This window comes from Lathyrus oleraceus, chromosome 7 (genome assembly GCF_024323335.1).
Source record: "Lathyrus oleraceus cultivar Zhongwan6 chromosome 7, CAAS_Psat_ZW6_1.0, whole genome shotgun sequence".
Taxonomy (NCBI): Eukaryota; Viridiplantae; Streptophyta; class Magnoliopsida; order Fabales; family Fabaceae; genus Lathyrus; species Lathyrus oleraceus.
Genome location: NC_066585.1, coordinates 102,512,384 through 102,584,472, shown reverse-complemented (window position 1 = coordinate 102,584,472; position 72,089 = coordinate 102,512,384). Strand labels below are relative to the sequence as shown.

Genomic DNA, 72,089 nt, shown 5'->3' with positions numbered 1-72,089 from the left:
TGTACACTTGAAAGTCAATCTAGCTGTAAATGGTAGATGCGTTCCTTGAGGAATAATAATCACTGCCCCAATGCCATTTACATATTGATTAACAACTCCATCAAATACCATGCCCTAACGGGAACCAGGTTCTAGCCCTTCTTCAAGCAATGGTTCATCACAATCTTTCATTTTCAAGTACAAAATCTCTTCATCAGGAAAATCATACTGCACTGATTGGTAATCTTCAATTGGTTGGTGAGCCAAACGGTCATCCAAGATACTACCTTTGATCGCTTTCGAAGATCGGTATTCGATATCATACTTTGATAACAACATCTGCCAACGGGCAATCCTCCCAATTAAAGCAGGCTTCTCAAATATATACTTGATCGGATCCATTTTGGATATCAAACAAGTGGTATGATTCAACATATACTGACGCAAACGCTTAGCAACCCAAGCCAATGCGCAACAAGTTTTCTCAAGCATAGAATACCGAGTCTCATAGTCGGTGAACTTCTTACTGAGGTAGTAAATTGCAAATTCTTTCTTTCTAGTCTCATCTTGCTGACCAAGAACACAACCCATACTCTCATCAAGCACAGTGAAATACATGATCAACGGTCTTCCTTCAACAGGTGGAGACAAAATCAGAGGCTCAAGCAGATATTCCTTGATACTGTCAAAAGCTTTATGGCAGTCTTCGATCCAATCATAAGACTGATCTTTCTGAAGAAGCTTGAATATAGGCGCACATGTGGCAGTCATTGTGGGAAATGAATTTGGAAATATAATTCAAGTGGCCGAGAAAACCTCTGACTTGCTTCTCAGTTTTGGGCGCAGGCAGCTCTTGTATTGCTTTGACCTTGGCGGGATCAACTTCAATACCCTTCTCGCTGACAATAAAGCCCAACAACTTACCAGAACGAACACCAAAAGTACACTTATTGGGATTCAAGCGGAGTTTATACTTCCTCAAACGCTGGAATAACTTCAATAAATGTTCAACATGTTCCTCTTCATCAATTGATTTAGCAATCATGTCATCGACATATACTTCAATCTCTTTATGCATCATATCATGAAAAAGAGTAGTCATTGCTCTTTGGTATGTTGCACCAGCATTCTTTAAACCGAAAGGCATCACTCTATAACAGAATGTTCCCCAAGGTGTAATGAATATGGTCTTCTCCATATCTTCGGGTGCCATCTTGATCTGATTATATCCGAAAAATCCATCCATAAACAAAAAGACTTTGAATTTAGCAGTATTGTCTACCACCATATCAATGTGTGGCAGAGGGAAATCATCTTTCGGACTGGCTTTATTCAAATCTCCATAGTCGACACACATGCGGACTTTTCCATCTTTCTTCGGCACATGCACAATATTGGCCACCCATTGCGGATATTCAGCGGTCACAAGGAAACCGACATCAATCTGTTTCTGCACTTCCTCTTTGATCTTCATAGCCATATCAGGATGCGTTCTTCTCAACTTCTGCTTGACTGGCGGGCATTCTGGCTTCAACGGCAATCTATGCTCCACAATCTCAGAATCCAAACCAGGCATGTCTTGGTAGGACCAAGCAAACACATCTAAATACTCTCAAAGAAGATCAATTAACCCCTTCTTGACATCTGGACACAGGAGAGACCCAATCTTGACTTCCTTCACATCATCCTCGGAACCCAAGTTGACTAGCTCAATCTACTCTTCAAACGGTTGAATGATCTTTTCATCTTGCTCAAGAAGACGAGATAATTCATCACTCACTTCTACATCACTTTCCTCCTCGGCCTCAAACACAGGGAATTCAAAATTTGGAGAAGGAGAAGGATCATTGTATTCAATAGGGTTAGGAACCAACCTGCATAATGATTTGATATTTTGATTTTAGAGAAATGGACTTGTGACCAAATATTATGCAGATGGACAATTATATTGTTTATTTATGTTTTTTGTGATTACCATTTTCAGAATAAAGAAAAAAGTAAAAATAAAACATCATAGATGTGGATGAATAAAATTAATTTTATTAATGATCAATTTGAAAATGCCTAAACAATGTTCACTTCTCGCTTAGGCATAGTGTCGCATTACGCGAAAAACCGGCGGGAAAACAAGAACAACAGAGTCGCCACCGTGCGTTATTTATCCCAAAAGAGGGAAAGGAAACGCTCAGAGTAAACCTGGAAAAGACATGGTCTCGCGACCAGAGAGAATGGGATCGGGAGTCGGTTATGCGAAGGGAAGGTATTAGCACCCCTACGCATCCGTCGTACTCGACGGGATCCACGCACAATAGGAAGGAAAAATGGTTGCTAAAACGCTGCTCACACACACACACACTGGCTGAAAAAGACACAAGAAAACAGACAAGACTGAAACTGACTCGGCAGGATATCGCATCCTGGGCCTACTTAGTCTATCAGGCATAGACATCAGAGTCGAAGTAGTTCGGACTGGGGAAACGGCACATGCTCGCTAGGATATCGCATCCTATGCATACGTATCTCCTCGGACGAAGGAGAATCAGAGCATCCGTAGCTCGGCTAACACGCACACAAACAAACACAGGCAAAGGCAAACGTGGAGCCCGAATGCCAATCACTGGACTTACATCAGCATCCGAACCAGAACACACACAAGAAGGCAAACATGGAGCCCGAATGCCAATCACTGGACTTACATCAGCATCTGAACCAAAACACACACAGGAAACCAACTGCCACTCGTTGGACTTACGTCGGACTCCAACCAGAAAAGGAGAAACAACTCACACAAACAAAACAAAAGGGCGAACGTGGAGCCCGAATGCCAATCACTGGACTTACATCAGCATCCGAACCAAAACACACGCAAGGGTGGTTAAGACACAAAGGGTTGAAAAAGAAAAAGGGCGCCCGGAGAGATCAGCTCATCTCCTGCCTACGTACCTCATCTGGTATGAGGATCAGGGCGACGTAGTTCCCCTACGCAGGGAAAAAGGACTAGCCTACCCAGATAACAGAGGGAGACACAACACTAGGGAGACTACGACTCGAGCCTAGATGTTGTCATGCAAAGTCGTCCCTAAGTTAAGGTTTCTAGCTAACTTGCACAGGAAGCAAGCCTATCCTAAACATGACTTGCACAGGAAGCAAGCCACACCTAACCTAACTTGCACAGGAAGCAAGGGTCTCGATTGCAACTAGGGCAAGAGAAAGGGGAGGTCTCAATCGCAACGAGGGCGAGAGAAAAGAATTAGTGTTAGTTGTTAGTCAAACTCGACAAGACATCGCATCTCGTGCCTACGTATCTCATCTGGACATGAGAATCAGAGTTGCCGTAGTTCGGCTAAACTATTCCCGTTAGTTTGTGTTTTTTAAGTGGACAACGTCACTGCGCAATCTACCTGATGCTCGACCTTTGGAGACTTACTCACCTGTAGTAGAAGGAGTTAACGTATCCTTAAGAGGGGATAATGTTTGTTTGTGTTTTAGGAAAGCTCAAGCAAGAAAGGAAGTCCTATACGAAGGAACCGTGCTACCTTAATTGACATGCAAACGAGACTACACGGAGTCTAACAAACCTAGGGGATACAATCACACCACACAAGCACATACAGCATGAAATAAACACACCAACAAGGGGCTCAAACATCAAGGCTAGGTTTTAGTCGAGGGGTCATATCAACCTCAACAAACAAACCACTGGAACTGGGTAATGTTAGCTCTTAACCTTGCCATTGAGGGGCTAAGGTGAAGCAGATGAAAGGTGAGTGAAGATAAGACTTCACAGCTCTTATCCCTGGCCTGGGAGAGCTTAAGACAAGAATGTGTGGGTTCAGAAGGTGGGAACCCTTCTACACATTTGATACTGACTCAACTGTACAATTGTACAAGATCTTGGGTTTGTATCTGCAATGCATCAACACAGTGGTGTGAGCAAAGCAGATGACACACAGAATAGCAGGGGATAGGTTGCATATCCCTTGGGTTCTGCCAATTGCCTCTTCACTTAGGAGGTCTTTGACTCTATACAAGGACAAATGTAAACAGTCACAAACATTGCCTCTTAAGGAGGACTTCAGACAGTTGCCTGGCCAAGTAACAGGCCAGGTCTTCCAGACTACATGAAGATGAGAAATATACCTCAATGCAAATTGCTCTTAAGCAAAGCAAATCAAAGTTCACAAGGAACTAAAAGCAACTAAAGGTACCTGAAACCAGTCAAACAGAATCAGTACACAATTCAAAGTTAAGTCAAAATGAGATAGAAATCAACAGTCAACACAAGCAGTTAAATGTGTAATGCACAAGGCTCAAGCATGTGAGTCAAGCAACCTACAAAACAAATGGATTAGTCATGATAAACAAGCAAACTCAATCAATTTGAATTGATCTCATTGGGTATTTGTTGGTTAACCTGAAAAAATGAACTCAAACATAAGTAACAGGACCACTAGGACAAGCCTAGGGTCAAAAGGGGATGAGAAAGTCAAAACAGCAAATGAACTCCAATCAAAATCAAATTCAAACAATCAAGAAACAAACTCAATTGGTTCCACAATCATATCATTCCTCATCATCATTCTATAAGCAAAAGAAGTCAAAGCATGGCATATGGAAGCTCATAGAAGTCAACAGCAAGACTCAACTCAAAACCAATCATAAACAATTCCAAAAATCATCAAATAAATCATGATCAAACACAATCCATAGCATGGTAAGCATGTCAAATTTCAGCTCAATTGGATCATGGGAAGTAGGAAAATGAAAATCAGAAAGGCAGGGCAAGTTTAAGCATGCTCAAAGAAGTCAACCAAACATGTATCAACTTCAAAAAATCATAAACCAGTGATAGCAAATGATAAATGAATGGGATTAACACCATGATAAACCTTAAGATGTGTACTAATCACATATCAAATTTCATGTCCATTCAATAAAGTATGAGAATTTCACAAATGAAATGGGAACATGTATCACAAAAAGTCAACATAAGACCAAACAGGGGAGAAAAATCTCAAAAAATTAGGAAATGCCACAAATAATTCCACAAAAAGTCACATGTAAACTAGACATACATAAGTGAATTCATGCAAAAAAATCAGACCAAATTGAGTTCAAGAAGCATGGTATCAAAAATCATGAAGTTGCACATCAATGGTGTGACACAAATTGTCACACCCTAATTCAAAAAATCATAACTCTCAAACCAGAAATGATAAATTCACAATCTCTATACCAAAATCACCAGGAATGTGTCTAGTTTAAGCATAAAAAATTTCAAAGCCATTGGACAAAGCATCATCATTTCACCAATGTTTTGGCAAAAGGTACAAAATATGGATACATGAACAAAACCCTAGCCCCAATAAATATTCCTTCATCCAAAAATTCTGGAAAAAATATGACAATTAACTAGAGATCAAGATGGACACAATGCAAAAATCCTCATGAATTTTGGATTAACAATGAAGGAGCTATGATTTTTCAAAGATGATGCATCAATTTGAAATAAATATTGAAGAAAATAAATGAAATAATGGTTTAATTGAATAATTTGGTCACGATGGCAAACTTGTAAATACCTGGCCAATTAAACAAAACGCTGCGTAGCGTTCATGAGCAGGAAATGTCCTGATTGGTCGTTGGCAATGAAACAGTGCTACGTTCATGCAGACCCTAATTCGTGAAATCCGCAGGAAATAGCGTGGGTAATGCTATGAAGGTTGCAGGAGAATCCGCAGGAAACTCTCCAGCAACCAAGAACAGTATGATGTTCTTCATCACCTTCAACGTGATTTTCCAGAAAATTCAAAAAGTCTCAGAAATGAAAATTAAGGACGGCAACGTGCATATCCAACATCACTTATCAATAAACAAACATTATTTCATCAAACAACAACAAATTGAACATAAATCGAAGGAATTTAGTCATGAACACAAAACTTGAAAACCCTCGTTCTCTCTCATTATGGCATGGTTTCTTTCGATTTAAAGCTCACGATACTCACAGTGAAAAGATCTACAAGAAACACCTCATAATTTTGGAAATGAAGAGATTCGATACCTGGCCAAATTTGGAGCACAGAACTGGACTAATGGTTGTTTCCTTGTGTTTTGTCGAAACAGATGCACTATGGTGTTGGTGTTGATGAATGGATGGAAGGCTTTAGCTTAGCAATGTTGGAATTAGCTCAAAATCACAGTTGCCATGGACATGCTCTTTGATGCAACAAGGTAGAAATGATGCTACAGTTGTGATACATGGCTCCCAAGTGCTTCCAAGATGTTGGTATATGATGACAAAACCATAACAAGCTCGTGTGCTCTTGAGTTTTTAGCAGAATTTTGCAAAAGAAGAAAATGGTGTTTTTAGAGAAATGAGTTTTCTGTTGGTTTTGAGTGGCTGCTAGGGCTTTCTCTTGGCAGAAAAATGGACATATATACTTCTGTTTATGTTGCTAAGCATGATTAATGAACTTGGTAATTGGCATTTGGTAATTTTAGTGTTTTTGCTAATTTGAGCAATTTGGCCTAAGTGGTGAGGTGCAAGAGGCTGCAGCTCGAATCGGGCCTTCCAACATGTCTCAAATGTCATTTCTGAACATATTCAAAGGGCCAAAATGATTGAAAGTGTTTATTTTAAAAAGTCAAATTTCACCCTCACTTGAAATTAATTCAAGTAAGTTCAAAAATGCCATTTTGATCTATGATGTTTTGGTGAATGATGATTACATATTTGGAAAGAGGAGATCAAATGTGACTTGTTGCAAAAAACCCCACCCAATTTGGCCAAATGGTTTGAGAGATATGGCCTTTTGAAGTTCAAATATTTTTGAGAATGAATTGATCATAACTTGCCAACCATACATGGGAATTGAGTGTTCTTGGACTTTTTGGAAATGGGAGAACAAGATCTTCAACTTTCATGTTGGGCAAAAATTCATTTGAAGCTTGTATCATGATGTAAGTTTGAGGATCAAGACTTTCCATTTTTGGCAAATTCCAATTACAGGTCAACTTTCTATTTTTGGAAATTTCTTGTCTGGCTTCAAATTCTTCCATGATGGTGTTTGACATGTTATATGAGGCCTATTTGGACATGAAGGAACCCTCTCAAACCAATTCCCACCATCAAATCACTGATTAAATGCACAGTTGACTATAGTTGACTTTCTAGGGTTTCTAGTAGACTGCACACTGACTGATGACTTCTGAGCAATCAAACCTTGACCAAATCACTTCAAAAGGACCCATAGGTCATGTGAACATGTTGGACCAACCCTAGGGCCTTATTCAATGAAAATTGTACTTGCTTGCTTGATTGACTGATCTCCTGACCAGTTTGACCTAATCTGACTGATGATCTTGCACTTAGGGCAAAGGACAATGCAATGCTATGCAGTGGACTATGTTACATGTTATGACCTATTATGAGAATGTATGTACAATGATAGGTGCAAATTTGAGGTGCTACAGCTGCCCCTATTCAATCAGCTGGGAACCCGAACGGATGATAGCAACGGCTGTCAGACTTTCAGGGTAAACAGGGATTGAATACCAAAGAACCGTAGAAATTTGCACCGACTGGATATAATACAAGAAGAACCACGTCATTTACTGATGACTGCTTCGAATGACAACTTCAGAAAAGCAAAACCACTTACCGATGGTTAAAAACTGAAAACTTGATATTTACCGATATCAACTTCAGCGAGACCATTTACCGATGGCCGCTGGGAAACAACTTGAGAAAAGCGAAACCATTTACCGATGGTTAAAAACTGGAAACTTGATATTTACCGATATCAACTTCAGCGAGACCATTTACCGATGGCCGCTGGGAAAACAACTTCTGAAAAATAAAACCATTTACCGATGGTTAAAAACTGGAAACTTGATATTTACCGATATCAACTTCAGCAAGACCATTTACCGATGGCTGCTGGGAAAACAACTTCTGAAAAATAAAACCATTTACCGATGGTTAAAAAACTGGAAACTTGATATTTACCGATATCAACTTCAGCGAGACCATTTACCGAAGGCTGCTGGAAAACAACTTGAGAAAAGCGAAACCATTTACCGATGGTTAGCAACTGGAAACTTGATATTTACCGATATCAACTTCAGCGAGACCATTTACCGATGGCTGCTGGGAAACAACTTGAGAAAAGCGAAACCATTTACCGATGGTTGGAAACTTGATATTTACCGATATCAACTTCAGCGAGACCATTTACCGATGGCTGCTGGGAAAACAACTTCTGAAAAACAAAACCATTTACCGATGGTTAAAACTTGATATTTACCGATATCAACTTCAGCGAGACCATTTACCGATGGCTGCTGGGAAAACAACTTCTGAAAAACAAAACCATTTACCGATGGTTAAAACTTGATATTTACCGATATCAACTTCAGCAAGACCATTTACCGATGGCTGCTGGGAAAACAACTTTGATGTAAGAGGGAAGCAAGACCATTTACCGATGGTGGCTTCAGAGCAACTTGATATTTACCGATATCAACTTCAACAAGGCCATTTACCGATGGCTGCTGCAACTGGGAATTCGATATTTAGCGATATCGAAGAAAACTGGGCCATTTACCGATGGCATCTCTGCTTGGGGAGGAACAAAATCTTTGTAGTGTAATCAGACAAGACGTTTACCGACGACTTCTGGGGATCTTGATTTTATTAACAAGAAAGATAACACATGACCAGACATTTACCGATGACTGGGGTGAGACTCGATGTTTACCGACATCGAAAGATGATGTTTACCGACATCCAAAAATGACCAGACATTTACCGATGACTGGGGAAGTACTTACTGGGAAGAGAAAAAACAAATATTCGCAACCGGAAACCAGATAGGACATTTACAGATGACTCTACTGGGGATCTAGCTGGGGAATTATCAGACATTTACCGATGACTGAGGGAAAGACTCGATGTTTACCGACACCGAAAGATGATGTTTACCGACATCAAACAAAAGCGACCAGACATTTACCGATGACTGGGGTGAGACTCGATGTTTACCGACATCCAAAAAATTGACCAGACATTTACCGATGACTGGGGTGAGACTCGATGTTTACCGACACCGAAACAATGGCGTTTACCGACACCAAAAAATGATGACCAGACATTTACTGAGGACTGGAGTGAAACTCGATGTTTACCGACACCGAAACAATGGCGTTTACCGACACCAAAAAATGACCAGACATTTACCGATGACTGGGATGAGACTCGATGTTTACCGACACCGAAACAATGGTGTTTACCGACATCAAACAAAGAAACACACGCGGGTGCTACCATGACACTTACCGGTATCACAAGAATGACATCTTAAGATATGTCACGGCAAGGCTGATCACTTGCTGGGGGTCTCCCTAGGGAGAAACAAACTTTCTGTCACCGACGGGTGAGGAAATAAACCTCTGTGGGGATATCAGTCCTGAGTACTGTCAGGAGCAACTGTAGTAGACGTGTTGTGCCGATGTTGAACAAAATGACCCGCCTCTGCCGGGGATACAGTCTGATGGGTTTCGAACACATGAATGCATATGTTTGAATTTTTCTATGGCGTAATGCTCCATATGGGATGGAAATGCTACGCAGTTTTGAGAATGCAATGATTACTACATGCAAAATGCAAAAATGATGAAAACTCCGCCGGGGATACACAGGACGACTGTGCTGAGAAACCTTCAATACAATTCCGCTGGGGGGAAAACGAGGAAACTGCCGGGGAACCATCCATACAACTCCGCTAGGGGAAAACAAGGAAAATGTCGGGGAACCATCAATACAACTCCGCTAGGGGAAGACAAGGCAACTCGCTGGGGAGTAATAAAGCAACTTGCTATGGACAAAGGTACATTGCTGGGGATATCCCAATCAATTCACAAGTAGGATAAACTCCGCTTGGGGAAATAACTGCTCCGCTGGGGAGGATAAACCAGGCAAATCTCTGGGGATAAGGCTCATACAAACCTCAGATACGATAAACTCTGCTTTGGGAAATACCTACTCTGCCGGGGACGACCCACACCATCCACAAATAGAATCAACTCAGCTGGGGAAGCAGGTATCAACCTGCTACGGGAATTCGTCCAATCCATTGGTAGGATGAACTCTACTGGAGAAAACAATCGAAAGATTGACCAAAGAGTGCATGAGATATATTATCTATAGCCGTCAAAAACGTAGATAATACACTCGCATGGAAAATTATCCATAACCGGGTTGCAGGTTGTTAAATGGATAAACGACCGAAAAGAAAGGCATCGGTACCAGGACTAGGTATGCAAAGATGACCAATCAAAAGAGGATAAAGTTGCTAACTCGGAGCAAATATCCAAAAAGAAGGGGAAGACCCAAAGGGGACAATACTGCTTGATCAAGGCAAGTATCCAGAGGGGAAAAGAATACCAATACCGCAAAGAGGGGATTATATCTACCGGTTTGTAGGTAGAAAACCACAGAAAAGTAACCAGTCATCAATAGGATGAGCACAAAGGGTTAACTCCAACAAGGGGATGAAAGTGGGATTTTACAACTACCAGCTAGTAGGTAGAAAACCACAAAGATAGGACTTACAGCTACCGGTTTGTAGGTAGAAGCCAACAAACAGTCTGCTGAGAGACAGAGTGAGAAAAAGGATTTACAACTACCGGGTAGTAGGTAGAAGACCGAAAAATCCGCCAATAATCAGAATGAACCACAAAGGTTACCTCTGCTAGGGGATGAAAGTGGGATTTTACAACTACCAGCTAGCGGGTAGAAAACCACAAAGATAGGACTTACAACTACCGGGTTGTAGGTAGAGGCTAACAAACAGTCTGCTGAGAGACAGAGTGAGAAAAAGGATTTACAACTACCGGGTAGTAGGTAGAAGACCGAAAAATCCGCCAATAATCAGAATGAACCACAAAGGTTACCTCTGCTAGGGGATGAAAGTGGGATTTTACAACTACCAGCTAGCGGGTAGAAAACCACAAAGATAGGACTTACAACTACCGGGTTGTAGGTAGAGGCCAACAAATTCCGCTGAGGATAAGATGAATGAGTGCCGGTTAGTGAGCGACTATTCATTTATGCCCCAGGGAGGCACAAGAGACAGTTACAAGGAAGCCAGTTTAGGATCAATCCAAAAAGGCAAACTGAATCAAGACTCATCCTAATGAGGAAAGAACTCAATAGGGAAAACCCATCCCGTTATATGTGGGAGGGAACGGAAACAACCGTCATCCACGAGGATGTATCTCAGTGGGGAAATGGCAGGAAAGGATAGACACTTTCTGCTTAAGGGGTTGGCTCTACATGGAGAGATCAGACACACCCACATCTGCTAGGGGAAAATCTACTGGAGAGATTCTTATCACCAAACAGCAAGAGACAACAATCAACAGATACACGGCAACAGCTGCATCATGAGTATCCGAATGCTATGATTATGCATGTATGCATTATGCATGATGAATGTATGATGAATGCTGACAAACAGGCGTGCTCAACACACAGGTCCGGAAATCAACCATTCGGTACCACTCTTCCGGAGGGAAAACCAAAGTCACCAGAGAGCCAAGAAAATCCACTGGAGACTGGGATATTAGGGAGAAACACCATCCTGCAGGGGAGGAAGGCCACCAGAGGCTTCCGGGGGGATCGTCGGTCACAACCGGAGAACAGAGTTCAGCATACAGGCGGACGCGCCATGACCACTCGTGCTGGAGATCTGAGATACCATGAAGCAACCAGATCTCTGATGAGGATAGATAGGCACTGGTAAAGCTCATCATGCCAACAACTCCGTTGGGGATCTATCTGAGGACATGATGGAGTACTGGATGTCAATCCACGAAATACTGAGTCTTCCAAAGACAAGCACCCATGCCGGGAAGAAGAGGAAGACTGCTCTGCTGGAGAGACGAAAGTTAAAGTCTTCAATAAACACTCTGCTTGGGGAACTGCCCCACAAAAGTATTTCAACCACAACCTTGCTGGGGATGCCCCACGGTAGGGCTCAAACAAACCTATACTGGAGATGCCCCATAACAGGGCTAACAGGGACTTGGAGGAAGAATGTTGCACTGCCGGGAACATGAAGATAAACAACTTCAACCAACACTGCACTGAGCAACCTTGCTGAGGAGAAACCAAAAGAAATTCGACAGGAGAAAGATACGGTTATGCTCGAGATACGAACAAATGTCTTACCTGTTGGTAATCATACCACCCTCGGGAGAGCACTGCGGATCTCCTAAGTATCCTTCCATCATTGTGAGCGTTCACTTTGCTTAAGAACAATTTTTGAAAAATTTGTTTATTTTGAAAACAATGATACTTTATCAATTAAAAACATGCAAAACATTTGTTGAGTCGAAACAAATAAGAGTGCAAATAATTGGATAAAAGCTCAAATTGATGTGATGGAATGGTAGTCTGCAAAGGGCGAGACTCCATAGATCTGTACAAGTTTGAAATCGGTGATATATATTGGAGAAGGCTACATTGAACATAATGACCTTTCCTCTACCATTCTGAATTTTCGATGTATTCAAAGCTTCAGTCGACGACGAATCGAGAATTCCTGACGGATGACAGATGTACAGCACAGTCTTGTCAGGATGCAGTTACTTGCCAAATCCCTAATTTTTGCCTAGATTGCCCTTTCGGGTTTTCAATCCACCGAGACGCTCCTTTTTGCCTAAGTCGCCCTTTGGGGTGTTCAACTTAGCGAGCTGTTTTTGCTTTTTTTTTCTTTTTTCTTTTAGGCGAAGTATTTCTTGACTGCATCGGAATTCACAGGACGAGTGAACTTCTCCATCCATTGTTGTAAGTGTCAAAACATTGCCTGAAAAGGCTCTCTTGACAACAAATGGACGTTCATAGCTTGGAGTCCACTTGCCCCTGGAATCGGGCACGAAAGACAAGACCTTCTTGAGCACAAGGTCACCTTCTCGGAACACACGAGGCTTGACCTTCTTACCGAATGCTTTTTCACTCTCTGCTGATATGACTGACCATGACACATGGCAGTTGATCTCTTCTTTCTTTCAGTCGGGTTCAGCATCAGTCAACTTGGGACTTTGAGGGTGCTATTTCTCTTTTGTTTCTTTCTTTCTTTTTCTTTCTTTTGATTCAGATTTCTTTTGATTTCTTTTGATTTTGCACCCTCCTCTCTTTTTTTCTTCTCTCTTTTTTTTTGTTTGATTGTTTGTTTTTGTTTTTGTTATGCCCCAGTTGGCTGTTCTGCCGATTCTCGAGATGCAGCTGAATGATCTTCTTTTCTTGCTTAAGAAGTCGGGAAATCTCGTCAGGAATTCCTTCAACATCATCTTCTTCCGCTTCGAATACAGGGAATTCAAAATTGGGAGATGACGTCCGATCATTATGTTTAATGGGTTTAAGAAACAACCTGCATAAAGATTTTGATATGAAAAGCTCTTTGAAAATCAAACAAGACAATCGTTATGCAGATGAAAAGATTGCTTTTATTCTTGTTTTTAGGGTTTTTTGTGATCACCAATTTCATGCAAAAAGCAAAAAGGGAAAACAAATGGAAAAACAAATGTTTAACATGAATTTATTTGAATGAAAATATCATTGCACAAAATGTTGCCAACAATGTCATCACTTCTCCTTTTGGCATGGGAGAAGGGTTTTTAAACAAAGTGATTATTACTCTAACTTATGAACAACTGTAGGAAAGCCCACAGTGACCCAATTGTGATAGATCCCACCGGGGATGACAACTGTCAGTATCTCTTGCATCAGCAGCTTCTGTTTTCTGAACAACCCTTCTGAAGAAAAGTCGGCGCCAGCCCAGGACTTGTTATCTTCAAGCTTGATTATCACGGGGACCCAAGTCTTCAAAGTTCAGAATACCTGACCTCACGAGGTCTTGAACCTTCATCTTCAACTGAAAGCAACTATCCACATCATGACCAGGAGCACCCGAATGATACACACAATGCTGCTCAGGCCTATACCACCACCGAGGGTTGTCGGGTATAGCCGGCGGGTCTCTGGGAGTAATCAAGTTCCGCTCTAACAGAGAGGGATACAGTTCGGCGTAGGACACGGGGATTGGATCAAAAATGATCTTCTTCCTCTCATTACTCGTACTGGCTTGCTGGGAAGCCTGCTGCTGAGGACGATGTTGTTGATGCTGATATTGCTGAGTTGGCCTTCTCTGCTGTTGGGGTTGAGTAGCTGGAATAGTCACAGCAGCAACCTGACGATTCTGTCCTCTTTTTGCACTCCTCCGACGGTGCACAGCATTTGTTTCACTCTCTCCCCTTTTGGGTGCCCCAGAGTATGTCTTCTTAGAACTGGAAGAACTTGAAGAGCCAGGATGGCGAACCGGAGCGTGGGTTGCTCTGACATTAACAGTCTCTGCAGCAAGAGGCTGTTCACTGATTTTGATCCCCCTCAATTCATCACCCACGGCATAATCATTGACGAGAATAGTGACAGCAGCATTCTCATGAACGGGTACACCCACTGGTGAAGCACGGTGGACTGGTGGAATCACGGCTTCCAGTCTCTGGGCTAAGGCACGCAGCTCCTCTTGCCCCTGAACAACTCCTTGCATCATCGTCATAAACTGGGCCATGTTTGCCCTCATCTCAGCCAACTCAGCTTGAACCTGGTCCATACTTCTTTGTTGATTGAGTCTAGTTGAGTAACGATGCGGTCGGCGGTCAGCTATCCTGTCTCAGTCGGGAACCAAAGTGAGAAGTCTCTCCCAAACATGTCTGCAATGCAAGGATGTGCATGATATGCATGATATGCATGATATGGGTACTATTTTTTCATGAATGATCCTGATAAAGGATATGCGTATGCGAGTTAACTTTTTTCTTTTTTCATGCATTATTATTTTTTTTTTTGAAAAATAAACATGCTATGATGCAAATGATGCAACATGTCTGGTCAGGCTGTGCGTCTCAAGGCACAGGGTCAAAGCTTCGGCTTGAATTCTGAACCACAACTCATCTGAAACCCAAAGTCATCTGAGGAGCTGTCATCTGAACCCATTCTTAGAAACCAAATCATCATCTGAACGAGTACCCTCAAATTCAGCCCAGGGATCCGAAATAAACGGAACCCTCTGATCAATACCAGGGTCGAACCTCCGGCGCCCAGAAACAAATGTCCAGAATTCATATTCACCAACAGTACCGAGAGTCACCAACTGTACCTGTTAAAATGATCAATCCCTCCCCACTCACGGGTGTCATCTAGGCCAGGGTAAGGTCGAGAGAAACGCAGCATAAATAACCTTTCGCAGAATATCATCCTGTGCACACCCGATGTATGCACCGATAATATCCCACCAGGGTCTGAACTGCTCGTGATATCGATGTTCCGCTAAGTGGCGTACACCACCCGCTTCCCATGAATCACTCTATTCCTAGGTTTCCTAGATTTCACTCATAGCCTGGGTATTGGGCCTTTTACCTCGAGTAACTCCCACCCCAAACAGAGAAACACAGCACAGCCAGCAAATGAATATGAATGAATGCAAACATCAATGCACACAATAAATGCACATATATACAATGAATGCAATAAATAACAGCACAAAGCAACCAAAGCCCTAACCTAGAGAGCGCTAGGAGAGACTCGCTCAGGGAAGATGGACCAGCAAGAGGTCAACTTCTCTAGTCCCCAGCAGAGTCGCCAGCTGTCGCATTACGCGAAAAACCGGCGGGAAAACAAGAACAACAGAGCCGCCACCGTGCGTTATTTATCCCAAAAGAGGGAAAGGAAACGCTCAGAGTAAACCTGGAAAAGACATGGTCTCGCGACCAGAGAGAATGGGATCGGGAGTCGGTTATGCGAAGGGAAGGTATTAGCACCCCTACGCATCCGTCGTACTCGACGGGATCCACGCACAATAGGAAGGAAAAATGGTTGCTAAAACGCTGCTCACACACACACACTGGCTGAAAGAGACACAAGAAAATAGACAAGACTGAAACTGACTCGGCAGGATATCGCATCCTGGGCCTACTTAGTCTATCAGGCATAGACATCAGAGTCGAAGTAGTTCGGACTGGGGAAACGACACATGCTCGCTAGGATATCGCATCCTATGCATACGTATCTCCTCGGACGAAGGAGAATCAGAGCATCCGTAGCTCGGCTAACACGCACACAAACAAACACAGGCAAAGGCAAACGTGGAGCCCGAATGCCAATCACTGGACTTACATCAGCATCCGAACCAGAACACACACAAGAAGGCAAACATGGAGCCTGAATGCCAATCACTGGACTTACATCAGCATCTGAACCAAAACACACACAGGAAACCAACTGCCACTCGCTGGACTTACGTCGGACTCCAACCAGAAAAGGAGAAACAACTCACACAAACAAAACAAAAGGGCGAACGTGGAGCCCGAATGCCAATCACTGGACTTACATCAGCATCCGAACCAAAACACACGCAAGGGTGGTTAAGACACAAAGGGTTGAAAAAGAAAAAGGGCGCCCGAAGAGATCAGCTCATCTCCTGCCTACGTACCTCATCTGGTATGAGGATCAGGGCGACGTAGTTCCCCTACGCAGGGAAAAAGGACTAGCCTAACCAGATAACAGAGGGAGACACAACACTAGGGAGACTACGACTCGAGCCTAGATGTTGTCATGCAAAGTCGTCCCTAAGTTAAGGTTTCTAGCTAACTTGCACAGGAAGCAAGCCTATCCTAAACATGACTTGCACAGGAAGCAAGCCACACCTAACCTAACTTGCACAGGAAGCAAGGGTCTCGATTGCAACTAGGGCAAGAGAAAGGGGAGGTCTCAATCGCAACGAGGGCGAGAGAAAAGAATTAGTGTTAGTTGTTAGTCAAACTCGACAAGACATCGCATCTCGTGCCTACGTATCTCATCTGGACATGAGAATCAGAGTTACCGTAGTTCGGCTAAACTATTCACGTTAGTTTGTGTTTTTTAAGTGGACAACGTCACTGCGCAATCTACCTGATGCTCGACCTTTGGAGACTTACTCACCTGTAGTAGAAGGAGTTAACGTATCCTTAAGAGGGGATAATGTTTGTTTGTGTTTTAGGAAAGCTCAAGCAAGAAAGGAAGTCCTATACGAAGGAACCGTGCTACCTTAATTGACATGCAAACGAGACTACACGGAGTCTAACAAACCTAGGGGATACAATCACACCACACAAGCACATACAGCATGAAATAAACACACCAACAAGGGGCTCAAACATCAAGGCTAGGTTTTAGTCGAGGGGTCATATCAACCTCAACAAACAAACCACTGGAACTGGGTAATGTTAGCTCTTAACCTTGCCATTGAGGGGCTAAGGTGAAGCAGATGAAAGGTGAGTGAAGATAAGACTTCACAGCTCTTATCCCTGGCCTGGGAGAGCTTAAGACAAGAATGTGTGGGTTCAGAAGGTGGGAACCCTTCTACACATTTGATACTGACTCAACTGTACAATTGTACAAGATCTTGGGTTTGTATCTGCAATGCATCAACACAGTGGTGTGAGCAAAGCAGATGACACACAGAATAGCAGGGGATAGGTTGCATATCCCTTGGGTTCTGCCAATTGCCTCTTCACTTAGGAGGTCTTTGACTCTATACAAGGACAAATGTAAACAGTCACAAACATTGCCTCTTAAGGAGGACTTCAGACAGTTGCCTGGCCAAGTAACAGGCCAGGTCTTCCAGACTACATGAAGATGAGAAATATACCTCAATGCAAATTGCTCTTAAGCAAAGCAAAGCAAAGTTCACAAGGAACTAAAAGCAACTAAAGGTACCTGAAACCAGTCAAACAGAATCAGTACACAATTCAAAGTTAAGTCAAAATGAGATAGAAATCAACAGTCAACACAAGTAGTTAAATGTGTAATGCACAAGGCTCAAGCATGTGAGTCAAGCAACCTACAAAACAAATGGATTAGTCATGATAAACAATCAAACTCAATCAATTTGAATTGATCTCATTGGGTATTTGTTGGTTAACCTGAAAAAATGAACTCAAACATAAGTAACAGGACCACTAGGACAAGCCTAGGGTCAAAAGGGGATGAGAAAGTCAAAACAGCAAATGAACTCCAATCAAAATCAAATTCAAACAATTAAGAAACAAACTCAATTGGTTCCACAATCATATCATTCCTCATCATCATTCTATAAGCAAAAGAAGTCAAAGCATGGCATATGGAAGCTCATAGAAGTCAACAGCAAGACTCAACTCAAAACCAATCATAAACAATTCCAAAAATCATCAAATAAATCATGATCAAACACAATCCATAGCATGGTAAGCATGTCAAATTTCAGCTCAATTGGATCATGGGAAGTAGGGAAATGAAAATCAGAAAGGCAGGGCAAGTTTAAGCATGCTCAAAGAAGTCAACCAAACATGTATCAACTTCAAAAAATCATAAACCAGTGATAGCAAATGATAAATGAATGGGATTAACATCATGATAAACCTTAAGATGTGTACTAATCACATATCAAATTTCATGTCCATTCAATAAAGTATGAGAATTTCACAAATGAAATGGGAACATGTATCACAAAAAGTCAACATAAGACCAAACAGGGGAGAAAAATCTCAAAAAATTAGGAAATGCCACAAATAATTCCACAAAAAGTCACATGTAAACTAGACATACATAAGTGAATTCATGCAAAAAAATCAGACCAAATTGAGTTCAAGAAGCATGGTATCAAAAATCATGAAGTTGCACATCAATGGTGTGACACAAATTGTCACACCCTAATTCAAAAAATCATAACTCTCAAACCAGAAATGATAAATTCACAATCTCTATACCAAAATCACCAGGAATGTGTCTAGTTTAAGCATAAAAAATTTCAAAGCCATTGGACAAAGCATCATCATTTCACCAATGTTTTGGCAAAAGGTACAAAATATGGATACATGAACAAAACCCTAGCCCCAATAAATATTCCTTCATCCAAAAATTCTGGAAAAAATATGACAATTAACTAGAGATCAAGATGGACACAATGCAAAAATCCTCATGAATTTTGGATTAACAATGAAGGAGCTATGATTTTTCAAAGATGATGCATCAATTTGAAATAAATATTGAAGAAAATAAATGAAATAATGGTTTAATTGAATAATTTGGTCACGATGGCAAACTTGTAAATACCTGGCCAATTAAACAAAACGCTGCGTAGCGTTCATGAGCAGGAAATGTCCTGATTGGTCGTTGGCAATGAAACAGTGCTACGTTCATGCAGACCCTAATTCGTGAAATCCGCAGGAAATAGCGTGGGTAATGCTATGAAGGTTGCAGGAGAATCCGCAGGAAACTCTCCAGCAACCAAGAACAGTATGATGTTCTTCATCACCTTCAACGTGATTTTCCAGAAAATTCAAAAAGTCTCAGAAATGAAAATTAAGGACGGCAACGTGCATATCCAACATCACTTATCAATAAACAAACATTATTTCATCAAACAACAACAAATTGAACACAAATCGAAGGAATTTAGTCATGAACACAAAACTTGAAAACCCTCGTTCTCTCTCATTATGGCATGGTTTCTTTCGATTTAAAGCTCACGATACTCACAGTGAAAAGATCTACAAGAAACACCTCATAATTTTGGAAATGAAGAGATTCGATACCTGGCCAAATTTGGAGCACAGAACTGGACTAATGGTTGTTTCCTTGTGTTTTGTCGAAACAGATGCACTATGGTGTTGGTGTTGATGAATGGATGGAAGGCTTTAGCTTAGCAATGTTGGAATTAGCTCAAAATCAAAGTTGCCATGGACATGCTCTTTGATGCAACAAGGTAGAAATGATGCTACAGTTGTGATACATGGCTCCCAAGTGCTTCCAAGATGTTGGTATATGATGACAAAACCATAACAAGCTCGTGTGCTCTTGAGTTTTTAGCAGAATTTTGCAAAAGAAGAAAATGGTGTTTTTAGAGAAATGAGTTTTCTGTTGGTTTTGAGTGGCTGCTAGGGCTTTCTCTTGGCAGAAAAATGGACATATATACTTCTGTTTATGTTGCTAAGCATGATTAATGAACTTGGTAATTGGCATTTGGTAATTTTAGTGTTTTTGCTAATTTGAGCAATTTGGCCTAAGTGGTGAGGTGCAAGAGGCTGCAGCTCGAATCGGGCCTTCCAACATGTCTCAAATGTCATTTCTGAACATATTCAAAGGGCCAAAATGATTGAAAGTGTTTATTTTAAAAAGTCAAATTTCACCCTCACTTGAAATTAATTCAAGTAAGTTCAAAAATGCCATTTTGATCTATGATGTTTTGGTGAATGATGATTACATATTTGGAAAGAGGAGATCAAATGTGACTTGTTGCAAAAAACCCCACCCAATTTGGCCAAATGGTTTGAGAGATATGGCCTTTTGAAGTTCAAATATTTTTGAGAATGAATTGATCATAACTTGTCAACCATACATGGGAATTGAGTGTTCTTGGACTTTTTGGAAATGGGAGAACAAGATCTTCAACTTTCATGTTGGGCAAAAATTCATTTGAAGCTTGTATCATGATGTAAGTTTGAGGATCAAGACTTTCCATTTTTGGCAAATTCCAATTACAGGTCAACTTTCTATTTTTGGAAATTTCTTGTCTGGCTTCAAATTCTTCCATGATGGTGTTTGACATGTTATATGAGGCCTATTTGGACATGAAGGAACCCTCTCAAACCAATTCCCACCATCAAATCACTGATTAAATGCACAGTTGACCAACAGTTGACTATAGTTGACTTTCTAGGGTTTCTAGTAGACTGCACACTGACTGATGACTTCTGAGCAATCAAACCTTGACCAAATCACTTCAAAAGGACCCCTAGGTCATGTGAACATGTTGGACCAACCCTAGGGCCTTATTCAATGAAAATTGTACTTGCTTGCTTGATTGACTGATCTCCTGACCAGTTTGACCTAATCTGACTGATGATCTTGCACTTGGGGCAAAGGACAATGCAATGCTATGCAGTGGACTATGTTACATGTTATGACCTAATATGAGAATGTATGTACAATGATAGGTGCAAATTTGAGGTGCTACACATAGGAGAAGGATTTTAAAAACATATAAAAGCAATTACTTTGATCAATGCAAAATAACAGGAATATCAACAACAGTCCAATTGTTGCAAGCCTTTCCATGCGTCACAAAATTAGTGCAATCTTCCTCTTTGTCATCCTCTAGCACAACGTCTAAGTTTTGTTCATTGCCATGAATGAACCCTCCACTACGGAAGCTAAGTTTCATATCTTCAGACCTTGCAGTTGATAAACCTTTCTGGAACCCCAAACCGGTTTTTCTGCCTTTATTATCGGAGACCTCTACCATGCGCCCCCACTGATCAACATTGCCTTCTTCCAAAATCTTCTTAGCATCTTTCAATGAGGACATAGGTGCCCCAACCCTCTTTTCAGCAGAAATAGACAAGGCTTGGAATGGAGTTCCAACCTCATCCTCAGCTTCAACGTAAGAGAAAGATGATAGGGGGCTAACCAACAACGCCTTCTCTCCTCCAACAATCATAAGCTTTCCGTTCTTCACAAATTTGAGTTGCTGGTGCAATGTGGAAGTAACGGCTCCTGCCTCATGGATCCATGGCCTTCCCAATAAGCAACTGTAGGCCGGGTGGATATCCATTACTTGAAAAATAATTTGAAAATCACTCGGACCTATCTTAACTGAAAAGTCCACTTCACCAATAACCGTTTTGCGCGAACTGTCAAAGGCCATGACGATTACCCCACTATACCTCATAGGCGCTCCTTGGTATGATAGCTTTGACATAGTTGACTTCGGCAGCACATTCAGCGACGGCCCGGTGTCAACAAGCACATTTGACAAAGCATCCTCTTTGTAATTCATAGAAATGTGCAAAGCCAGATTATGGTTTCTTCCCTCCTCAGGGAGTTCTTCATCACAGAAGCTAAGATTATTGCAAGAAGTGATGTTAGCCACAATATGATCAAATTGATCCACTGTAGCATCATGTTCTACAAAAGCTTGTTCCAGAACTCTTTGCAGTGCTTCTCTGTGCGCTTCAAAATTCATGAGCAGAGACAACACTGAGATTTTTGAGGGGGTTTGGAGCAGCTGCTCCACCATATTAAACTCACTTCTCTTGATTAACCGAAGTGCCTCATCATCATTGTTAGCTTTCAAATTGTTGGATTCACCAGACTTACCTTTTGAAACACCAACTGGATCTACAACAGACACTTATACCTTCTTACTTACAACTGATTCTTCCTTATCCTTTGGGAACACCGGCCCAAACACACGACCATTGCGGGTCACCTTGGTAACATCAGCAATGCTCACCACAGAGCTATGACATTTACAACGGCGATACTGATCTATTACTGACATTGTTAATGTTGTTGCTGTCATACTGGATTACCAATCTCCTTGACTGCTTGAAAATGGGCACTATGACATTTACATCGTCATCTACATGACAGGATTGAACAATTTTAATCATGCCTTCATCCATCAGTCGTTGGATGTCCCTTTTCACAATTTCACAACCCCTCGGGTTAATACTACAGATAACACAACTGTCATGGTCATGTTCAAAATCACTCACCAAACAAATGTCCTTATGCATCTGCACTAAGGACCTCTGAATAAAGTGCACATCAAAAACCTTAAACTCGCCAGGACAACCATCCACCATATTCACAGAAGAGTTCTCATGAGCAGGCAACAAATTTTCTTTCACATTCGGCACACGATCCTCGAAGGACACCATTCCACTCTTCATCAGCTTTTGAACCTCACACTTGAGCGGATAACAGTTCTCGATATCATGTCTGGGTGCTCCTTGATGAAAAGCACAACGGAGCTCAGGCTTGTACCATCATGGAAGTGGTTCTGGAATTTGCGGCGGGTTTCTTGGTTGGATTAGGTTCTTGAGAACCAAAGACGGATACAATTTTGCATAAGACATAGGAATTGGGTCAAAAGAGACCCTCTTCCTCTCAAAGTTTTGTTGACGATGATTGTTGTTGGTATTGCTGTTATTGTAGGTGTTTGCTCATTGTTGCGGTTGTTGTTGATGTTGTGGTTGTTGAACCGGTGTTGATTGTCGATTAGAAAACACAAGGATAACTAAAGATACTTGATGATGATGTTGACGGGATGGTTGATTCCTTCTTATCCGAGGCCTCCTCTGCCTCCCACTGCTTATTGCATTCGCTTCATTGTCCTTTTTCTTCCCAAAATTGCTACCATACCTCTTACTCGACGATAGTTTATCTTTCGACAAACGTCCCTCTCAGAATCCTTCTTCAAGCCTCATCCCCATGTTTACCATTTTAGTAAAGTCACTGGGGGCACTAGCAATAACGTTCATAATAAAATGAACTCAGAGTTTTCAGAAAGATCTTTGTCATCTCTTTTTCCTCCAAAGGAGGAGTGATCTGGGCAGCCAATTCCCTCCATCTCTGCACATACTCTTTAAACATCTCCTTATCCTTCTGAGACATAGACCTCAGTTGGTCTCTATCAGGCGCCATATCCATATTTTACTTATATTGCTTGACAAAAGCCTCTCCCAAGTCATTGAAAGTGTGAATGCTTGCACTATCCAACCCCATATACCAACGGAGCGTAACACCGGTCAAAATATCTTGGAAATAATGAATCAACAGTTGATCATTGTCGGTCTGAGTAGACATCTTACGAGCATACATCACTATATGACTGAACGGATAAGTGTTCCCTTTATACTTTTCAAAGTCAGGCACTTTGGACTTCACCGGGATCTTGACGTTGGGCACTAAACACAACTCAGCAACACTCTTTCCAAACAAATCCTTACCCCTTAGCGTCTTCAATTCCTTGTGCAGCTCAAGAAACTGATCCTTCATTTCATCCATTTTCTCGTAGACATCCAGACCCTCAGATGGCTCAGAATGATAGATGGTATCCTCTACACGAGGTAAGGTGTGCACAACGGGAGGTGGCACAGACATGACCGGGCTAGATACCGGCATGGAAGCAAAAGTAGGCGTAAAGACTTCAAGCATAAAGTTGGACGACATTCCCCACGAGAATCCTGCAGACATAGTGGGTGCAAAATGAGCGGTAGCAACAGGCATGGTAGAGGTAGCCACCTCTGAAATAACCGTCCTCTGAGGAGGAGGAGGAGTTGCAGGCGTTGGAGAAGATTGACTCTGAGCAGCAAAAGCTGACTCCATCATGGCAGTCAGGCGGGCGATCTCGTCCTTCAACTCTCTGTTCTCTTTCTCTAGATGCTCCCTAATTTTGAAGTGATTGGCGCGGGTGTTGTACCGATGAGTCAGCTTGGCTAAAGCACAGAAGAAACACCAATGAGACATCTAGCGAAAGAGAAACCTGCTTATGCAAATGGTGCATGAAATGCAATGCTTGTTTATTTATTTTTATTTTCAAGGAACTTACTATATCATTTGCAAACATATATATCAACAATTGCAATAATTTTTATATGACCAAAAATCTCTTTTCATTTATATAATTGGAAGGATTACACTTAGTACAATTTCAGAAACCAAATGAAAAATACAAGAGAAAAGGAGACTAGTCATCCTAAGGATCCCTAACAATGGTGTCAGAAGACCTAGCTGAAGGTGCGTACTTCCTTCGAATGCTTCGAATCTCGGTCTCAAAAGAAGCCTTCATCTGAGTCTTCTCGAGGATAAGCTGATCAACAATATTCTTCCAAGCAACAGAAGGCTGAGGCATGCTATAAGATGAAACCTCAGGCTCTCTCTGTCTCTTCGTCACTCGGCCTTCAAGTAGCTCAATAAGTGCATCTTTGTCCTTAAATTCCAACTGCAACTCTTCATGCTTTTTGCTCAAAGCACGGAAACGTTCTTCCCACATATCCTTCTCTTGCTTCATCTTGACGAGCACATCTTCCAACTCCTCTACATCTTGGTTAGGGAGAGTTAATGGCTCAACCACAACCATAGACATAGTTCTTTCACAAGGATAAGGCATCTTCAACTCCAAAGCTCTCTTCTTCACCCAAAGAGTGTAAGCTTCTAAAGCTACACAATTGCACGGACCAAGCTCGGATCTTTCTTTCCTATGCACATTATGCCAAGCATGCACAATCTTCTGCTTTAAATGTTGGGGATCTTTACCCTCTTGATAGAAAAGACCTTCTAACAAAGTGTTATTAGGTTTGTCTCTCAAGGGGAACCCAAGTTGACGACGAGCCAAAGCATGGTTGTAGTTAATTCCTCCTTGTGTACCAATGAGAGGCACATTAGAGAATTCACCACAACTATCAATAATATCCAAACTGCTCAAAGACGGATCATACCGAACTATATCATCATTAGTGAGAGACATAAGTCTCTGAGACCATCTTAGACATTGTTTGTTCTCCACAAAAGCAGGTGTCTAAGGCAAGTGCGAAATAAACCACTTATACAAAAGAGGAATACAACAGACAATCGTTCCGCCACCCTTAGAATTCCTTAGATGCAAAGAGAAATACATATCACCCAACAAAGTAGGCACAGGATTCCCAATCAAGAAAAGTCTAATGGCGTTAACATCAACAAAACCGTCAATGTTAGGGAACAAAGTAATTCATAGATGAGTAACACAAAGATAGCTTCAAGAGCGTCCACACTACCGGCTTGAGCAAAAGCAGTAGCTTCCTTGATGAGGAAATCAGATGGCAACCCAAACAATCCTCCTTTCTTCACCCAATGAGCCTCTATCTCAGACTTCTTCAAGTGAAGAGCTTCAGCAATAATACTAGATCGGGGAATCTCCTCCAATCCACTAAAAGGCACTCTACTAGAAACAGGTATCCCCAAAAGATGGGAGTACTCCTCCAAGGTAGGCATAAGCTGAAAATCTGGGAAAGTGAAACAACGGTAAAGAGGATCATAGAACTACACTAGCACACTCAAAAGTCCTTTAACCACATCAGCAGACAAGATGGACAAAAGCTTCCCATGGCGTTGTTTGAAGTCCAAGGGATCTAATACAAAAGATGCTAGCTTCCTTAACTCTTTCAAGTCGGGACATCTAAAACTGTACTTCTTAGTGTTCCTTCGTCCATAATCCATGGTCCGAAAATATTTACAAATAATACCTCGGTTCCTTGAAATTTTTGTGTGATGAATGTTATGATGCGCATGAGTGCATGAATGCAACAATCACAAATAAGGGATCACACAAAGGTCAAGGGATGAATCAAGTCATTATCAAGATCAATCATCCATTTTGGTGGATTATGGTTTACACCTTATCAACACCCAAGTTCCATTGATATTGACAAGACTTGATTGGATCAACCAAGAATCAAGGGTTTGTTGTAAGTCACGAGCATGGAGTCTGGGTAAGAACCATCCCAAAGGAGTGAACTAAGGATAAAAACATGTAAATCATGTTCTAAAAAGTTCCCAGAGTCTTAATTCCATCTATCGGATATTACAGGTTAAGATGACTGACTCATCGACCCATAATATTCTCAAGAGAAACTCGTCTGAGTGTAGTATCGCGTAACAACTGTTATCAAGTCTACACTTGAACAGCCTCCACACTACATCCTAAATAGGCCAAGGGGGGTAAATGTTCTACGGTCCTCAACTTCTCGGACCCAAATTAGAGATAACAATGCCTAACCACAAATACTTGTGTGACATTTCCAAATCCAAAAGAGTCTCCACTGAGCAGATTGATCTCAAGCCAACTTGTTAAGGACTACTCCACACAAGTCGAACATGACTATACCATCCTCCTATCATAATTGCACTCAAGTTCGGGTTAGAACTTATCTCACCACTCAGAGATCACCAAGCACAACAAGCAGATTATATCATACATACATATATACAAACATCACATATATACAAATATATACACATAAAAAGTAGGCTAAACCCACTGGAGACTACTCCCCAGCAGAGTCGCCACTTAATTTTTGTAGCGGAAAATTCATGATCATCAAGCTATGGATAAGCTAGACATCAAATAACAAGAGTCGCCACCGCGCTTTTATTGTTTCCAAGGGAAAAGGGAAAAAGTACGAACAAAACCCAAAAGTAATAAGTTTTCAAATCAAAACTAATAAAATGTCAGAGATTACAGGTAAGGGGGTTGGTTACACAGAGGGAAGGTGTTAGCACCCAAAGTGTCTTATGTACTCCTAGGGAGCCCTTTTTGTGTGCATATGTATTTGGTACAAAAATGATGTTTACAAACAAATAGAATGGGGGGATGAGAAAAGAATTCATTAATTATATTTTTGTGTTTGACAAGACCTTCGGACTTGTGCCTACGTACCAACATAAAATAGAGGGATCAAAACCTCGTAGTTCGTGATACAAATTTCAAAGTGGATGCATTTCTTTTAACAAAAATTAAGTTTGAAAGACACAAAGTCATGAAAATGGTTTGAATGAGTTAGTTCTTTTTTGGCTTTTCTGAACGTTTAAGTCAAGTATAGTTAAGTTTATTTACAAATTTGATTTAAGAAAAAAAGTTTGAAAATGCAATGGCATAAGGCCAAAGTTTCTATCTTTTTACAAAGTGGTCAAAGTTTAGAACAAAATAAGTTCAATCGAAGAAGATTTTGAAAAGGGAGGGAGAGATTTTGAAATTAAAGAAATGGGGAGAAGATGAAGAGACTAATCCTATGCACAAAATTAAAAGTTAAGAGTTGAAAAGATCTGACCAATGGGTAGCAATCCAATAGACAAGAATGTCAATAGAAACCCAGAATTCCCTTGGACATTTAGAATCAAGCAACACACAAATGCACAATTATATTATCTTGAAGAGCAAGGCATCAAATAAAGATAACCACATCCATGTTTAGCCACTCCATGATCTTCTTCAGATTAGCCCATGTAACAGATGAACTCCACAAGTCACAGGTTCAAAATAACAGCTTCACAATTATCATGTTGCAGATGAACTCAAAAGGATCTTGAATGATGTATCATATGAAGTTCCAAATTGCAAGCACTTGGTTTTACAATAAGTTGGCATTGGCCAAGTCCTTTAGCGTAGGAATGTTGCCTAAGTTCTAAGTCCATTTGTCCAAGATCAAGTCAACAGTCCACATAAAAGTTTTTTTAGGGTTTTTGTTGTTATTATGTACATTAATGGTCAAAGACCACGCAAACAAGCAAAGTATACACAAACAAGATATATCACACAATATGGTTCAAATGGACAAAGTGAAAATTGCATTAACATAAACAATTAGAATGATATGAATAATGGAAAATGAATAAAGACTAAAATTAAATGACATTAAAGTAAATGGCTTGAAATTTAAAGTTAGTTGTTAATGAGTTAGAAGTTAGTATTGTTTGGATTTTGCTTTTCATTTTTAAGTTATTCTTTTGAGAACACTCAACCCACTTATCACAAGCATGGATCCTTGAACCAAGACATCTTCCAAAGGAAGGAAAAAAGGCCAAGTTTCCACACAATACCATAAAAGAGGGGAGACTTACAATCTCACTAACTAGAATGCTATGCCTTTTGTGTCACAAATTTAGCGCTATGTTAAGCAATCGTAATTGGACTTATGTAGAAGTCACAACTATTTGAGGTCGGGCAATAGAATTTTGGTGTTAATGCATGTTAGAGACATGGTATAATGGACTATGCTCATGAAATATACCACACACAAAAAGAATATGCCAAAGAGATGGTCTAATCTTATCCATACTTATGTTGATTTTTCAATCAACTAGCCTTAGGACTTTGAGATATCATAGGCCAAATGAAATGGATGCATAAAGAAGGAAATGAGATGAAGAAGGAATGGAATGGATCAAAAATCAAATTGGTCAAAGGAGAACTTTTACCAAATTAATATCATTCATTCATTTTGGGAGATGGATTGTACATTCCATCAATCCCCTAAATCCAATGATATTAACTTGACAAAGTCAAATCAACCTTGACCAAGGCCCAACAACAAGAGTCAAACTCAAACAAGTCATCACAATTGGTCAACACAATTAATTTTCATTTATTCAAATTAAAAAAATACTAAAATAAGACATTTAAATTAAATATGGTTTGTCAAATTCCTAAAACCTCATCAAAACACCAAAGAAATGGCCATGAGATTTAGCATAGGTCAAACAAGGTCAAAGGACCTTGGAGAAAAGTGTCCTTCAAATGAGCACAGAGGTCATGTATTTATAGCATGAATGAATGATATTTGCACACTTCAAAAATCTTTCCAAAATTAACAATGTTGATGGCACGAGTGCATGGGCATGTACAGGCCCATGATGCAATGCAAAAAGGTCTAAAATTATTCCAATTCAGGTCTGAATGAAGCTTGAATGACAAGAAATTGTGAACTGAAAATTGCGCAATTGATTCTTTCCAATGATGCAGACCTGTTAAAGCCATGCGCAACCCTAGCAAACCTCATCCAAAATGCATGAACTTGGGTTCTTTGGAAAACTTGGATTAAGGGGAACAAGTTTTATGTTCAACACATTTTCATTTGGAGCTTGGAACATGGAGAATTTTGAGGTGGAAGTTTGGAAATTTCAACATGTTGAAATTTTTTCTAAGTGTCAAGCCATATATCTCAATATTCCACCTTCCTTAACTTTTTATGTGAGCTTCAAATGAGAAAAGTGTCTTCATCAAAGTTGTAGCTATTTAAAATACCTTCAAAATGGTAATCAATTTCATGTCCTTTGGATTTAGAATGATAGAGTTATGCATTTTTGAAGTTTGGAAAAATCACTTGTTCAATGGTATAGGTCAAAAATGACCTATAATGTAACTTCATATCACATGCTCATAAAAGTTGAATTTTCTCTCACTACAAACATCCAAATTGAATTAGACATCTTGAATTTGATTTTGAAACTTGGAAATCTTTTATCTCATAAAAAATGAGCAAGTTATGGCCTTGGGAAGTTGACTTTCAAATTAGTTTTTAGACAAAATGACCTATAATGTTTCAACATAGAAAATGATTTTCCAAGCAAAACTAGATCTAGGTCTCAACCTGAAAGTTGTTTGGAATGTCATTTAGAGTAACGTTTAACTTGGAATCATTTTCATATGGTGAAAACTGTAAGAGATAGGGTCTAGGGAGACCCAGTTTTGATAAGATGAGTTCATCTGGCCAACCACCATCAACCAACTTGCCAACCTTCAATTCTTTGGACTTTCTTGGCTCATGGTAGATCATATATGCATAAGATGATGAATTTTGAAGTTTCCCTTGAGAAATTTGATCAATTGGTGAGATAGCTTGTTGGAGAAGTTACTCAAGATACCCAGTCAAAGTAGGGTTTCCAAGACAAATCACCTCCAAACTCTTGAAGAAAACTTGACCAATATAACATGTAGTAATCAATGGAACTCAAATATGATGCTCATAAACATTCTTGGATCAATTCATGGTTGTGCTATTTGTCATGAGGGTCTCAAACCCTAGATATGAACTTGATAGATCAATGGAGATCATGCCCTACCTACAAAAGGAGTTAGGCAAATGCAAAGACATATTTTTGATATTTTGGTTAGTGAAACATGATAATATACAAATATGATATAATCAGATAGTGCTTGGTGATCTCTCCCAAAACAAACCCAATGCAAGAGGGGTAAGGAGGATGCCAAGGTATGATCCCAATGCTAATGCTTATGATGAAATTGCATGAGGGATCTTAGGGTCAAAATTGTGGTCTTACACAATCCTTAAGTCATTGCAATACATAATTATTTTCACATTTCTATAATGGCCTAAACCAATTCCATACAATCCAAATTCCAATTTTACCATACATCCTAATACACCATCAATTCGATTACAACCTTAACTTCACTTTCATTTATGTCGAACCATTACAATAATATAACATGAGCAACTAAGCTAAGTACAAATCCATTCAATACATAGCATCCCACATGGCCAATGACAAGTTCCTAGCATAACATGATGATAGGTCAAAAACTCAATTGACAGTCTCATCCAATTTTCCCTTCATAAGCTATGTACTGTGACCATACATAGCAGCCCACGTGCATTCCAAGCAATTTGATCTGCCTGCTCTATAACACAGTAAATATTTTGTTTACAACTCATTCATCCAACATATACATGGCAATCTTATCAATTTTGGCATGAACTTTTTTTGCACATATGCAGTTATCGTAACCATGATCCACCTGCATAATTTTCAACTGACCTAAACTAACATTAAAGCATGTTATAGTAGGAACTTAAGTTTGACAGAATTTCAAAGCATTGACATATCAACCTCCATAACTAACACATCCTAATTGCCACTGTTTTTAAAAAGAAACTAACATTAAAACCTCACATTTTTAACAGAGCATTTAACAGAAATAATTAACAACTTAACAGTTAACATTGCATAACTCACATTCAAATCTAACTACATCAATTTCTAACAGCCAATTCGCATTGCATCAGTAAACAGAATTCACAGGCTAATTTTGTAACTAAAGCATTCATCACTGAATCTAACAAATCTAACAGGGTTAATTAAGAGAATCCAAGTCCTTAACAAACTTCATTCCAACTCAGCAAACTAACTCTAACAGATTAACCCTAACTGAAACTTTAACAGTGTCATTTTCATAACCAAATTGTATATGGATAGACTAACAGAGTTCAAACTCTGTCAAATCTGAGGTCTATATAACAAATCCAATCATTACAGAATCAACTACCAATCATTTTTATCAAAAATCTACCCTTATTCAATCATTTCCTAATCACTTTTCATTCACTCTCAAACATGAAAAAAAACTCATAGATCTCACTCTATTTTGCTCAATCTCGATTCACCCTCTCCCTCACTCAAAGCTCTATTTCAGAACTCCATTGAAGCTTCACCTTTAAGCTTCAAGAAGAGTGAGGTAGGCCTTTCATCACTCATTGTTCGATTTGGAAGAAGAAGTAGAAAGCAGAAGAAGCGGTGGACGTCAAAGAAAGAATCAGTATCGTGTATCACCTATTGTTCAAGTGATTTCCCTTCGCGCTTCGTCTTCTCCGATCGACATTCACCGGAACAGTGCTCCATTTCGGAGGTAAACTTTCTTCTCTGTTTTCCGCAAAATCGATTACCACTGTGTAGTAGACCTTCTTGGCATCATTAGCCCCATGGTTTGCATGAGAATCTCTGGTTTTACGCCATTTAATTTGACTTTGACATGTTAGGGTTCTTGGTTGTTTGCGTTCAATTGGCTCGATTCAAGAATTTGTAGAACTTTTCATGGCTATATATGGATTTAGAGCTTAGAATAAGGTAGAAAGGTGGTTTAGATTTGAGATTTTGTGGTGTCTCCGCCGCCGAGGGAGCCTCCGGCACGGCGTAAACGGTGACGAGAGAGATAGAGAGAGAGAACTGAGTGATGGCAGGTGAACGATCACTAAGTTCAATTGCTTTTAATTGATGCTTTTCATGTGTATCATTACTTGTGCATCCATTGGGCCACGTGAAGTCAAGAAGTTTGACTGTGCAGGCTTTGACTATTAGATTCCATTGCCACTTCAACATGACCTTATCCATTCCCTTTTGGCATTTGGTTTCTGAGTTCGGTGGGCCTTGGTCTGGGCCCAAGGCCAAATGATCACCAATACACCTATTCCAAGGAGAACCCCCCTTAGCTTAATCATCATTTTAGTTTTGATTTTTTTAGCATTAATTAGGTTTTATCTTGATTAATAAGTTTTGTTTAGTTTGATTAATTTTAGGATTTAATTAGAATTTAGGACTAATTAGCTTAGAATCTTAATTAGAATAAAATCTAGGTTTAATTAGAATATTAATGTTTTTTTAGGATTTTGATTAAATTTCTAAATAATTAGGTTCTTTGAATTGATTAGAATAGATTTAGAACTTGATTATTTTTTAGGTTTTAGTTAGGATCATGATTAGGATTTAATTTTTGTCTTAATTACATATTCATGTGAATTGACCCTTTTACCCTTAGGGATTAATTTGTCTTAGAAACACATGTTCCTTTAGGATTAAAATTGACTTAGAATAATCAGCTAGTTTAATCCAGTTGATTTTTCATGAAGTATCTGATTAATATGACTTTAATTGTGGAATGCTCCCTTAGGAATAGTTTGTGAATTATTTTAACCCTTAGACTAGGTTAACCATAATTTTCAAGTTAATTCAAATCCTCGATTCAAGTTGATCAAAGGTAGTTTTGATTAACTAAATCCTTTAATCTTGTATAGTCCCACAGTCTATTCAAGTGATCAAAATTCCCTTGATCACTTGATGAGACTCTTTCTGTATGTTATGGATCTCAAGGCCTTAAGTTCAGACTCTCGTTCAAGGCATCTCAGTCATATCAAGCAGTGGATTATATAAGGCATATCAAAGGTGTTTCTTCAAGAGCTTATTAATCAAGGTTAAAATTGTGTGACATGAGCCTTAAGTAATAGGGAAGGAATGAGATTGGAGAATTCCATTAACTCATTCTGAATATCTTTGGGTACGGGACGAATGACCCAGTTGTTCATCGTATTCACCTCTATTCATAGACGTTAGCACAATTCAAATCATAAGATTGTCGAGTTTCTCTCCAACTAGAAATAATGTAACAAGCAGAAGACTCTACCAACAAGTTATCAATCATAATTCAAGTTGTATACCATGAGCCTTAAGTAACAAAGAATTATGAGAGTGGAGAATTCATATCCTTGTTTAGGGTATCTTTGGGCACGGGACGAATGACCCAGTTGCTCAAGGTATTCGCCTTTGTTCATATACTTTAATATAACTCGAATCGAATGATTGATAAGATCTTCATCAACTCAAGAAGCAGCAAGGATTCTTCTCCAACAACTTGAAAGTTATGATGAGAATCACATGCCATTAGCCTTAAGTAGTACAAAGGGAATGAGAGTGGAGAATTTTATTAACTCATTTTGAATATCTTTGGGTACGGGACGAATGATCCAATCGCTTATCGTATTGACCTTTACTCATAGACTTTAGTGTGGTTCATGTCCAATGACTGCCAAGTCTTATTCATCTTCCATTATTATCATATCTCTTGCCTCAATCATCTCACTGTCAGCCCTAATAGGCTGAACTACGAAAGGTCTGAGTTTCTTATTGCACAGTGAGAATAAGTAGGCACGAGGATTCAGATTCTCCGCGAGCTACCCTAGTTATTAATCCTATCTTATTCACATTCTTCATTCATCAATCACTACCATCTTTTGGAGATCAAATACATTTTTCCTTGGATTCCATAATCAATGCCTTCCTTTGAACCAAGATATGTTTGCCTTGATGCCAAATACTTAAATCTATTTGTTTATAGTTATGAGAAGAGTGGATATGCCTAGTTTCCTCCACGTCTTAGTTTGTACCTCTTTTACTCTTCGGTTCAGAGTTTCTTTCCTTCATGGATCCAATATACCATTATTCTTTGGTTTCAAATTGTTTGTTCCCGATAGTGATATACCATTCCTTGTATCCAAACAACACTTTCTTGTGGGTCTCATACCTACCCTTTTAGGACATTTGTCCATCTTGTGAACCAAGATATTTTTGTCTTGATGCCAAACACTTAATTCTCTTTGTTTCTGGTTATGACAAGAGTGGGTATGCCTAGTTCCCTCCACATCTTAGTCTGTACCTTTTACTCTTAGGTTCAAAGTCAGCTTGCCTTTATGGGTTCCCATGTTATACTATTCATCACTACAATCATACTTTTGAAGTTGTTTGTCTTGTTAGTCTTAGTTGCTTAGGCAAACACTTCCTAATATCTCCCTTTATTTTCGTAGTTCCACGAACTACGAATGCTCTGACTTTCTCATTGCACAGTGAGAACACATAGGCACGAGGATGCAAATCCTTGGCGAGCATAATCCTAATTATTCTTTCTTCTACCATAGGGCATCATTCATTCATCTCAATGATGCATTCATATTCTACCTTCATTCACTTTATGTGATATACTCTTTAGTTGAGCCAAATACATTATTTCTTTGAGTTTCATACATACTGTGGGCAACAATCAGTGTCCAGCTTCTGAACCAATATCCCTTTATTTTTGGCTTGATGCCAGCTTTGAGGCTTGATGCCCGTATACCCTTATTTTGGCTTGATGCCAGGGTACCCCTTTTGTTTTAGCTTGATGCTAGTTTTCCCGTTAGTTCAGACATACCTACCCCTTTTTGGAGTCAAACAACATAATCCTTTGGTTCGGACCATACCGTTATCAACTTCTTTTCACCTCCCGATATTAGTTCTATGAACTACGGAGCTCTGAATTCCTTATTGGACTATAAGGATACGTAGGCATGGGGACCTCAATCCTCAACGAGCACTTTATCTATTATTTTCCTTTCCCTTTATTCTTTTGCGAGTAATATTTAGATATAACACCCATTCGAGCAAGAACGATCAAAATGGTCCCCATGGAGTACCATGGATGTAAGGGGTGCGAATACCTTCCCCTTGCATAACCGAATTCCTTACCCAGTTATCTCTTTCCCCAAATTTTATCGATATTTTCCCTTTCCTTCAGGAATAAATAAAGTTCAATGGTGACCTTGTTATATGTTCGAGCCTGCGATGCGTTCGAGTAAATTTGTGCTGGCTTAAGTTGGCGACTCTGTTGGGGAGGCTCTACTACTTGGAGTATTTGCTAGTCGCTAAAAGGAGTTAAGCCTAGTTTTGTTTGATTTCGCTTATTTTAGGTGTTTGTCTGTATTCTTTACTCGCTTTATATTATTCATCGTTTATTTATTGCCTTTCATTTTTCTATACCTTATCATACTAGATATCTATATATGTTGTTGTTGGGTTGGGGTTGATGCTACATGAGTGAAGCTTTATACCTGAGCTAAGTATACACATATGATAGACTCGTGGATAGTCGTATACATCTGCGTTTCGTGCGTTGGGTTGTCACGAGAGCCACACCAAGACTAGATTCACTTGGAAGTACTTTTGTCCTACTAGAATTCGCTATGGCATGGTATTTTTATTTTGAGTTGATGACTCTAGGAGACCTTCTAGGGACCACCTTGGAGCATAGTCCATACCTGTGAGGGGGATATGGGTTTTTCCTGCAAGAAAGCATAGACTATACATACCTTAGTTGTCATATTGTCTCGAACCTTTGAACTTACAACAAACAGCATGTACAGATTACCCAAAATGTATCAGAACTTTGAATTTGTGTGATCCATATCATCCCATCATACATTATCATCTAATAATAATAAGTTTTTTGCATATGCATCTTTCAAGGAATCCAAGAGCCAAGTTTGTTGACTGAGTATCCAAAACAAAAGCATGACTTCTGAAAGAAGAGGCATTCACAGTTACAAGCTCATGGAACCACAATTGAAGGTTTTAAGAGAAATAGGGCCCCATCTAATTCTTGCGAACAAAGATGAATTCAATAAGTCTTATGGCAACCTCCTAGGAATTCTGAATACCGAAGTTAACACCACGACTGTGCACACCCTTGTGCAATTCTATGATCCTCCGTTGAGATGTCTTACCTTTCAGGACTATGAGTTAGCACCTACGTTGGAGGAATACTCTCATATTTTGGGTATTGGGATTAAGAACCGAGTTCCTTATGTCTGCACTAAAGAGCTTCCTAAGTCTCATGTCCTTGCTGAAGCCCTTCACCTAGAGAAGAAGGAAGTAGAGTTGAATCTGAAACTTAAGGGTGGAATCCATGGTTTTACCTCAAAGTTCCTAGTGGATAAGGCTACTAATTTTTCCGATGTTGAAAGTTGGGTGGCTTTCAACGTCGTTCTAGCTTTACTTATCTATGGGATCGTATTATTTCCAAATATGGAAGAATTTATGGATTTGGATGCTATCCATATTTTTCTGACTCAGAATCATGTTCCTACTATTCTTGTTGATACTTACTACTCTATTCACATAAGGATTTAATAGAAGAAAGGAACCATCGTTTGTTGTATAGATGGTTTATTTCACATCTATCCAACAAAGGTCCTTTCATTGGGAATAAATACAATCTGAAGTGGTCTCAAAGGATCACGTCCTTGAATGTTGAAGATATTTCCTGGTACTCTAGAGCCTACGATAATGTCAAACTCATCCTCAATCATGGTGACCTCCCTGATGTACCTCTTCTTGGTACAAAATATGGAATCAACTATTACCCGAGATTGGCATTACGTCAGTTGGGATACCCTATGGTGGATAAACCTGATTACAAGAGTGTGAAAGGTTTTATTTTATACGAAGGGGTCGACAATCAGGAGTTACTCAAGAAGATTATCAAGGCTTGGGAGATATATGTCCTCAAGGAAGAGCAAAAATAGGTAAGAAGAACTGCATAGCCATGTAATCTTATACCAGACGGGTGAAAGATAGGGTTAGAGAAATATTATTGCCATTTCCATCAAAACAATCTATGAGCATCAAGCCTCCTGAACTTACTGTTAATCCTATCTCTGAAGTTGACGAGCTGAAGGGAATTATCAAGGCACTAGAGAAAAAGAATGCAGATCTCAAATCTAGTATTGGTAAGATGTCATTGGAGAAAGAGAACTTGAAGTTTAATCCGAATCAGAAGAGAGATAGAGCACTTCAAGCAGACAATGAGGTTCAAGTTGAATTGTACAAGAGAAGAAAAGTAGGTGAAGCATTAAAGAAAACTTGTGCTAGTCTATCATCAAAGAAGAAGCAACTAGCAGAAATCCAATATCAAGCCTATAAATTAGAGCTTAACTATAAGGAGCAAATTAAGAAACTTCAAGACCAACTGGAAGCTTGCAAGAAAGGGCTGAAATATGAATAAATTCGTGTCAAACAGCTAGAGGTTACTCTTCATTAGAGCCAAAGCAAGTTAGACCAGAGGTTTGAAGAGATTTGTGGGTTGAAGGATCAAGCACACAAAGATCTAGAGAATACTAATTTGCTCAAGCAAGAGAATGATCATTGTGAGAGGCATAATGGACATCTTCAAAGGCTCCTAGACCAGAAGGAGACATTTCTGAGAGATCTTTTGGATGGACCTGATCACACTTTATTTCACAACCTTCTCAAGGACGTGCAATATTGGAGGGAAAGGCATGCACGCCTAACCCAGTTTGTTGAACATGCCATGGAAGACCTGCCAGAACTGTTGAAGGAAGCCTTTGTTGTAGTGTTTCTGCATAATGTTTTGTGGGCTATATTTCATTTCATCTCTATTTGTAGAGTGGTGTTTGATAGGATTAGAGTTGAGCTTATTGTAGCCCATCAGGCAGATTCTTGATATGTACTTGTACTCCACTTTCTGATATTGAATAAAAGAGTTTCTTTGTTATTGGCTTCATATATTGTCTCTCTCTTTTTGCTTTATGATTACTTGTGTTAATAAACGAAACTCAAGGTTTCCCTAGAAATTTTTATCTATAAGAATGAATGATAAAAATGAATAAATATGCATATGTCAAAACTCTTTTTGAATGCATTCATGAATCCACACATTCACTTGCTTTGGCCTACAGAAAACAAAATGCTTACCTTCTTGTCTTTCTGCAGCAGCTACGATGACTCGTCACTGATATTTTACCCGAGCAAACAAATCCAAACTCATGGTTGAATACGAATCCGACAACACTGATGTAAGTTGTATTAATATGGATTAGTGAGGGGTGGCATTATCATCGTGTAAGTTGTGACTAGGATCCATAGTTGTGGAGGCTGGTTTGACTTCAAGCAATCATGTGTCCTATAAGAGATCAAGACTATACTTGCATTGACAAAGTGAAATCATATAGGTTGATCTTGCAACTTCAAATCCTAAAAATATTTTAGATTTCCAAGATATTTAATGTTGAAGGTAGTATCCAAAACATTCTTTATGTAATTAATTTCAGGTAGAATATTTCATGTAAGAATCAAATCATTAACATATATTAAAATGACAGTAATTATAATTTCTTAGTGAATAAGGAATAATATGATTTGGATTGGGTAAAGCCTAATTCATTGAAAGTCTGAGTTAAATTGTTGATTCAATTGTCTACTAGCTTGCTTGAGACCATAAATTGATCTATTAACTTGCATACAAGGTTTTGTGTTAGAGACTTTCATCCCAAGGGTATTTTCATATAAGCTTATTCTTCTAAGTCACCATGTAAAAAATCTATGTTAACATCAATTTGGTGTAAAAACCAATTTTGATAAGATATTATAGAGAGAAGAAATCTTATAGTGGCCATTTTTAATATCAAGGCTAAAAGAGTGATGGTAATCAATATCTTCAGTTTGTTTGAACCATTGTGCTACAAGGTGTAACTTGTACTTATCAATAGTGTCATTGGCTAGAAACTTCAATTTGAATATCTATTTAAAATATATGGCTCTTTTGTTATGAGGAAGAGGGGGTTAAATCCCAATTTTTTTTATGGTTAGGGATTAAAGTTTATTATTAATGGTCATTGTTAATTGGGGTCAAGGATGACAGAGGAGTATAAAGTTAGTTCAAGGGTGGAAGATAACTTAAGGTTGAAGGCTCTATGATTGTTTGGTAAATTAGAATAGGAAATAAAGTTAGAAATAGGGTAAGTTATAAATAAAGTTGGAACTATTACTCAAGGAGTTTCAATCTCATACCTCTCAAGGTAGTGTTTACTAAATCTCTGGCTAGTGGTTAATAAATTGATCAACTAAATTATATCTTGAACGTTGTAGCGGGGTATTCGTTACCATTAGAGATATTGACTAAATCCAAGGTAAACCATACAAGTCGAGTCACCACCGCACTTCTATTTATCCAAAGGAATGGTTAGAAAGCGAACAAAAACCTAAAAGTTTTATCGAATCAAAAACTAGTAAAAATGTCAGAGATCTGGGTAAGGGGGTTGGTTATGCAATGGGAAGGTGTTAGGCACCCAAAGCATCCTAGGTACTCCTAGGGAGCCCTTTTCACATTTGTTGTAAGGTTGTTGTTTTTTTTTTGTGAAAATTTATTTGTGCAAACATGATTGAAGGGATGAGAAAAGAATATACAAATTTATTTACATTTTGTGTTTGAATGGATGAACCCATTGCCTACGTACCATCTTAAAAAAAGATTAGGATCAAAACCTCGTAGTTCGGGGTAAAAAAATTCAAAAAAAAGTTGGTGAATTGATTGGTCCAAAAACCTTAAGGTCTTTTGTTATCAAAGGGAGAAAACTCAACCTAAAACCACAAATCCACCATGTGAGGATAGCTTCAACATGCTAGTGAGGGGTTAACCCTATAATAAGCATGAAAGACTCATTGTCCATCACTAAGGATAAAGGTGAGTATTATATCTACCTCAAGGATAATTCAAACCTAATAGCTAATGGTTATAAAAAAAGGGTTTGATTAAGAAGGTGGCCATTGAAACCACAAAAAGTATTTGAATGGGTTATATTTACCAATTAAAAGTATTTACAAAAATATGGTTAAAGTGGATTAAAAGGTTCAATTCAGAATAAGTGTTATGAAAAATAAGTTTTGAAAATCAAAAGCATAAGGCTTAGGTTTCTAATGTTGAAAACAAAAGTTATTGTTTGCACAAAAAGTTTTGGCTTGGGTTAGAATGGGGAAAGAAAAAAAAAGGGTTAAATTCCTAAACATACAAGAGATAAGGGAAAAGAAAATAAAACCACATTAGGAGTTCCCCTCTTGAGATCATATTGATGATCCAAGTAGCTCCCATCCTTTGGAATAAGCAGTCACAAACAAATATCTCAAGCCATTAAGCACAGGTAATCTGAATAAACCTCCAGGGGGTATCCCACAAATAAAGTGGAACACTAGGTCATCTCTGCAAGAGTCATGTGAGCCCTCACAAAAAAAACTCAACAAACAGGTTAGAGAAACAAGATAGGGTAATCAAGAGTTGCCCCCAAATCAAAATGTAACCACATGAATCATGCCATTAAAATTCACAAAAAAAACTCACAAAAAGCAACCAAGGGAAGGAGGCCTAAACCTCTTGTCAAACACATACATTAAAAGGGTATCAAAAAATTTCAGGTTAAAAGTATAAAGTAGTGGAAATAGGGCATATTTTTTTTTTTTTTTTAGTAAACAAAAGTAAGAGAAACAATGATGTATAATTCAAGCATGCTTGGTGATCTCAAACCAATCACAAGGAGTCTCACCCGAAGGCAAAGGGAACCAAGATGCTCATGATCCTTGAGGTCATGCAAATGCAATGTTATGATGCTATAAGGGATCTTATGGTCAAAATTGGGGTCTTACAGATGCCCCTATTTAAGGTCATTCTAGCCGGAGAAGTGAAGGTTAAAATCTTCGTCTCGACGAGGTAGAATGGGCTTAAATAATAACAAAGAGACAAATTTTTGTCCCTAAGAGACCTCATGATGCAGATGTATGTATGCAAATAGTACGAACTCTGTGGGGATATGTGTCCACAAAGAAGAAAAGACATTCGGAGAAACTGACAATCCATATGAGAAATACACTCAACGGGACAGAGACTCTGGGGACTCTTATGGGGATAGGAGAGGGAATAAAATGCGTGAGCAGGTCACGACTCAACGCTTGGGGAATAAAATTCCAAAGGGAAAATATCCAATGGAAAGACCCGAGCTGACTCAAAGGTGCATGTATTGGGGAATATACCAATACAGCAAAAACTATCCACAATGGATACTTCGGATAAAAATCCGGATGAAAACAATCCACTAAGGGACTTCGCTGGGGATGCCTAAAAGGACACTCCTGAGGAAGCAGCGGGACGAGGTATTACCGGTTACTGGGTAATAAGCTCAAGGAGACATGTGATCTGATCGCCGGTATGAGGGTGAGATACAACATGCTCGGGAAGAATGAATATCTAAGACCGGTATAAGGGTGAGAGATATCAATCAACCAAATCATCTGAGGAAGACCTAAAAAGGTATATCTCAACTCAGGAAAATCTGACTCCACAGAGGACAAAAAGTCATAATAGGGAGCAGAGAGGAGGGAACACCAGGGATACCGGTTACTGGGCATATAATAGGTGACCAACTAAGGCGTGAATTGGGGAATATTCCCAAAACACTCATCATCCAAAAGAGGGCTAAAAGCAAACTCGATGATAGGATGGATATTCGACTCCGTAAAGGGGGTACGAATCTTACTCGACTGGGGAAGAACAAAAGCTTCGACCAAAGAGTGCATGAGATATACTATTTATTACCGTCAGAACATAGATAATATACTCGCATGGACGATTATCCACAACCGGTTACTAGGTTAGTAAAGGATAAATCTACCGAAAAGAAAAGACATCGGGATACCGAAACTAGGTATATAATGATGACCAATCAAGGCGTGAATTGGGGAATATTCTCAAAACACTCATCATCCAAAAAGAGGGCAAAAAGCATACTCGATTATGGGATGGACATTCGACTCCGGAAAAGGGGTACAAATCTTACTCGACTGGGGAAGAACAAAAGCTTCGACCAAAGAGTGCATGAGATATACTATCTATTACCGTCAGAACGTAGATAATATACTCGCATGGACGATTATCCACAACCGGTTACTGGGTTAATAAAGGATAAATCGACCGAAAAGAAAAGGCATCGGGATACCGAAACTAGGTATATAATGATGACCAATCAAGGCGTGAATTGGGGAATATTCCCAAAACACTCATCATCCAAAAAGAGGGCAAAAAGCAAACTCGATTATGGGATGGACATTCGACTCCGAAAAGGGGGTACGAATCTTACTCAACTGGGGAAGAACAAAAGCTTCGACCAAAGAGTGCATGAGATATACTATCTATTACCGTCAGAACGTAGATAATATACTCGCATGGACGATTATCCACAACCGGTTACTGGGTTAATAAAGGATAAATCGACCGAAAAGAAAAGGCATCGGGATACCGAAACTAGGTATATAATGATGACCAATTCAGGGGAGGAACAATCGTTACTAACAACAACAAGATAGACGAGAGATGACCCGCTGGGGATAAATTGCGTAATTAGAGCGATTATCCAAGAGATATATCACCGGTTACTGGGTGGTATACTAAAAAATTAAGGAATGTCAATATCGAATTTTGTATAAAGATAACCAACAAGGAGGGAATTACATCTACCGGTATGAGGGTAGAGAACCACAGACTCCGCCGGGATAATAATTACTAATTATTGAGCGATTATTCATTTACCACGGGGAAACAGGAAAAGAGTCTCAAGAGACCGATCTAGGATCAAACTAGATAGGCACACCAAATCAAGACTTGTCCCGGTGAGGATATAACTTAATGGGGAAAATCATCCCAGTATATGTGTTGGGAAGGAACAAAAACAATCAACATCCACGAGGATATAACCCGTGGGGAATATGGAAGAAAGGATAGACGCTTTCTGCTTATGGAGCTGACTCTATATGGAGAGATCAGACACACACGTCTGCTTGGGGAAGTATATCACCAAATAGCAGGAGACAACAAACAACGATATATGGCAAAGAATGCAACATGAATACCTGAATGTTATAATTATTCATGAATATGCGTGGTTTATGTATGATGTATGCTGACAGACAGACATATCTAACACAACCAGGTTCAGGAATTAACCACCCGGTACTACATCTCAAGAGAGAAAGCCAAGTTCATCGGAGAGTATCCAATCTGCTGGGGATCAGAGATACCAGGAAGCAAAGAACTCTGCAAGGGATGAATCATCAATCATTCCAGCTGGGGACGAGAGTTATCACAGACAAGGTCCACCACACCAACAACTCTACTGGGGAATCTATCCGAGGAGATAAAGGATTTATCGGGATCAACCACCAAATACCGCTCTTGCCCAAAGAGATCCAAGCTGCTGAGGAAGAAAGATTGCTACTCTGCTGAAGGGAAGAGAGGTGACTCTCAACAAGCAATCCACTTGGTCGGATAAACCACAAGGGGTTGCGGAGGGAGGAGATACTGTCATGCCAGGAATATGGACAAAAATCTTACCCTGTTGGGGATCGTACCACCCTTGGGAGAGCACTGAGGATCTCCTAAGTATCCTTTCGTCATTGTGAATGTTCACTTTGTTTAAAAACAAATTATAAAAAATTTGATCGTTTAAAATAATGATATTTTCTTAATCAAAACATGCAAAATATTTGTTGAATAGAAACAGATAAGAGTGCCAATAATTGGATAAAAGACTCAAATTTATTTGATAGAATGGTAGTCTACAAATGGCAAGACTCCATAGATCTTTACAAGTTTGAAATTGGTGATATATATTGGAAAAGAGCTACATTGAACATAATGACCATTTCTCCACCAATTCTGAATCCGATGTATTTGAAGCTTTGGCTGATAATGAGCAAGGATCTCTGACGGACGACAGTTGTAGAACAAAGTCTTGTCAGGATGCAGTTACTTGCCAAATCCCTAATTTTTGCCTAGATTGCCCCAGGATGAGGTACTCAATCTAGCGGGATACATATATCATTATTATATATTTTTTGTGTCTCTAACTTTTGCCTGGACCGCCCTTTCGGGTTTTCAATCCACCGAGACGCTCATTTTTGCCTAAGCCGCCCTTTCGGGTTTTCGACTTAGCGAGCTATTCAGTTTTTTTTTGTTTTTTTAGGCGAAGTATTTCTTGACTGCATCTGAATTCACAGGACAAGTGAAATCCTCCCCATCCATAGTTGTAAGTATCAAAGCACCGCCTGAAACGACTCTCTTAACAACATACGGACCCTCATAGTTCGGAGTCCACTTGTCCCTGGAATCGGGCGCGAAAGACAAAACTTTCTTGAGCACAAGGTCACCTTCTCGGAACACACGAGGCTTGACCTTCTTATCAAAAGCTTTCTTCATCCTCCGCTGATATAACTGACCGTGGCACATGGCACTCAATCTCTTTTCTTCTATCAAGCTCAGCTGATCATAACGACTCTGAACCCATTTAGCATCAGTCAACTTGGCCTCCATCAAGACTCTCATTGATGGGATCTCCACCTCTACTGGGAGTACCGCCTTCATGCCATAAACAAGAGAGAAAGGGGTTGCCCCTGTTGAAGTGCGGACAGATGTACGATATCCATGTAAAGCGAATGGCAACATCTCATGCCAATCTTTGTACGTAACAACCATCTTCTGGATAATTTTCTTGATGTTCTTATTAGCAGCTTCAACAGCCCCATTCATCTTAGGTCTGTACGGAGAAGAATTATGATGTGCAATCTTGAATTCACTACACAGCTCTTTCATCATCTTGTTATTCAAGTTAGATCCATTATCAGTAATGATCTTATCTGACACACCATATCGGCATATGAGTTGATTCTTGATAAACTTCACGACCACCTGCCTGGTCACTTATGTATACGACGCCGCTTCAACCCACTTGGTGAAGTAATCAATTGCTACGAGAATAAATCTGTGTCCATTGGATGCTTTCGGCTCTATCATGCCAATCATGTCAATTCCCCACATGGAGAAAGGCCATGGTGATGAGATCACATTCAAAAGTGTCGGGGGAATATGAATCTTATCAGCATAAATCTGACACTTGTGGCATTTCTTCACAAATTTGCAGCACTCAGACTCCATTGTCAGCCAATAGTAGCCTGCTCTCAACATCTTTCTAGCCATGGCATGTCCATTGGAATGAGTACCAAATGAACCCTCATGGACCTCAGTCATCAACAGGTCTGCTTCGTGTCTATCCACGCATCTGAGCAGAACCATGTCAAAATTTCTTTTGTAAAGCACTTCGCCATTGAGGTAGAAACTGCCTGACAATCTCCTCAAAGTCTTCCTATCTTTCACAGACGCCCCAGGTGGGTAAATCTGGCTCTGAAGGAAACATTTGATATCATAATACCACGGCTTATCATCTTTTACTTCTTCTACTGCAAATACATGAGCTGGTCTGTCCAAGCGCATCACGGTGATATTGGGAACTTCATTCCAATATTTAACCACAATCATTGAAGCTAGCGTAGCAAGGGCATCTGCCATCCGATTCTCATCTCGAGGAATATGATGGAAGTCAACCTCAGTGAAGAACGTTGAAATCCTCCTCGCATAATCTCTATATGGAATAAGGCCAGGCTGATTCGTTTCCCATTCACCCTTAATCTGATTAACAACGTGGGCCGAATCACCATATACATCAAGATGCTTGATCCTTAGATCAATGCATTCTTCCAATCCCATAATACAAGCCTCATACTCAGCCATATTATTCGTGCATTTGAAAGTTAGCCTTGCTGTAAAAGGAATATGTGCGCCCTGAGGAGTAATAATCACGGCCCCAATACCATTTCCATACTGATTTACAGCGCCATCAAATACCATACTCCATCTGGAACCAGGCTCTGGCCCTTCGTCGAGTGTAGGCTCATCACAATCTTTCATCTTCAAATACAGAATCTCCTCATCCGAGAAGTCATACTGAACTGACTGATAATCTTCAATAGGCTGATGTGCCAAATGGTCAGCCAAGATACTACCTTTAATATCCTTCCGAGCTCGATACTCAATATCATACTCAGATAACAACATTTGCCAACGGGCAATTCTCCCTGTTAAAGCAGGCTTCTCGAAGATGTACTTGATTGGATCCATTCTGGATATCAACCAAGTCGTATGATTTATCATATACTGACGTAAGCGCTTAGCAGCCCAAGCCAAAGCACAACATGTCTTTTCAAGCATTGAGTATCGAGACTCACAATCAGTGAACTTCTTACTCAGGTAGTAAATAGCATACTCCTTCTTCTCTGATTTGTCTGGCTGACCAAGGACACAACCCATCGAGTCTTCAAGAACAGTCAGATACATGATCAAAGGTCTTCCCTCTACAGGTGGAGACAGAATCGGAGGCTCAAACAGATATTCTTTAATACTGTCGAAAGCTTTCTGGCAATCCTCGGTCCAATCATGGGACCGATCTTTCCAGAGGAGCTTGAATATAGGCGCATATGTGGCAGTCATGTGGGATATGAATCTGGAGATATAGTTCAAGCGGCCAAGAAAACCTCAGACTTGCTTCTCAGTTTTGGGCGCATGCATCTCTTGTATTGCTTTGACCTTTGCAGGATCAACCTCAATACCTCTTTCACTAACGATAAAGCCCAATAACTTGCCAAAACGGACTCCAAATGTACACTTGTTGGGATTCAAACGAAACTTATATTTCCTCAAACGCTGAAAAAGCTTCAACAGGTGCTCTACATGTTCAACTTCCGTTCTTGACTTAGCAATCATATCGTTAACATATACCTCAATCTCCTTGTGCATCATATCATGAAACAAGGTGGTCATAGCTCGTTGATACGTGGCTCCGGCGTTCTTCAAACCGAAGGGCATCACTTGATAACAGAATGTTCCCCAAGGTGTGATGAATGTTGTCTTCTCCATATCCTCGGGTGCCATCTTAATCTGATTATATCCGGAAAATCCGTCCATAAACGAGAAGACATTGAATTTAGCTGTATTGTCTACCAACATATCAATGTGTGGTAGAGGGAAATCATCTTTCGGACTAGCTTTATTCAAGTCTCTATAATCCACACACATCCGGACTTTTCCATCTTTCTTAGGCACGGGCACAATATTGGCCACCCATTGAGGATATGTAGAAGTCACCAGGAACCCCACATCAATTTGCTTCTGAACTTCCTCTTTGATCTTCACTGCCATATCAGGATGAGTTCTTCTGAGTTTCTGCTTCACAGGCACGCACTCAGGCTTCAAGGGTAGGAAATGTTGCGCAATATCAGTATCTAGACCAGGCATGTCTTCATATGACCAGGCGAAGACGTCAACATATTCTCGTAGCAACTTAATCAACCCCTTCTTAACAGATTCTTCCAGAAGTGCCCCAATCTTTACCTCTCGCACACAATCTTCAGACCCCAAGTTGACTATTTCCAGATTCTCAAGATGCGGCTGAATGATCTTCTCTTCATGCTCAAGTAGCTGGGTGATCTCATCAGGAATCTCTTCAACATCATCTTCCTCTGCCTCAAATACAGGGAATTCAAAATTGGGAGATGGTGTTGGGTCATTATGTTCAATGGGTTTAGAAATCAACCTGCATAGTGATTTTTGAATATGAAAAGCTTTAGAATTCAAACAAGGCAAATCATTATGCATATGAAAAAGATCGATTTTATTCTATTTTTTAGGGTTTTATGTGATCACCAATTTCATGCAAAAGCAAAAAGGGAAAATAAATGGAAAAACAAACATTTAACATGAATTTATTGAATGAAAATATCATTGTATTTATGCGCCATCAATATCATCATTCCTCCTTTTGGCATGGGAGAAGGGTTTTTAAACAAAGTGATTATTACGTTGACTTATGGACAACTGTTGGAATATCCACAGCGACCCAATTGTTGCAGACCCCTCAAGGGATGATGAAATTGCCAGAATCCTTTATATTTTCTTCTAAAACGGCAGCAGCCTCCTCATCTAGACCAGTGTGGATAAAACCTCCACTCTTGAATAAACCTTGCTTGTTGAAAGTACCAGAAGAAAAACCTATGCCAGCCCGGGACTCGTTGTCTTCTAACTCAATCATTTTTCCTAAACCAGTGGTTGCACCACGCTCAATGGCCAACTTTGCATCTTTGTAGGAAGCAAATGAAGGAGTTCTCTTCTCAATAGGCTCAGCTATAGATAAAGCTTGGAAAGGAGTTCCAATTTCAACCTCAACATCTATATAAGAGAATGAAGACAAATGGCTAACCAGGAGAGCCCTTTCTCCCCCTACCACCACCAGCTTCTTGTTCTTCACAAATTTCAGTTTCTGGTGTAGGGTGGACGTCACGGCGCCTGCCTCGTGAATCCATGGTCTACCTAAGAGACAACTATACGATGGGTGAATATCCATAACCTGAAAGGTAATCTGAAAATCACTTGGTCCGATCTTGATTGGGAGATCAACTTCCCCAATCACAGTTTTGCGAGACCCATCGAAAGCCTTCACAACTACTCCACTTTGCCTCATGGGAGATCCTTGATATGATAGCTTTGAGAGAGTGGACTTTGGCAATACGTTCAATGATGACCTAGTGTCCACCAGTACATTGGACATGGCGTCGTCTCTACAATTCATAGATATGTGTAAAGCCAAGTTGTGGTCTCTTCCCTCCTCAGGGAGATCAGAGTCACAAAAGCTCAGGTTGTTACAAGCAGTAATATTTGCAACAATGCTATCGAATTGCTCCAAAGTGACATCGTGATCCACATATGCCACATCCAACACCTTCTGCAGAGCCTCTCGGTGTGGTTCTAAATTTAAGAGTAAGGATAACACAGATATTTTGGATGGCGTTTGTAGAAGTTCGTCTACGACATTGTACTCACTTTTCTTGATGAGCCTCAGCATCTCGTCACAGTCTTCTTTCACATTGCCACTCGGGCCAACAGAAGTAGGAGTTTTCAGTAAGGAGGAGGGCTTAACAACAAGTGCCAGATTCAGAGAATTCACAGCGTTCCCAATCGGGCGTTCAACAAAATCAGCATTAATTTGAGGCTTCAGTGGCGCTGAAAACACACGGCCACTACGGGTCAAACCGCTAACATCGACAATATTCACAACAGAAGAAGAGGGCAAGGAAACCTCTTTCCCATTCTCTACTGCTACGGCGTTGTAGCGATAGGGAACTGCTTTTTCAGAAGAGTAAGGTATAGGACTAGTAGGCTTAATGATCAGAGCGGGAGAAGCCTTCTGCTTGCTACCATTGTACTTGATGATAACAGGCTCGGGTATCCGGAACACTGGAGAAATCACATTGACCTCAGGCTCATTTTCATCAACACTCCTGTTTTGAAGGATCTCAATGACTCCTTCGTCCAGCATTTCCTGAACATCCTTGCGCACCTGGAAACAACCCAATCGGTTAACAGAGCAGACTCGACATCTATCATGGTCATGCTCGTAATGATTGTAGTCACATAGAAAACGATGCATCTGGACCAGAGATTGTCGGATATGACTGACATACTTGACTTTGTATTTGCCAGGGCACCCCTGGACCATGTTAACAGATTTCCCATGCTCGGGCAATGGGTTCTTCTTCACATTAGGACCTACGTCCTCAAAACACAGAATTCCACACCTCATAAGGTCCTGAACCTTGGTCTTCAAAGGGTAACAATTCTTCACGTCGTGGCCGGGAGCACCAGAATGGTAAACACAATGTAACTCGGGCTTATACCACCATTGGGGGTTAGCAGGTATAGCCGGTGGGTCTCTCGGAGTAATCAACTTCCTCTCTATCAAAGAGGGATATAACTCTGTGTACGTCATAGGAATAGGATCGAAGGTGACCCTTTTCCTCTCGTAACTTGTATTGGTCTGATTATTGTTTCGAGATTGGTAGGCCTGCTGTTGCGGGCGGAGCTGTTGTTGCTGATATTGTTGATTGTCTCTGAAAACAGGTGTTATATGAGCCACCTGGTGCTGGTTACCGGCGGGACGCTCGGTCTTCCTAATCACATAGGGTCTTCTTGGTCTCTCATGGGAGGTCACAGCATGTGCCTCTCCATCTTTCTTCTTTGCAAACGCCCCATAACGTTTGGCAGAAGAGCCTTCTTCTCTGGTTAACCGTCCTTCACGGACCCCTTCTTCTAGACGCGTCCCCATATTTATCATCTCGGTGAAGTCAGAAGGAGCGCTAGCAATCATCCGCTCATAATAAAAAGAACTTAAAGTCTTCAAAAATATCTTAGTCATCTCTTTCTCTTCCAGCGGAGGCACGATCTGTGCTGCCATCTCTCGTCACCTCTGGGCATACTCCTTAAATGTTTCTTTATCCTTTTGGGGCATGACTCTCAATTGATATCTATTGGGGGCCATATCCACGTTGTACTTGTACTGCTTGACGAAGGCCTCGCCAAGATCATTGAAGAATCGGATGTTCGCGCTGTTTAAACCCATGTACCAACGCAAAGCGGCACCGGACAGACTGTCCTGAAAGTAGTGGATGAGTAGTTGGTCATTATCGGTTTGAGTTGACATCTTCCTGGCATACATGACCAGGTGGCTGAGAGGACAAGTATTTCCTTTGTACTTTTCAAAGTCAGGGACCTTGAATTTCACAGGGATCTTCACATTTGGAACCAAACAGAGTTCGGCAGCAGACTTGCCGAAAAGATCCTTCCCTCTGAGAGTTTTCAATTCCTTGCAAAGCTCAAGAAACTGATCGTTCATAGCATCCATCTTCTCATAAACATCTGGACCCTCAGACGACTCAGAATGATAGATGGTGTCGTCTACCCTGGGCAAAGTATGCACGACAGGAGGAGGAACAACAAGGACTGGGCTAGATGCCGGCATAGAAGCAAAGGCTGGAACAAGACCCTCAGGCATGAAATTGGGAGGCATCCCCCACGGGAACCCGGTTGGCATGGCTGTTGGAACAAAGTGTGTACTGGCAACAGGCACAGTTGAGGAGACAATCTCGGAGATAACCGTCCTCTGGGGAGGAGTTAAGGTGTCGGAGAAGACTGGCTCTGGGCAGCCATGAGTGACTCCATTAGGGCAGTCAATCTGGCCACTTCCTCCTTCAGTTCACGATTCTCTTGTTCTAGATGATCCATCAGTCTTGCAGAGTTGGCTCTAGTGTAGTACCGGTGAGTCAGCTTGTCTTCAAAATAAATGAAGGACACAGAGTTAGACCACAGGGTAAGGGACCGGAAACAAAACCTGCTTATGCATATGATGCATGCAATGCTTGTGCATATGATTTGTTTTTTATTTCAAAGGAACTTTAGAGTTTTATTTGCAAATCCTGGAAATATTAAGCATTTTATCACATATGGAAATATCTCATCAAATAATATCAGGGAAAAGAAGTGCAACATCGTCAATCATATACAAGAGAAAAGGAGAATAATCATCCTATGGATCCCTAGAAACAATCATCTAAAGCTCGGGACACAGGAAGATAAGATGCGCGAAGCCTCTTCACCTCCCTCTCGTAGGCTGCCTCCATATCGGCCTTCTCTTTGGCGAGTCGATCATACTTCCTCTTCCAGAACTTAGAAGACTGAGGAAGTAGAGAAGTCCATACATCATCAGGGTCATCAATAACCTGATGCTCAAGAAACTCAATCAACGTATCCTTCTCCTTAATCTGCTGAAGCAACTCTTCACGTTCACGGATCCAGGCACGTGAACGGTCTTCGTCTCTCAACTCCTTTGCTCCTTGATTAGGGAGGGTTGAAGGCCCAGCCATAATCATAGGTGTAGGTCTCGGATACTCGTAAGGCATGAGATACTCAGATGCCCTCTTCCTAACCCAAATAGTGTAAGGCTCCAAAGCGATGCAATTCTTAGGACCCAACTCTTTCCTTCCTTTCCTATGAATCTTGCGCCAAGCGCGGACCATCCTAGCTTTCAAGCCTTGGGGATCTTTACCATCCCGAAAGAATACACCCTCTAACAAAATGTTATTGGGTTTATCCTTTAGGGGGAACCCAAGCTGCCGACGTGCCAAAACAGGATTGTAGTTAATCCCACCATATGTACCAAGAAGAGGTACATTGGAGAATTCGCCACAAGAGTCAATAATCTGCACACCATCATACACATGGTTATACCAAGAGATATCATCATTAGTGAGAGACATAAGTCTCGTGGACCACCGTAGACATCCCTTATTCTCCTTGAAGGCGACCGTCTGCGGTAAGTGAGAAATAAACCACTTATACAACAGAGGCAAACAACACACAATGGCGCCACCACCCTTTGCATTCCTCATATGCAAAGAGAAGTAGGTATCGCCCAACAGAGTCGGAACGGGATTAAGAGTAGAGAAGATCCTAATAGCGTTCACATCCACAAACTTGTCGATGTTGGGGAATAATACTAGCCCATAGATGAGAAGTACAAATATGGCCTCAAAGGCGTCCTCACTCATGGCCTTCCCATACATAGTAGCTTGAGCAATGAGGAACTCAGAAGGGAGACCTTGAATTCCACCTTTGGTAGTCATATGAGCACCAACCAGAGATTCATCTATGTGCAACATGTCTGCTATCTCTTGTGAAGTAGGAATACTCTCCAAGCCACTGAACGGCAACTGATCCAGAACAGGTATACCCACAAGATAAGCATACTCCTCAAGGGTAGGCAAAAGCTGGAAATCCGGAAACGTGAAGCAACGGTACAAGGGATCATAAAACTGCACCAATACACTCATCAATCCTTCATCCACCTGAGTGGTCAGAAGAGGAAGAAGCTTCCCAAAACGAGCTTTGAAACCCAAGGGATCTAATACATAAGATGTCAAATTCCCTAACTCTTTCAAGTCTGGTTGTCTGAAACTGTACTTCTTTGTATTCCTTCTTTGTCTTTCCATGTCTGAAAATTTTGCAAATAAACCCCCTTAAGTTCCTTGAAAATTTTCTTATTATTTTGATGATATGAATGCAAATGGGTGCATGAATGCATGAATGCAACAATCACACTCAAGGATCAAGCAAAGCACACCAAACAAAGGTCATGGGATGGATCATGTTATCCTTAATATCAATCATCCATTTTGGTGGATTATGGTTTACACCTTATCAACACCCAAGTTCCATTGATATTAAGGATTCATGAACGGATCAACCATGAATCAAGGGTTTGTTGTAAGTCACGAGCATGGAGTTTAGGTTAAGAACCACCCAAAGGGGAGTGTACTAGGGTTTAAACCTGCCAAACATGTTCTACAAGAGGTTCCCATAGTCATCATCCCATCTTTTGGATATTATCGGAGAAACGACTACTCGTATTCCAAAAATATTCTCAAGAGAGACTCTTATGAGTGTAGTATCGCGTAACAATCGTATCAAATCTTACACTTGAACGACTTTCGCACTACATCCTACGAATAGGCCAAGATGGGTTTGGTAAACTAAGGTCCTTGGCTTCTAAGGTCTATATTGGAAAAGTAATGTCTAACCACAACTTACTTGTGTGACATTATTGATCCCAACATAACCTCCACCAAGTGAATGGGCTTGCAAGTCAACTTGCTAAGGAATAACTCCACACAAGTCAACAATGCTATGCTATTCTCCTGTCCTAAGTGCACTCGAGTTCGGGTATATAACTCATCTCACGAAGATCACCAAGCATACAAGGAATTAATATTCAAACAATTCAATCATTACATACAATACAGTAATCCCAAATTGCACAAAAATATGTCACAAAAAAATATACAATACAATACAACAAATATGAAAAGTAGGCAAAACCCACTAGGCAAATTATTTGTCCCCAGTGGAGTCGCCATTTTTCTGTAGCGGGGTATTCGTTACCATTAGAGATATTGACTAAATCCAAGGTAAACCATACAAGTCGAGTCGCCACCGCACTTCTATTTATCCAAAGGAATGGTTAGAAAGCGAACAAAAACCTAAAAGTTTTATCGAATCAAAAACTAGTAAAAATGTCAGAGATCTGGGTAAGGGGGTTGGTTATGCAATGGGAAGGTGTTAGGCACCCAAAGCATCCTAGGTACTCCTAGGGAGCCCTTTTCACATTTGTTGTAAGGTTGTTTTTTTTTTGTGAAAATTTATTTGTGCAAACATGATTGAAGGGATGAGAAAAGAATATACAAATTTATTTACATTTTGTGTTTGAATGGATGAACCCATTGCCTACGTACCATCTTAAAAAAAGATTAGGATCAAAACCTCGTAGTTCGGGGTAAAAAAATTCAAAAAAAAGTTGGTGAATTGATTGGTCCAAAAACCTTAAGGTCTTTTGTTATCAAAGGGAGAAAACTCAACCTAAAACCACAAATCCACCATGTGAGGATAGCTTCAACATGCTAGTGAGGGGTTAACCCTATAATAAGCATGGAAGACTCATTGCCCATCACTAAGGATAAAGGTGAGTATTATATCTACCTCAAGGATAATTCAAACCTAATAGCTAATGGTTATAAAAAAAGGGTTTGATTAAGAAGGTGGCCATTGAAACCACAAAAAGTATTTGAATGGGTTATATATACCAATTAAAAGTATTTACAAAAATATGGTTAAAGTGGATTAAAAGGTTCAATTCAAAATAAGTGTTATGAAAAATAAGTTTTGAAAATCAAAAGCATAAGGCTTAGGTTTCTAATGTTGAAAACAAAAGTTATTGTTTGCACAAAAAGTTTTGGCTTGGGTTAGAATGGGGAAAGAAAAAAAAAGAAGGGTTAAATTCCTAAACATACAAGAGATAAGGAAAAGAAAATAAAACCACATTAGGAGTTCCCCTCTTGAGATCATATTGATGATCCAAGTAGCTCCCATCCTTTGGAATAAGCAGTCACAAACAAATATCTCAAGACATTAAGCACAGGTAATCAGAATAAACCTCCAGGGGGTATCCCACAAATAAAGTGGAACACCAGGCCATCTCTGTAAGAGTCATGTGAGCCCTCACAAAAAAAACTCAACAAACAGGTTAGAGAAACAAGATAGGGTAATCAAGAGTTGCCCCAAATCAAAATGTAACCACATGAATCATGCCATTAAAATTCACAAAAAAAGCTCACAAAAAGCAACCAAGGGCAGGAGGCCTAAACCTCTTGTCAAACACATACATTAAAAGGGTATCAAAAAATTTCAGGTTGAAAGTATAAAGTAGTGGAAATAGGGCATACCTGATTGGGGAGGATCGATTGAAATTGAGTTGCACCCGTGAGGTTTGCAGAGCAATCTGAGGGTTTATATGAGAGGGAATTGGTTCTTTGCCGATGAGTTCCCTTCAGCCTCTGGAGGTTGCTCTAAACTCTGTTAGCTCTTTTCTCACTTTCTTTTTCCTGCTAGGGTAATAGGAATGGCATGTCCTTTTGTTTCACTGAAACTCTGAATTTATAACCTGGTTTTTGTGGACCTGTGGGCTCAAATGAGAGAGGCCCAAGTCCAAAAAAAAATTGTTATATTTTATTTATTTATTTAATTATTTATTTATTTATTTATTTATTTTTTTTTTTTAGTAAACAAAAGTAAGAGAAACAATGATGTATAATTCAAGCATGCTTGGTGATCTCAAACCAATCACAAGGAGTCCCACCCAAAGGCAAAGGGAACCAAGATGCTCATGATCCTTGAGGCTATGCAAATGCAATGTTATGATGCCATGAGGGATCTTAGGGTCAAAATTGGGGTCTTACAAACGTATATGCGTAAGTGAAATTATTCTATCCTTAATTTTTTTTCTCGCGAAGGAATGTCTAAGACTTATGTGCCTAGACTTCCTTTATACACTTTGTTGTATGCTCTAACAAAATTGACTTGACTATTGCAATGTATCAGCACCTTTAAATTATTGTCTTTAGCTAATGAAACTTCCAACAGAAGGTCCATCAACCATTTACCTTCTTAACTAAAAGAAGTAAAATCCATGCACTCTGGTTCTATGATTGAGAGGGTGATACATATTTGTTTCTTTCTCTTCCAAGAAATTGTACCCTGGTTAGTGTAAATATCCACCAAGATGTAGATTTATGATATTCAACATCCTATATGCAACTCACATCGATATATTATTCTAATATGGAAGGAAACCTACCATAATCAATTCTGGATTCTTGATTTTCAAAAGATAACCAAAAATCTATGTGATGACCTTCTAATATGGAAGGAAACCTAGCAAGCTCTTTTTTCCCCCTATAGAGTTACAAACTCTGGAAGTCTATTTCCTTACCTTATAGAGTTACAGACTCTGAGAATCGTTCTTTGCCTATAAAGTTACAATCTATGGCATATATCATTTCACTTTTCTATAAAAAGTTACAGACTTCGGCAAACATGAATTTCATGTAGAGTTACATACTCTGACCCCTTTTTATCCTGCCTATACAGTTACAGACTTTGGATATCTCTCATTCTACTATGTAGGGTTACAGGAAAACATATTTTCCTACCTCATAGAGTCACAAACTCTGGTAGCATCCTTGGTTCAGACCATGCCTTCACAAATTCAACAACACTTGTTCTTTTTGTTGGTGTAAGCCCTAGAGGCCAATACTTTTGGTACTTGTATCAAATTATTTATTAATAATAAAAGGCTTTTTCTTTATTATGGTTGATTAATAAAGTCCCTGGAATAGATAGTCCGTTTAATGTATTAAGTGTGACTTAATCATGAGAACACATTAAACATAAGGACACTGTTCTTAAAGTATCCGTAGTCGAGCTTTAATGTGAAGTGGGATAACATTAAAGCATTAAGACTATTATGTTTGTAGACTGATGATCACATCTCATGGATCATGGATAAAGAGTTATCAAGTCTTAAACATAGGTATGAATATTAGGAGTAATATTTATACCGGATTGACCCGCTATGAGAATACTATATAGAAAGTTATGCAAAGTGTCATAAGTTATTCTCATGGTGATAATAGTGTATACCACTCTTCGACCTGAAACCACTATGGATCCTAGATGTAGAGTCGAGTGCTTTATTGCTGATCCAACATTGTCCGTAACTGGATAACCATAAAGATAGTTGATGGGTACTCCACGAAGCATGCTGAGGGACATGAGTGTCCTAGATGGAATTTGCCAATCCTGCGTAACAGGATAAATGTCTATGGGCCCAATATTGAACTGGACAAGGGTGACACGGTCTATACCTTGTGTTCAATATAGACATAAGGGCAAAGGGGTAATTATACACATAATTATTATCACAGGAGGTTTTGTCAGATCACATGACATTTTCGTGACTTGGGTAGCAGTGATGTGTTGCTAGATACCGCTCACTGTTTATTATGTTAAATGCGTGATTTAATATAATTGTCAACGCCGCGAAAACCTATAGGGTCACACACAAGGACTGATTGATGAGAGATAGAATAATTAAGGAACATCGTAAGGTACGGTGCACTTAAGTGGAAACGAAATATGGTAAGGTACCAAATACTTAAGTGACTTTGGCATATTATGAGATATGGGCAAAATACACTTAAGTGGGCTTTTTGGCTTGAAGCCCACACAAGTGGTTCTATAAATAGAACCCCTTGGGTAGAAGCATGGTCACTCCACTCAGACAGAAATTCAAGTAGAGACTTGGAATTTTGTTTCCCTCTTTCTCTCACTCAAAGCCTTCATTCATAACAGCTAGCACTGCGATTGAAGGAATTCGTTCGTGTGGACTGAGTAGAGACGTTGTCATCGTTCAACGTTCGTGATCGCCCCGTGGATCTGTATCAAAGGTTTTGATCATTATCAGAGATCTGCACCAAAGGTTTGAATCGCCACAAGAGGTAACGATTCTATCACTGATCATGCCCATTCGTAAGGATCACTAAATGGAGAAAATTTTAAATTCCGCTGCGCCTTGGATGACAATTCTCCAACAGTGGTATCAGAGCCACTTACGAAACCATGAATCTGATATCTGTTTTTGTTATGTAATAATATGATTAAAACAGAATGAATCAAAGGTTAAATTGAGATCGATCAAGTTACATATATGTGATATATGTAACCCTGATGCAAAATACATTATATATGATATAATGTTCTTGTTTCGTTCATTCAAAAACCTCGATGATTGTTTTCCTTTGAGCGATCAATGGTCGTTTGCTTCTTGATCCGACATTAGTATGGTGAAGCAATGACGTGTTGATCAATCATACTGAATTAACAATCGAGACGTGTTTGACGGTCTGAAATTGGTGCATTAGGGTTAGTGACGACACAAGGGTTGTGTTGTCAGAGAGTTACGCGATTGGGGTTTGAACGCACAAGAGTTGTGCTCCCTAAACACTTGTTGGAACAGTGCTAACCGGTTAACGCGTATGGTTAACCGGTTAACGAAATGCGAAATAAATTTTTGAGATTTTCAAACAGTGTTAACCGGTTAACGCATTTGGTTAACCGGTTAACGCAAGGCGGAAAACAGTTTTCCAAGACATTTCCAAACAGTGTTAACCGGTTAACGCATTTGGTTAACCGGTTAACGCAAGGCAGAAAACAATTTTTTCAGATTTCAAAACAGTGTTAACCGGTTAACGCATATGGTTAACCGGTTAACGCAAGGAAATTTTCGCCCATTCGGCTAACTCAGTGCTTTAAAAGTGTCAAGTGTTGATACAAAAAGCGACATCGATTTTAAATGAATTGTTCATTAAAATGTGATGATCGGTCGTCGAAATTTAATTTGATTTTAGTTAATTAAAGGAATTAATTATAATAATAATAAAGTGTTTATTATTGTCTTGTGGTGATCGGTTATGGCCTTAGTTTTCCTTTGTTTTGTTTTGGGTTTTTTAAAATACGACCTGCGTGTCGTGCCTCTCTCTTAATCTCCCAAATGTAACTTCTTTTCTCATCTCACTCCCTCGTATGTAAAACGAGTTTCTTTCATGTAATATAATGATATGAAGAAAGCAAAGGAGTTAGTGCCAAAGGAGGACAACCTTGAAGATCTTGCTTGGAGAAACTTAGATCGTTGTAGGTTAGTTTAGGTTCTCTCATTGGCTTGGGAGAACAATTGCGCTAGGGGCCATAATTGTTTCATTTTGTTTGTATGTATGTTGATGCATGTGAATGTATGTTGATGCATGTGAGAGACGGTTTATATGATAAACAAGCCGGTGAGATCAGAAAAATTGCAATTCCCTCAAAACTAAATATTAAGTTTTAAGCTTTCCAAGTTTTAACACTCATCAAGACTAGTATCGAATAATGTAGGTTTCGCCTACGCGAGGTGCATGTTCTATATTAGTAAGGTGCGATGGGATAATTGTAATATCCAACTGTTAAAACAATGGGTCAAACTTAACTAAACAAATTATAATAAGATCATATATATGTTTAGAAGCAAGAGTTGGGAATGATCCATATGATGGATTGGAATAAGGAGTTATTCACCCAACTGAAATTTTCGAGAGTTGTATGAGATACAATTGGAAGGAGTTCCTACCTAAATAACCTAGTTTTGTGTAATCCGCCTACGCGGACTTAGAACGAAGTGAAATATGGATCTCGACCCACTAGAAAATCTTCCAACGGGATTTTCCGAATCAAATGATGAGGGTCATTTGTTTTGAATAAAATAGTGGGAGCATGTTTAATTAAAGGCCTAATTGAATATGTCAATGATACTTATATTTTCATTAATCCTTATGTAGATTACCATGACAGCAAACACCTCTAACAACATCCTGCGATCAATCCTTGATAAGGAAAAATTGTCTGGGACAAATTTTCTGGATTGGCACCGAAACCTGAGGATTGTCCTCAAACATGATAAAAAGATGTATGTCTTGGAGACACCTGTTCCTGAAGAGGAACCTCCTAGTTCTGCACCTAAGGCAGAAAGAGATGCTTATAAGAAGCATGTCGATGATGCCAATGAAACTGCTTGTCTCATGTTGGCTACCATGAACTCAGAATTGCAAAAGCAACATGAGAACATGTCAGCGTTCGATATGATCGAACACCTAAAGTTGCTCTATCAAGAGCAAGCAAGGCATGAGAGGTTTGAAGTTTCAAAATCCCTTTTTCAAAGCAAGTTAGCTGAGGGAGCCCCTGTAGGTCCCCATGTACTCAAGATGATTGGGTATGTGGAAAACCTTGAGAGATTGGGTTTTCCCCTCGAAAAGGAACTTGCAACTGATTTGATCTTGCAATCGTTGCCAGATAGTTTCAGTCAATTTGTCCTAAATTTCAATATGATTGATATGGACAAATCTCTTCCTGAACTGCTCGCCATGTTAAGAACTGCCGAGCAGAATCTGAAGTCAAAAGGGAAGTCCATTCTGATGATCGGAAATGGAAAGAGACAAAACAAAAGGCCCACTAAGCATAGTGATAAGGGGAAGGGCAAGGAAGTTGTCAATCCCAGACCCACTGCTGCTTTGAAGCCTAGTGGAGGCATAGCAAAAGAAGGCACCTGCTTCCATTGCGGTAAGACCGGACACTGGAAGAGGAACTGCCCAAAGTACCTGGAAGATAAGAAGAATGGAGTAGAGACTTCAACTTCAGGTATTTTTGTTATTAATTTATCTACTTCTACATCATGAGTATTAGATACTGGATGCGGTTCTCACATTTGTACAAATGTGCAGGAACTAAAAAGGAGTAGAGATTTGGCAAAAGGTGAAGTCGACCTACGAGTTGGCTATGGAGCAAAGGTTGCTGCTTTAGCCGTAGGAACTTTTGTAATGACTTTACCTAGTGGTTTAATAATTCAGTTAGAGAACTGTTATTATGTACCTGCAATTAGCAGGAATATTATTTCCATTTCTTGTTTGGACAAGTTTGGTTTTTCATTTATAATAAAGAACAATTGTTGCTCAATTTATTTGAATGATATATTCTATGCTACTGCACAAATGAACAATGGACTATATGTCCTTGATCTTAAAATGCCTATTAATAACATTAATACAAAAGGGTGAAACCTAACGAGTTAAAACCAACTAGGTAAGAATATTAAAACTCTTCGATCAGATCGAAGTGATGAGTATTTAATCCTAGAGTTTGATGACCATCTGAAAGAGTGTGGGATCCTATCCCAACTTACTCCTCCTGGAACATACCAATGGAAGGATGTATCTGAGAGAAGAAATCGAACCCTGTTGGACATGGTCCGATTCATGATGAGTCACACCAATCTTCCAAACTCCTTTTGAGGACATACACCATTAACATCAGCTTACACACTTAACCGTGTTCCATCCAAAAGGTTGAAAAGACACCATATGAGATATGGAGTGGTAAGAGACCACATATGTCTTACATGAAGATTTGGGGTTGCGAAGTTTACGTGAAACGACAAATTTCAACTAAGCTTAAGCCCAAATCTGATAAATGCTTATTTGTGGGGTATCCTAAAGAAACAAGAGGATATTATTTCTACAATCCTTCTGAGGGCAAAGTGTTTGTCGCTCAAACTTGAGTTTTCCTAGAAAGGGATTTTATTTCCAAAAGAATCAGTGGGAGGAAAGTAGAGCTTGAAGAAATTCAAGAATCACAAAGTATCGATATACCTATGGAGGAACTAGAGCAGGAAACACAAGTAGTTGTGTAAGAGCAACCTGCTCAAGTAGAACAAGACCAACGTAGGTCAGGCAGGATACGTCACCTACCTGAGATATATGGATATCTGATCTAGGTGATGTATTACTCATGGATCAAGATGAGCCTGTGACCTACTCATGGAATCTTTATTTTGATGAAACAGTAAAACTGTATGGATTCATCAAGAACGAAGATGAGCCTTGTGTCTACAAGAAGGTTAGTGGGAGCATGATCGTATTCCTGGTATTATATGTAGGTGACATATTACTCATTGGAATCGATATCCCTACCCTGCAACAAGTAAAGTCTTGGTTGGGGAAATGCTTTTCTATGAAGGACCTAGGTGAAGCAACCTATATATTAGGAATCAGAATCTATAGAGATAGATCACAAAACTGCTAGGCCTAAGTCAGAGTACATACATAGACAAAGTGCTGAGACGCTTTAATATGAATGATTCCAATCTGGTTATGTGTTTTGCTTAAATGGTGGCACTGTGAGCTTGAAAAGTTCAACGCAAGATGCAGTTGCTGATTCTACAACTAAGGCCGAGTATATTGCTGCCTTAAGTGCAACAAAGGAAGCTGTTTGGATCAATAAACTTGGCATAGTCCCTAGCATTGTGGATCCCATTGGTCTCTATTATGATAACAATGGTGTTATCGCACAAGCTAAGGAGTCTAGATCTCACCAACGATCCAAACACATACTTAGGCGTTATCATCTCATTCGAGAGATAATAGATAGAGGAGATGTGAAAATATGTAAAGTACCTACACTAGACAATATAGCTGACCCACTGACAAAACCTCTTGCGCAGCAGAAGCATGATGGCCATACTAGATCAATGGGCATACGGGGTATGTTTGATTGGCTCTAGTGCTAGTGGGAGATTGTTGGTGTAAGCCCTAGAGGCCAATACTTTTGGTACTTGTATCGAATTATTTATTAATAATAAAAGGCTTTTTCTTTATTATGGTTGATTAATAAAGTCCCTGGAATAGATAGTCCGTTTAATGTATTAAGTGTGACTTAATCATGAGAACACATTAAACATAAGGACACTGTTCTTAAAGTATCCGTAGTCAAGCTTTAATGTGAAGTGGGATAACATTAAAGCATTAAGACTATTATGTTTGTAGACTGATGATCACATCTCATGGATCATGGATAAAGAGTTATCAAGTCTTAAACATAGGTATGAATATTAGGAGTAATATTTATACCGGATTGACCCGCTATGAGAATACTATATAGAAAGTTATGCAAAGTGTCATAAGTTATTCTCATGGTGATAATAGTGTATACCACTCTTCGACCTGAAACCACTATGGATCCTAGATGTAGAGTCGAGTGCTTTATTGCTGATCCAACATTGTCCGTAACTGGATAACCATAAAGACAGTTGATGGGTACTCCACGAAGCATGCTGAGGGACATGAGTGTCCTAGATGGAATTTGCCAATCCTGCGTAACAGGATAAATGTCTATGGGCCCAATATTGAACTGGACAAGGGTGACACGGTCTATACCTTGTGTTCAATATAGACATAAGGGCAAAGGGGTAATTATACACATAATTATTATCACAAGAGGTTTTGTCAGATCACATGACATTTTCGTGACTTGGGTAGCAGTGATGTGTTGCTAGATACCGCTCACTGTTTATTATGTTAAATGCGTGATTTAATATAATTGTCAACGCCGCGAAAACCTATAGGGTCACACACAAGGACGGATTGATGAGAGATAGAATAATTAAGGAACATCGTAAGGTACGGTGCACTTAAGTGGAAACGAAATATGGTAAGGTACCAAATACTTAAGTGACTTTGGCATATTATGAGATATGGGCAAAATACACTTAAGTGGGCTTTTTGGCTTGAAGCCCACACAAGTGGTTCTATAAATAGAACCCCTTGGGTAGAAGCATGGTCACTCCACTCAGACAGAAATTCAAGTAGAGACTTGGAATTTTGTTTCCCTTTTTCTCTCACTCAAAGCCTTCATTCATAACAGCTAGCACTGCGATTGAAGGAATCCGTTCGTGTGGACTGAGTAGAGACGTTGTCATCGTTCAACGTTCGTGATCGCCCCGTGGATCTGTATCAAAGGTTTTGATCATTATCAGAGATCTGCACCAAAGGTTTGAATCGCCACAAGAGGTAACGATTCTATCACTGATCATGCCCATTCGTAAGGATCACTAAATGGAGAAAATTTTAAATTCCGGTGCGCCTTGGATGGCAATTCTCCAACACTTTTGTCACTTTGGCTGAACACCATTTATTAGTTAATGTCACACTCTTACTATTCAAGCAATTTTCTTCGCCTTTTGGAAGCCTAATCACCTCTTTCTTTCTTTGTTCAACATTAGTTATACGAACTACAGAGCTCTGAATTTCTCATTGCACAATGAAAATATGTAAGAACAATGGTTTGAATCCTTGGCGGACATATTTATTATTATTTCTTTTTCTGCCTTAGGGAACCATCCAGACCTTTCATAATCCATCATTCAATACCTTCATTCATTCCCAGTGATATACTTTCTATTTGAACCAAATACACTATTTCTTTGAGTTCCATACATATTTTTGGGCCAATAAATAATGTCCACCTCTGATCCAAGAGTTGTGTGTCTTGTATAGACACATATTTCCTTTTGTGTCCTTATAAGTCCTTATATAGGCAAAACTCTTTGTTTTTTGGCTTGATGCTAGTTTTTCTCATTTGTTCGGATATACCTACCCTATGGGTTCAAACAACATTATCCTTTGGTTCAAACTATACCGTTTATCACTATTCTTTTATCTCCCACCATTAGTTCTACGAACTACGGAGCTCTGACTTCCTTATTGCACTACAAAGATTCGTAGACACGAGGGCCACAATCCTTGGCGAGTACATTTAATTATTATTTTCTTTTTTTACCCTAATTATTAAACCTTTTTATCCTTTCACGAATAATCTTTAGATAGTAACACCCATTCATGCATAGAACAATCAAAGCGGTTCTCGTTGAGTACAACAAATGTGAGGGATGCTAATACCTTCCCTTTGCATAACTGACTTCCTTACTCTTTTCTATTCCTCTGGGTTTTATCGATGTTTTCTATTTCCTTCAGGAATAAATAAAGTTTGATGGCGACTCTATTGTATCTTCCAGCGTGCGATGCGCTCTGGTATTTTTTATGTAACTTCATCTGGGAAAGATGATTATTTTGGAAATTAAGTTAAGAAAGATGGTTATTTTGAAAAATAATTATATATGTTATATACTTTTAATATGATTATGTACCTTTCACCATACAAGGAAACATGAGCGTTTATTTCTCCCTCAAAGTTGCACCCACAAATTAATCATAATTTGAATTTACATAAATTTAAAATTATATTAATTTAATTGTGTATCCTTTTGTATTAAATTCTACACCTGATAATAAATAACTATTTATATAACATTCAAATATTTTAACAAGTGTTGCAATAGTTGAGATCGCATGTTCGAATCTTATTTTCGTTCATTTTAAATCCAGATCCATGATGTAGATTCTTGTTTGACTCTTGATTTAAATTTCTTTCTTCTATTAGATCAATCGTTAGAGTTTTGATCCAAACTTTTGTTTTGACTCCCACTTGATTCTTGAAATACTATTATATTATTAGATATTGACTCTTTAAGTTAAATGGACCAAGGCTTGAATCGTGAACGAAATCACTTTCCTAATAGTATTTTAAAAACTCTCAAGATGTCTTAGAGTCAATGTGCATGAATATCCAAGATAATTCAGTCTATTTTTGAGTTTGCATAAGACCAATGAAATCCAAATATAGGAAGGATGAAATCTGAAATTTATAGTGAAGAGGATGACTGTTTTTTATTTTTATTTTTAATCTGGAATGATCAATTTATAGGTTAAGTAGTGTTGTTTCACAAGGTTTCAACTTTGATGAAACACACTCTTTCAACATAGTTTTTTTTACAAAGTGTTGCAACTTTTTACCTATTGCAACACTTTACAAGCATTGCCTAGTTGCTTGTTGCAACACTTCACGAAGCGTTGCCAATTTCTGATTGCTTATTGCAACACTACAGAAAGTGTTGCCTATTTTTGAAGTCAATTTTTTTAAGGAAGGTGTCATGTTATTATTGGAACACAACAATGGTTATATGTATTTAATTAGTCTCTTTCTTAATTAATAATTACAATGTTAAGTTTTTTTTTAATTTTAAATAACTCTTTAAAAAATCATAAAATGTTATGTATAAAAAATATATATCAAATTCGCGTAACAAACGAAGATGAAGCTAGATAACTTTTTACAACATTTTTTAGATATATACCAAAAGAATTCATACCAACTTACCAATTATGACAAGTCTATTATGGTCTTCAACATTGCGATATCGGGAAGTACTAAGAAAAAGGTTAGGAGATGGATGTCTATCAAGACTACTAATAACATTGGAAATGATTTGGGGCTCCCTGCCCATCTGGGGAAGTTGGAAAAAAAAGTTATTTCAACTTCATCTTGGAGAGAATTAGAGGTAAATTGAATTGTTGGAAGGAGAAGAACCTATATTTTACTCGTAAATTCATATTAAATCAAAGTCATTGCTCAAGTTATCTCTACCTATGCTATGAATGTTTTTAAATTTCCTGAAAACCTATGAAATGACATGGACTGAATGATTCCTAACTATTGGTGGTGAGCTAAAAAAGATGAGAGGAAAATATGTTGGAAAAATTGGAACAAGTTTTATCTAAGCAAGTTTAAAGGAAGGATTGGATTTAGGAAAATGAACATTTTTAATGATGCCCTAATCACAAAAAAATGGAGAATCATTATAAACAAAGACACAATAACTCACAAATGTCTCAAAGCCAGATATTTCCCTAACTCTTCCATCAAAGAAGCTAGAAATAAACCTACGGATATCGACCTATGGAAAAGTCTCTTTTATACTAAGAATATGCTTCTTAAAGGTTGTTGCTGGAAAATGGGGAATGTGAAATATATTATTGTTTGGGAATACCTAGGTTACCCTATCAAGGTTGGTCTAAAGTCATAACTTGAAAACCTTTGAATAACAAAATACTTTGGGTTAGGGACCTAATTGACCAGGATAGCCAAAAATAGAACACACCCCTCATAAAAAACACGTTCCTTCTCTATGACACTAATATAATCCTTCATATTCCCTTAGAATATCAAGAAAAAGATTACTCTTATGTGGATGGATAACAAGGATGATAACTACATGGTTAAGTTAGGGTATCATTACTTCCACGACCAGTCTTTTTGCTCCAATCCAAGTAGTTATAACTACAAGGAATATGAGAAAATATGGAAGAAGATGTGGAACATAAAAACCTAACTTATAAATAAAACTCTTTATTGGCGCATCAATAATAATGTTATTCCAATCAGGACTAAAATCAATAGAAGAGAGATCAATTTCCCCATATTATTCTCTATGTTACTTACCCCCGTGGTGAATCCATATACCATATTTTAAAAAATTATAAGTGGACTAGGAAAATCTGGTTTGAACCCACCTTTAATATTAACTTTAGCAGGCAGAGTGGCCAATTAAAAATTGGCTCTAGGATACAATAAGAGAAAAAGACAAAGATACTGAAAAGAATGTCATGGTAATTCTTTATAGCATCTGGTGGGCTAGGAATACAAAGATTTTTTAGGATATTATCATAACCAGAAAGGATACTATAAGATATGCTAATCATATCAACTGCCAAGAAGCAAGATGGTCATGAAAGAAAAGGAACAACAACCAAAACCAAACCGGTAAGGACAATAACATACAACCAAATGATACTAATAAAGTTAATAACAATCATCATCATACAAATAACAACTATAAGTGCAATATAGATTTGGATAGCAACAAAAAAAGAGCATATAAGAGATCAATAAGCATAATAAAAAGTAAGAAAGCAAGACAAACTAACCCAATAATCACAACCAGATTAGAAACAATAATAAAAGAAAGAGGGATGATTTCTCTTGCTCTTATGATATCAATAAGAATGCAGAGTTTTGGAAAACCAACAAGCAGAATAACCAGGTTGATGTCCTTGGTAATTCCTTCACTAGGCCTCAACCTCAATAAAAAAAACAAAAGACGATTCAAAAGTTAGAACCAACAAGAAAAGGAATATTAGAGATGGTCCTAATTAATAAAGGAAAAACTAGAACAAAGGCACCACCTTTAGGGACGAGAGATCCAACCATGTTGCAAAACATTAATAATACCTATAACAATCATACCGAGAACAACTATAGTAATCTAATCATCAACAATAATATTCACAATAAAGACAAAGGTAAATTTCAGACTAACCACGGTCAAGGAATTAATAAGGTCCTCAAATTCCCGAATGACTAAAACAATAACAACGAGGAAGGAATGAATAAAGTCCCCAAATTCCCCAATTTTGTCAGGGTATTTTAAATTTATTTGATACATGTCTATTTGTCAAATTTTATATTTTTAGGCATATGCATTTTTATCATCAAATACAATCACCATAATCATCCATATATGCATTATAGTAAAAAAGTCAATATTTTACATGTTTAAGAAATTGACTAAAAATACATTTTTTTTTTCATTATGCATATTGAAAAAAATAAATTCATGATCATTTGATTTATCATCAAAATATCCATTTGAATTTTATTAATCATTTTCATTTTCATGCATCATAAAATAAAAATCAATGTTTCTAGAAGGTCCAAAATATCTCTCATTTATTATATCATTATTCCATGCATATATTACATTATCGTTTCATGCATAAATTGCATCGTTATTCACTATTTAATTAAATAACTTTCTAGAAGACACTCACACTCTTTGCATAATTCCTGAACTATCCTTTCTAGAGCCTATAAATAAACCTCATTCCATTCACAAATGACACCACCAATCATTCACAAAACTAAGTCAAAACTCTCTTCATTTTCTTTCAAGTCATTTCTTTCTTTTTATTGAATAGTTAGACTCTTATGCTCGTTCTTTATTTAATTCTATTGTATTTTTACTCTTGCTTTATATATTTAGCACCTTAATCATCACCATTTTGCATGGAAATTCAATTGATTTTAAAATCAAAAGTTGAAAAATATTCTTGAACCTCCATAAGCAAAAGTGATTTATTGTTGTTTAAATAACTCTTGTGCTTGTTATTTATTTAATTCTATTGTATTTTTACTCTTACTTTATTTATTTAGTACCTTAATAATCATCATTTTATATGGAAACTCAATTGATCTCAAAATCAAGAGTTTAAAGTGGTCTGGAACCTCCATGAACAAAAAGGGTCAAATGAAAATTGATGCTTGTTTTACATAAATAATATATTCAATAACTTCCCAACATCACCCCGTGCATTAATCCATAGTTCGTTTATCGTGAGGATGAATAAAATGGTCAAATCAAGCAAATATATATTGCTGCATTTTTGTTGATTTTCAAAAAAAGTTGTTGTTTACTTGTTGAGTTTGAATATATCAATATGTTTGTGAGATCGGGTAGATAAGTTTTCGTTATTTATTTGCTTAATCCCATGAAAATTTGAGAAAGTTATGGTATTTTTACGTTTTCGTTGGAACTCATTTTCTTCCATTTTTGTTGCTACGGGAATAGTAACCAAATACGGGGTTGGAGAAAATGAAGTCTCACTCACACCTTCTAATTTCTCAATGCACCCTTGTGAGACTCCCTTATTTGGGCCTAGAATATTTTTCTAGCTACACCCCCAATTTTCAATTTATTTTTGTCTTTTGTAAATATTTTTATTTATCATTTTATTATTATTGCTTTATTTATTTATTTTTGTTCTTTCTTTTATTTCCTTTTAATTTTTTTAATTTTTTTACCTCTTGCATTGATAGTGTGTCCCCTCCCTGTTATTATTTCTTTTACCTTTTTTATTGCTTTATTTTTTAGTCTATTTTATTGTATTTTAAGTTTTTACATAATTGTTAATCCAAAAAGACAAAGTGACCATTAAAATTAACCTTTCAAAAATGCTAAGATAAAAGGTATTTGATCAGCATCAAGTACATTTTTCAAAATCCCACTAATTTTTTTCTTTAATAAGCACCTCATATCATTTCAAATCATTTTCACTAATGCGATAAAACACTCGATCAATATCGAATTTCTCTTCCGCTTTCTCAACTCATTAAACTTTTTTCCTAAACAAATATGAAAGAAAGGGTCCTAGGAATCTCGCATTCCTTGAATCCTTGATGATTGCTCTCGAGGCACACGTCTTGGGTTAGCTTTTCATTCACTCTTTTCGTTTCTAAAATACCTAATTACTTGGACGAAAAGAGGAGCCATTGGAGTCTAGCATTTTGGTGGAACCTTTGAACAATCTTTTGAATGTTTATTATCCATCAAACCATTTTATGAATACATTGAATGAAAAAGTATTGTTGGAGTCTAGCATTCCAATAATACCTCGGTTCATTGGTTCCAAGGCTCACGTCTTGTTCTTACTGAATATTCGTCATTCATCTAAAAAGCATACAACACATCAACTTCAACTTATTCTCTTGCCCCCGTGTGATCGAAAACCTTTCATAATAGGACATTTGTCTAATCCCTTATAACGCGTACAAACTTGTGCTTAAGCCTCCTCCATGAGTAAGCAAGCCATGTTTTACCGCTATAATGCGATCTAGACACGTGTTTACCATAACACAACTTTAATCAAACACTTTTCTCACCCGCGTGCGATTGAAAACCTTTTCATAAATGACATTGTTTAGTCATTTCTAACACGGATACAAACTAGCGCTTAAGCCTCCACCGAGAGTAGACAAGCCAATGTTTAACCATTAGAATGCGACCTAAACACTCGTCCTCTAAAAACAATCAACCAACACTCTTGGCTACCCTTAACTACGAATGCTCTGATTATCTTATTACACTATAAGGATACGTAGGCACGAGATTGCGAGATCTTGGCGAGCACACTAATAAAAAAAACTCCATTTTCCCCTTTTGAGGTTTCCATTCACTTCTCTTTTCAATCCCTTTATCACTCGAAGAAAATAAATAGCATTTAGCTAACATTCAAATCATAAGTTTTAACTAAAAGGTTCTCGTTGAGTACAACGAACATGAGGGGTGCTAATACCTTCCCCTTGCGTAATCGACTCCCAAACCCAAATATGGTTGTGATAACCATTATTATATTTTCAAAGGTTTTATCAATATTTTCCTATTCCTTCATTGGAATAAATAAAGTTCGGTGGCGACTTTGTTCGAATCATTTTTTCCGCGACCATTGCGAGGGATCGTATTTTTCGAGATGCGGCAGCTGGCGACTCTGTTGGGGAACATTTTTTCCGTGACCATCGCGAGGGATTGTATTTTTCGAGATACAATAGCTGGCGACTCTGTTAGGGAATTTTATTGCTCCATGCAAGAGAGAGTCAAGCCTAACTTAGTTAACCTTATGATAAATGTTGGCTTCACTTAGTTAATTTTTTAACACTATATATGCTTGTTTGCTTACCTGTTTTCTTTATGCTTTCTTTTTTCACTATATATGCTCATTATCATTTTTATTTGTGGATCTTGGGATGGTATCATGAGTATAACTCTACACCCGATCCTTGAAAAAAGAAGAGGGAAAACCTAAGTTTATAATTGTAAGTTGTGTAGTTTTAGTCTCCAAGGACCACTCCTTATGAGCCTAGCATTAAGTCTTCCCCTGGAGTAGACCTTTTCGTAGATCTCGTCGTAAAACAGTTAGCCTGTTGCACGAATTGATTCATGAATGGTCCATGACCCTGGGAACAACTTTTAGAATTAGTTACCGTCTTGGTGGCTGTGTAGTGTTAGACTCCGAGGACCTTTCCTCGTGTGCCTAGCATGAGAACCCCGCCCACAATAGACCTTCTGTTACTCTCGTCATAAAACGACTAGCTTGTTGCAGGACATTGATACGATTAATGTCCATGACTCTGGGAACCTTATCCAAAACCTCAAAGCTAACCCTGTGA

General features: G+C 39.0%; 1 long non-coding RNA gene across 2 annotated transcripts; it reads right to left on the bottom strand.

The window, feature by feature from the left end:
• Positions 1 to 30,734: 30,734 nt before the first annotated feature.
• Positions 30,735 to 32,535, bottom strand: LOC127107331 (uncharacterized). 2 transcript variants are annotated; one of them, XR_007795685.1, is made up of 2 exons: positions 32,018 to 32,535; positions 30,735 to 31,205 (listed from the first exon to the last, which is right to left on the bottom strand). It is a non-coding gene; the product is annotated as an uncharacterized LOC127107331 (long non-coding RNA). The 2 variants fall into 2 exon arrangements; XR_007795684.1 differs by having other exon boundaries at positions 30,735 to 31,088.
• Between the last annotated feature and the right edge of the window lie 39,554 nt (positions 32,536 to 72,089).